At 36.2% G+C, this 72089-nt stretch overlaps 2 protein-coding genes across 2 annotated transcripts; one reads left to right on the forward strand and one right to left on the reverse strand.

Annotated features, from left to right (window-relative positions):
- The first annotated feature begins 2349 nt into the window (after window positions 1-2349).
- Window positions 2350-15629, forward strand: LOC585368 (protein C12orf4 homolog). Its single transcript, XM_030991202.1, has 15 exons — window positions 2350-2527; window positions 4043-4191; window positions 5168-5299; window positions 5878-6012; window positions 6412-6593; window positions 7136-7235; window positions 7633-7754; window positions 8511-8608; window positions 9020-9104; window positions 9705-9826; window positions 10478-10609; window positions 11729-11812; window positions 12874-13076; window positions 13936-14061; window positions 14583-15629. Exons 1-15 carry the CDS (start codon window positions 2371-2373, stop codon window positions 14688-14690), a joined length of 1935 nt encoding a protein of 644 aa, XP_030847062.1. The 5' UTR covers window positions 2350-2370; the 3' UTR covers window positions 14691-15629.
- Window positions 15630-25084: 9455 nt separating this feature from the next.
- LOC585346 (double C2-like domain-containing protein beta) lies at window positions 25085-40163 on the reverse strand. Its single transcript, XM_030992183.1, has 14 exons — window positions 40039-40163; window positions 39348-39434; window positions 38718-38856; window positions 36768-36848; window positions 35601-35819; window positions 34967-34984; window positions 32445-32855; window positions 30684-30838; window positions 29708-29817; window positions 28958-29084; window positions 27658-27812; window positions 26741-26822; window positions 26036-26132; window positions 25085-25257 (listed from the first exon to the last, which is right to left on the reverse strand). Exons 1-14 carry the CDS (start codon window positions 40141-40143, stop codon window positions 25130-25132), a joined length of 1914 nt encoding a protein of 637 aa, XP_030848043.1. The 5' UTR covers window positions 40144-40163; the 3' UTR covers window positions 25085-25129.
- Window positions 40164-72089: the final 31926 nt, after the last annotated feature.

Below are 72089 nucleotides of genomic sequence, written 5' to 3' on the forward strand. Positions count from 1 at the left end.
TTGCACTCTGCAGGCGCGTAAGCAGGGGGGGGGGGGAGGGTTGGGGGTTAACCCCCCCCCCCCCCCTTTTTTAATTTGTTTTAATGTGTGTATTTTTGAGCAACCCCCCCCTTTTTTGTGGATTTTTTGTGTTGTTTTGTTTTGTCTTACCCCCCCCCCCCCCCGCTTATTCAGCGGCAGGCTGAGTCGTTGCAAATTTTTTAGCCCGATTTCAAAATGTTAAACCCCCACCCCCCCCCCCCCCCTTGAAAAAATCCTGCGTACGCCACTGGCACTCTGTCATGTATGTAACGCTCGAACCAATTTAAAGCTGTACCACGAACACCATAGTGTTTCATTTTTTGAATTAAAATTTGATGATCAACATAATCGAATGCTTTCGACTCTAAGAATAAACCTATAATGCACTCATTACTTTCAAAAGCTTCAGAGATATTATTTGTGAGTTCAAGTCAAGCCATATATGATGAAAAACCTTTTCTAAATCCGAATTGCTTGGAATATAAAATATCATGTTTATGCAAGAAATTTACCAAACGACAGTACATTTACTTTCGAATATTTTGGAGAAAATAGATAGTACTGATATTGGTCGATAATTCGTCAAAAGCTCTTTCTTTCCTTTCTTAAAAATGGTATAACTTTAGCGATTTTCATACTACTGGGAAATATACCTGCTTGAATAGACATATTAAAAAAATTACATAAAGGCTGTGCCCAAAAAACAATCGCCTTTTTTATAACACGTGTGTTTATATCGTCGTCTCCAGGACTTTTACTGCTATCCAAATTATGAACAATTTCTAGAATTTCAAAAGGTTTAAAGGTAAAGACCAGTAATGGTCATGCGATTGCATTGTGAAAGAAACGTTGTGGAATCGATCAGAAAAGGTTGATCATCTAGCATCTAGCATCTGCAAGGTTCTGGAATCATCAAAATGATAAGAAATTTGGCCCATTCTTCGTAAAGTTACAAGCACTATACACAGAAAGATGTATATGGGACTACCCTATCTCTCTCACCAGACCATGAGAGAAATAAGTTTACCAAATATATGAATTAGTAGGCGGTTTCCCGGCAAATTTTTTATCATCATGTATTAGTCAAAACATATTCTTTCACATGATTGGTAATGAGAGCTTCCATTTCATTTTTTGAAATTGGGGCGTTGCCAATACTGGTCTTTACCTTTAATCGGATTAATGAACATAGTTTGAGAATTATCTTGACCAGGTCGAATTTTTGTCTTCCTCTTATTATTTATCTATCAGTTACATATTAGGAATCGATTACAGAGCTTTAATATTTCGATTTTACACAAAATTGATAAGAAACATATTTTTGTTTAAATGGTAGGCCTACTGATAATTTGTTAATCACAAAACAAGTAAAAAAATTAAAATTTGGATTAAAAAATTAAAACAATATTAATACAGTTTTATGCCATTTTCTAAAGGATTGACCAAATAATTTTTGTAACCGGGTTTATTATGTTTGTGTATCATATAAATTTGATTCACCTTTTTAAAGTATTGAATAAAATGTTTTACAAAAACACATATTTTGGCACGGAAGTGATATTTAATCTCTTCCCTATATAAAGTAAGTTTCCTCTTCCTCCTTCTCTTTTTTCCTCTTTTCTTCTTATCACCATAATATGTATCTTGAACAACCTTTCAGGACAGAGTTCACATAACTCAGCAAAGAGTGGTCAGGCCCTAAACTAAACACTCGAACATACAGTATTTCATTTCTGAAAAGAACAAAAATTACGTAAATTTGCTTAAATTAGGCAAATTGATAACATCTAAAGAATCACTTCGTTTTAAAATTTAAACAAAGACGCACATTATTATGTATTATTGTCCAAGTGGTACAATAAATCAGTGTATACAATCTTTAGCGCAGTTAGCCGGATGACTGACCAACTTATTTTCGTATTGCTCAGTCACCGGCCGGGACCTTTTTTTTTAATAATTATTTTTTATTTTTTATTTCCATCATTCACAGGTGTTACATCAATAAATATTTGGTAAACATTCAACAAACATTGATAATTATATAATGTAATTGAAGGTAGGTCTACGTGACATACAACTCATATAAACAAATTCAAGATCATTACAGTTAAGTGTATTTTAAGATATTACTTCAAATTAACATATTGAATATATATAAGAAAATAAACACTTTAGCATCTAACACCCATGAATTGGAACATATGTTAAAGACAGACTAAAAACTAACAAACAAACGAACATACGGAAAAAGAAGGGAAAAAAACACACACAAAAACATGAAGAGGACACACCCACCGGTATCGCGATTCCCTGTCTATCGATACCGGTAAGAAAACAAAATCGACTGAAATGGATTCCGTCCAGAAAGAATTTACGTATTCCTTCAAAACCAAGGAATATTTGACAAAGTTAGGTGTTCCAATAACTATACCTCTGAATATCTCAGCTGAAGAATTTGTTGGACGGTTGATCAGTGCACACAATCTTCCCTGTTTCGTCGAAGAAGGTGAGTTGATCGTTGATTTACCCAACAATGTCCAATCCAGTCCCACTAGCTCAAATCTGCGTTAGTAATATAGAACCTAAGTCAAGATTGGTGATTTTCTTGCATAAATTTTGTTTAGAAATTAAATCTTATCTATACAAAAGGCCACCGTGGGAGTTTGTGTGATATTTTTTCATTAAGATAGAGTTCAGGAAATAAACATGTAGGTCTAGGCTACATAGATCTAGATCTAGACCCTATGCATCTGAAAAATACTCCAAAAATAACATTTAGATCTACTAGGGTCTAGATCTAGATCTAGTCTAGTACAAGAAAATTGACACGAAACGGGTAATAAACATAGATCTAGATCTAGACAGTCTAGGTCTAGTCTAGTCTAGGCCTAGGTCTAGATCTAGCTAGGTCTAACGACTTTTAACTCATGATCTTTATTTGGACATTTAATGAATATTTACTTCATTTTGGGCATGTTTTAGTTGGGTATCTCCACGCTGGAGTTACGGGTCAAATTTTGGATAGGTTTCTGAACAAGCGCCCATGCTTTTCAGTCAAAGTTGTTTTCGTCTGTACTAGACTATATTCAGAACCATAATTCATAAAGAAGTAGCGACCAGAAGACCAACAGGACTAGCTTTTCTTCCGTATACTGTTGATGATGATGTTGATGTCTAGATCTAGACCCTAAGGAAAGGAGTAGCCTGGGCTAGACTTCAAGTTATAGAGACGTTTTGAATGTTGAAATTCTGGGCCTATTTTTTCTTCTTTTTTTAGGGTTAATGAGTCTACATAGATCTAAACGTCAAAGACCTAGGGTTAGGGGTTAGAGTTAGGATTAGGTTTAGGGTCACTTATCAAGCTTAAGTCTCGAGATTTAGCTTCATTGGTATTTGGTACCCTACAAACGTTTTGTCCATTTTAGTGGTGGGGTATTCTAAAGTTGTTCCCATACATATAGTAAGTTAGTTGAGCAGATCAATGACCGCACAGGTACAGGTTAGTCACTCAGTGCAATCCATAATAGTCTTGATGGTTTTATTATAAATTAGGATAATAATAATAATAATAATAATAATCATTTAATGTCCACTCCAAATTTTATTAAACCGAAAATGGAAATTCTTTTTGCCCAATTGATCAAAAGTTTTGTTGTGAAGTTGATTGACAAAGAGTAGATCTAGCATATTATGAGCCATGGCATGAGTAATGTTAGATCTGGCTGTACATCTAGCTCTAGATCTACGCTAACTGCATGTGCACACTTTCATTTACATCTGACTTTGGCTTGAAATTTTAATTTGAAACCATGCACTACAGAGACAGAGATTCAAGAAATTGGCAAAAATGAAACGTATACATTTTTAATTTGTTTAAATATTTTTTACTGTAAATGATTAATAAATAGTTTTCTTGTGTTACAGACTGATTAGGAAATGGGTAAGATCTAAAGTTTAGCTTGACATGAATATTGGATACATTCCTCATATTTTAATCAACCTTTCATAATTATAATTTCAGAACTAACACGAGAGCTGGAAAAATTTGTTATCAAGGAAACGGAAGCATTTCACAATAAAAATGGTGAGGAGGCTATCAGAGTGTTGCAGTCCAGTGGTGATGAGGAGATAGGAAACATTGCAGATAGATGGGCAAGGGCGTTCACACAGGTATGTTATCATAATCAGCAAACATTAGTAAAATGACGTCTTAGGAAGATGAATCCAATTAACACAGAAGGCTATGAAACATTCATACCAGGGAATAATTTTCCTGGTATCACATCACAATTTGCTATGCATTTTTGCATGACTGTTATACAAAATATCTTTTGTGTAGCAGTTTTCTTTCATAGAAATGTACAGAATTTCATTTGAAATATTTATCCATCGGCTGAAATTGATAATCAAAAAATTAAGGAAAAATTATTACCTGCATACTGATTTATTAATTGCGTGTAGTGTAAATGAGGTACATGAAGATATTGAGCAGAACTTTCACAATAATGTTACCTCAACTTTGGCATTGCTGCTAAACTCAAGACACCTTTCCCATGAATACATGTGTCATATATTATTCATGCTCGCAGTGTTATGACACCAGTCTATGTGCTGTTTTTTTTATAGAACAAACCTAAAGATGAATCAGTGTTTGGAGAGATGTTCCATACATTTATCCTCATACACTCCCTGCTTTAGAGACGATCTTGAAGTTGAAGTTAGAACACACCTACTCCATGTCTGTAGTGTAGCTAAAAACACAAATATTTAATTTGTTTTTTCTTATAGGAATGTGTAAGCCATGCACCAATCACCACACCTAAAGATGAAGCGGTGTTCGGCGAGATGTTTCATACCCTCATCCACTCTCCTGCTCTTGAGACAATCTTTAAGTTGAAGTTAGAACACACCTACTCAATGGCTGTAGTGTAGTTGAAACAAAAATATTTTATGTGTTTGTATTCTTATAGGAATGTTTAAGCCATGCACCAATCACCACACCTAAAGATGAAGCGGTGTTCGGCGAGATGTTTCATACCCTCATCCACTCTCCTGCTCTTGAGACAATCTTTAAGTTAGAACACACCTACGCTATTCCTGTAGTGTTGTTAAAACACCAATATTTCATGTGTTTGTATTCTTATAGGAATGTGTAAACCATGCACCAAACACCAAACCCAAAGATGAAGCTGTGTTTGGCGAGATGTTTCATACCCTCATACACTCTCCTGCTCTTGAGACAATCTTTAAGTTAGAACACACCTACGCTATTCCTGTAGTGTAGTTAAAACACCAATATTTTATGTGTTTGTATTCTTATAGGAATGTGTAAGCCATGCACCAAACACCAAACCCAAAGATGAAGCGGTGTTCGGCGAGATGTTTCATACCCTCATACACTCTCCTGCTCTAGAGACGATCTTGAAGTTGAAGTTAGAACACACGTACTCAATGGCTGTAGTGTAGTTAAAACACAAATATTTCATGTGTTTGTATTCTTATAGGAATGTGTAAGCCATGCACCAAACACCAAACCCAAAGATGAAGCGGTGTTCGGCGAGATGTTTCATACCCTCATACACTCTCCTGCTCTTGAGACAATCTTTAAGTTAGAACACACCTACGCTATTCCTGTAGTGTTGTTAAAACACCAATATTTCATGTGTTTGTATTCTTATAGGAATGTGTAAGCCATGCACCAAACACCAAACCCAAAGATGAAGCGGTGTTTGGCGAGATGTTTCATACCCTCATACACTCTCCTGCTCTTGAGACAATCTTTAAGTTAGAACACACCTACGCTATTCCTGTAGTGTAGTTAAAACACCAATATTTCATGTGTTTGTATTCTTATAGGAATGTGTAAGCCATGCACCAAACACCAAACCCAAAGATGAAGCTGTGTTTGGCGAGATGTTTCATACCCTCATACACTCTCCTGCTCTAGAGACGATCTTGAAGTTTAAGTTAGAACACACCTACTCGATGTCTGTAGTGTTGTTAAAACACCAATATTTCATGTGATTGTATTCTTATAGGAATGTGTAAGCCATGCACCAAACACCAAACCTAAAGATGAAGCAGTGTTTGGCGAGATGTTTCATACCCTCATACACTCTCCTGCTCTTGAGACAATCTTTAAGTTAGAACTCACCTACGCTATTCCTGTAGTGTTGTTAAAACACCAATATTTCATGTGTTTGTATTCTTATAGGAATGTGTAAGCCATGCACCAAACACCAAACCTAAAGATGAAGCAGTGTTTGGCGAGATGTTTCATACCCTCATACACTCTCCTGCTCTTGAGACAATCTTTAAGTTAGAACTCACCTACGCTATTCCTGTAGTGTTGTTAAAACACCAATATTTCATGTGTTTGTATTCTTATAGGAATGTGTAAGCCATGCACCAAACACCAAACCCAAAGATGAAGCGGTGTTTGGCGAGATGTTTCATACCCTCATACACTCTCCTGCTCTTGAGACAATCTTTAAGTTAGAACACACTTACTCCATGGCAGTAGAAGACATAGTGAAGCAGAGAGATGCTGCTCTACGTAAGCTACAAGACAAGTATGTATACCAGCTAAATTCTACAAGATTTGGTGAATTTTCTGCTCATGATGTGAAAAGGGATAATCACAATTTAATCACATCTAAATAATAATAATAATAATATTTAATTTTTATATAGCGCTTAATACAAATGTCTCTAAGCGCTTTACAAATATATACTATTACCCTGGTCATTGGATTCAGTGCTTGCCCGCACACACTGTGTGCACAATCTCCACTCCCTGGGGAGCATTCCAGCCGGGCATTACTTGACGCTCACATTATTATTAATATTATTATCATTGAAATGTTGCAAAACACACTGGAAATGCATACAATGTCTTTTTGCCACTATTTAGAATGGAGAAGAAATATTCCTGCTAAGTTTAACAAAAACTATAAACTGAAGCTGAAGATATGTTTTCACTAGAAACAGGCTTTTGTTTTTATACATTTATCCTTTTATGCACACCACTAATATCAGCCATGGGCATCAAGAGATAAATACAAGATTTCCATGTTAGTCCTAATACTGATCAAATTCTTCTATCTTATTGCAGACAAGCAAAGGAGATGGAGAGAGCTGTCAAGAATCTAGATATCACCCATGATGATCTACACGTCAACCGTCTTGCAGCCATCCACTTTGAAAACACTCAAGTAAGTAGTCGTTGAAAATTGATTTTTATTCAATAATTTGTTTGCAGTAATTCAATTCAGGTTATATGTGAAATATAAAATTGCACTTTTGTTATTTTAAGATTATTTTAAGATCTTAATAATTGTGAGTCTTTTATGCACCATTTATTAAAAGGACCAGTACATTTATACATTTGTATTAATAGAAGAGTAAGGTTGCTATTTGGGGTTCATTTTTGTGTTGATTATTTGTTTGATGTGATGTGTCTTTTAGGAAGAGGAGGCTAGATGTGGCAATGAATGATTTGATGTGTGTCTTTGTTCAGAATTTTTGTCTTTTAGCGAGGGTAGGTAAGATTGGACACATAGTATTTTGGTGTCAATGTATGTTTGTTCAATTTGTGTGATTGTACGTTAGAGAGAGGAGTCGAGATGGGACAACGAGTTGCGCAACCTTCAAGATTCTCAGCGTGAGGAGTTTCATGAGTGGATCAAGAACTTACATGAGGACATGGGGAACGGTGTAGAAGGACCTGTAAGGTAAGAGCCCATGACATTCCTTATACATTACTAACCCTGGGTAACTAAAGACAGTCAAATGTAAATGTACAATACAATACAATAAAGTCATTTCTATAGTGCTCTTACAAACCAACTGTTGTTTCACAGCGCTTTACATAAAAATTATCAAAGAATCTGGTATTGATCATGGTCAAAGAGGAGAGTTTTGAGACATTTTCAGGAAAACATCCGAAATGTAGATAAAAAGCCCCTAAACGACTGCTGAAAAATTTCATTAGGGGGGTGTGGATAATCATAAAACGGTTCTGTGCCACATCCAAATATTAGTAGGTTACCTGTGTGATGGTTTCAGTGTGCAAACACCTTCCTCAGGCTTGTACTAGCAAACTGAAGCTAGTTGCCAATTTTCTAGTAGCCAAAGGATGCCATTTTGGCAATCAGCGGTTCATGAATGTCAGAGAACTGGTATGCCCCCTTGTTCCTAATAGGTTAATTGTCTTAGTTCCCAACATGGAAAATACTTAGATTTGTACTGCTAAGACAATGGATTTCATCTGCACAGTCAATATTGATGTAGTTTTCTTTTCTTTTGGCGCAAATTTCAGAAGAAAAAGGCATCTTACAAACCATTGTTCTAAATGCTATTCATTTGAACAGAAAAGAAAAAGAAATTCTGGACATGCAGTGATAGGTTCTCTAATTCATTGACGTTAGATTTTGACCCCCAAAGTTGTTTTACTAAAAGCGTGGTATTGTTGCATGTTCTCTGTACAGTCGTAGGATCAGAGCATTGTCAGAGTCGATGCCGGTGGAACCTGAAGAAAACGTTCCTGATCAACCCAAGATGGAGGAGAGCTACACCATTCATTTAGGTAAGATATTAAAACCCTTAAAGCCCCACTGCACTACTTATAGCTTCTTGCGCCCTCTGTATAGCAAACAATGCCTAATCGGTGACCGTTGGTCCCCCATGATCCCATTTTTCTTATGTTAATTGAGAGCTGATTTGATGAGATAACCACCTGCCGGTGACCACGCAGGGATGTCTTATCCCTCCTGGCCAAACTATTGCAGCCTTGCTTTAAGATTGTAGGATTATCTACACATTAGTGTATATTTTGCTTGTAAATTCCAACAACCCTACACAGTATCAGAGTTCTTATACCTGTTCTATTTGATGGCATCTGTAGAACAATGTTGATACACTTCCTTTCACATACATTTTCCTGGAAAATTGATAGCTCCTGCATTCAAGCCTTTCTATCCATTTATTTTGTTTTCAGGTGCCCAAATGAAGACCATGCACAACCTGCGACTGATGAGTATAGATGTCTTGGATCTGGGTAGGCATAAACCTAACAGAGAAGGGTAAGACATGGATTTTTGTTATTAGATGTTTATGTTTTTTTTTTTAAACTGTTTCATACATCAATTCTTCATCAAGCCTGTCATGCCAAATGAAAATTTAAAAAAAGAAAAAAAAAGAATAATTGTAATGCCTTTTAGGAATACTCCTTTTATTCCTTCTCATCTACTGTACCAGTTGATCAATTTTGAAATGTTTCAAAGTACCCCCTCCTCCCCCCCCCCCCCTCCTGCAAAAAAGATAAATATTTCAGTATTTACTCTGAATCCCCCCCCCCCCCCCTGTCTTTTCCTCTTATGCTTCCTATGTATGTATCTTTTTCTTTATTTTCCCCCTCTCTGCCGCTGTACCCCTCCCTCATCCTCTGCTAGCACCATATAGAATTGTTTTACTTTTGTTATTTGTTTGACATTTTTTGATATTTGTACTTAATTGTCCCAATGTGTAAAATGTTGAAATTCATAACAACTTGTAATGAACTTTCTTTGCATGTGTTATCCCTGTTTATGTAATCATATTCAAATAGATTCAAATCCTGCACTGAGAAAAGAAAACAACTGTTTGAACAGCTCTAAACTACTGTGTTTGTTGTGCTTTTACAGGGGAATTTTAATACCTCAACCCCAGCGACTGCAGACTGCTCTTTCACTTTATTCAACCAATCTGTCAGGGGTGGTGCTCATGGTGGATGATAGGGTCAGCTCTTATACCGGTATTAAAAGAGGTATGTTAAATATATTTATACATTTATATTTCAGACAGTTCTTTTACTCTACTCAACCAGTTTATCTGGGCCCCATTTAACAAAACTTGTCATCAGCGACAAATGACAGTTTTTGTTATAAGCTACTGAAATCCTTGCTTCTTTGTCATTTGTCATTGAAAAAAAACTATGTGAAATGCCCCCCTGGTGTAGTTCTGATCGTAGATGATTTAATCAGCTCGTATGCTGGTATTAAAAGGGTGATATAAATGGATAGATACTGTAAGATAGAAACATGTTGATTGATATACAGGGTATATATGTATACTGAAAGATAAGATGAAGTTCTACGACGGGGGTGATTATGTTTTAGTTTTAGTTCTCTATTTTGTCTCTTGTCAATTTTAGGTAAAATTTAAGTCAATAGATATATATCTACAGATGTATTGAGAAAGACGAAACCAGAAATACAGAGAAATATAGATATAGACAGATAGATAGATCGACAGATAGATAACTGTATAAATATTTTCAGCCACACCATTTAGCTTCCGTAATGCTATAGAAGCATTCAGATTTATTATTACTCTCCTTAAGCTGAATATGACACAGATGATATACATTGTTCTGTTCTTCAGTACGATATACATTTCTATATATTTGTGTTTGTAGATTTTGCCACAGTGTGTCAGCAGTCGACAGACTTCCATTTCCCGGACCTAGAGACCCAGCTCAGAGTGATCCATCAGGGCGCCCTCAGGGTCAACGCAAGGCGCAAGGACAAAAAGAAATTAAGTGGCGGAGGTAAGTACTCTCTCTTCTACATGTACCTTGGATGTTTCAATGTATTGATTGTTTCTTTTAACCTGTTTAGTACTATGTCTGAGATAACTTTGGCTGGGGTCTACAGATGATGCCATTTACATGTATACCAAAATCCAATTGAGAAGGCGTGATCGCTCAGTGGTTGAGCAGTGTCTCGTACCTGGGAGGTCAAGGGTTTGAAACCAAGTCGATGCGCTATTGCCCTTTGGTAAGGCATCAATTCTCATTACCAAAACCCTCGAAGAGGAATAAAGCCGTTGGTCCCCTGGTTGTTTACTTAAAAGCACACGCTGCTTTCTCTGATAGCAGTCAGGTAAACAAACAGACCAACCAACATACTAAGCATAAAATAATAATAACAAGAATCCAATTGTATTCAATGAGTTTGGTGATTGCTGAGAAAGAACATGGACACTTTAAAGATGAAGTTGAGTTCTGGTCATGCGATTGCATTGTGAAAGAAACGGTGTGGAATCGACCAGAAAAGGTTGATCATCTAGCATATTAGAATTTGTTTGTATTGCAACTTTGCAAGGTTCTGGAATCATCAAAATGATAAGAAATTTGGCCAAGTCTTGGTAAAGTTACAAACACTGTACACAGAAATTTGTATATGGGACTACACGAACACGTGGCGTAAAAATCCCACCCCCGAGTTTTACGATGTTACATGCCATATTTAGAGTATGAAGGCATTTGAAGAGCAATGCTTTTCAGGGAACATGTCTTATCTGATGTTCTTCCACACTTGCATAATAAGAATGATAACGCTCCCAAATTATTTTTCACCTCTTCCCAGAACTCAACCTTCTCTTTAAACTAAAGTAATCATACCCTAACCAAGTTTGGGGATTTTTTTTTAAAGTAAGTGAAAAATTGAGACGTCCTGATTTATGTTTCTTGAGAATGTGACATACATGTATTAGAGCTTACAATCTAAAAGTATTCAACAAAGTCCCTTATTTGACCAGTCCACCTTTCATTCTGGAGTTACAAAACACATCAAATTTACAAAGGATTGAATAATTGTGTCCTTCAGTGAAGCACTGTACAAACATTGATTTGAGAGATGTTGGTTTATTATGATTGTGTTCACAGACAGCAGTTCAAGCAGTGGGTCTGAGAGTAGCAGACCAACATCATTACACGAAGATGGTGAACTCACCACAAACCTCAGAACAGGTGAGAAATGATGTATGACTTTAAAAATAGATGTTTGAACAGATTGATGAATATGGCACACAGTGGAAAAAATTGTATAAGTTGATTATATATAGATCTTACCCATTTTTCTGTTGCCTTAATTACTACCTTTTCTGAGAAGTTTTGGTCATAATGCTCCCCTTCTTGTAACTTCAGGGGGGTGTTTCACAAAGATCCTAAGTAGAACTTAACTCTAAGTTGGACTTAAAAATTATGGACAGCCATTAGCATCTTTGAAAATATTTGGTAAAAATATTTTTGAAAGGCATAAAATGTTTATTCAAATCATTCATATTTTCTATCATTAAGGAGATTTCATATTCTTGTTGTGGAATTTATGAAATGTCTAAAATACTTGAATTTCTGCTTTTGAGTATATTTCATTTTAAGGCTCCAATGGCTGTCCATAATTTTTAAGTCAAACTTAGTGTTAAGTTCTACTTAGGATCTTTGTAAAACACCCCCCAGGAATCAGATCTTTTCTTTTATATGTTCGACAGTTCTAGAATAGCCATAGTGTGCATTGAGCAGATATTTGATGAGATTATTGCGTAAATGGAGAGACGGAGTGGTGCCATGGTCCAGTGGATACCTTGCAGTACATGGTTCATGGGTTGAGTCCTGCTGCGGCACTAATATCCTTCGACAAGATAATAATAATAATAATAGCCTAATAGTCCACTCCAAATTTTATTAAACCGAAACGGAAATTCTTTTTGCCCAATTGATCGTGAGCCCCGCAGCCACTGAGCAGCGCCAGATCGACGTTGCTCTATCCCTTATTGTTGAATGCCAAACAAGGTAGCAACAACTCCCATCTTTTGTTGATGTTGTTGTTGTCATGATAATAAGCAACTGGTATCACACAAATGTTACATTTAGCAGAAGGATCTGAAGAAATTGTAAGGTTTAAATAGAGATGGAATAATGCTCTTACGCATATTTCAACTTAAATAGCTCTGTCTCATTACAAATGTAAAACAGTAATATCAATGAGTAATGTCAGAATAAAGAGAATGTTATTTCCTCTCTTCTTACAGGTGATTTCTACGTTACAAGGCATTCCAATCTTGCCGAGTGTCACATCATCTTTCATCTGGTGTCAGACGACAGCTTACGATCCAGCGACATCAACTCCCGACACCGCTGTATCCTCGCGCTGCGGAACATCTTGAAGTACGCCGTTCAGTTTGATATCCTCTCCATCACGCTTCCATTGTTCCTCATGTATGAGATGTATGAGGTGGGTTTACGTACATCTGAGATCTTTGTTGGGCCCAAATATGAATTGTGACGAGGCTTACATAGCTATCAGCTATTACAAAAAATTCAAAATTACTACAAATTTCAGACCTTTTGTACAAATTAACAAATGCACCTTCAAGAATTACAAATATGGGTGCAAATATAGGATGCATGCATTGAATAGTGGACACAGTTGCGCAATCGCATACTTGTTTGGTTGCGGTTTTATAATCGTACCACACATGATTGCCATTTTACCCTCATTACTATTTGAAAATTTCAGATGTTGGCAGCTATGAGCTAATTTTGTAGAAGTTGTGAATGAATGAAATACGTTTCATGCTTGGGGTGGTAAATATTCTTTAAACTGTAAAATGAAGTCTCGAAGATTGTAATATTTTCCTTTTTTACAAGTTTATAGTCAAATGTAAGCATGCTAACACACAAGGTACAGCTTTGACCTTTTTGTTGACAGTCAGTTGTTCTAAATGAGCCACAATGCACACAAGTATATGATAATACATGTATGTATTTCATTAATCTGCATGTTACATGACACTAGCATATAATGAGTGACATAGAAAAAAAGCAATCAAGGTTTTGCTCAAATTAACCACAAGAGAAGGTGAAAACTGCACTGGCATACAAAATTTTCCAATATTTTCTAGCCACCTAGGTTTATTTTACTGCCTTTCTCTAGCTAGTACACGAAATATAAAAGTCTAGTGGAGAAAGCGATATTGAGCTAAGAATTTATTTTCGTACTGTGCATAGACTTTGTATCCTGTTCCCACTCATTTTAACTTGCTCTTGCCTGACAACTCATGTTTGTGTGTTTGGCTATCTGTTTAATACAGGAAATGACAATACCTTGGTGTATCAAGCGAGCTGAACTAGTCTTCAAGTGTGTTAAAGGTTTCATGATGGAGATGGCTACATGGGGAGGGAACGAATCGAGAACCATTCAGTTTGTTGTACCAAAGGTAAGTACTGCAACGACTCATGTAGCAATCATTTCCACTTTTATGATGGGGGGGGGGGGGGGGGGGGGGGGGGTGGGTCCAGCTGTCCCTTTGTTCCTTTGGATTTAATGAAAAAATATGCCTCCAAAAGCATTGACCATGATAAAGAATGGGTCTTAATCATTTTTTCCAACATAAGTTTTAAAAGATTTACGAAATGTTGCTCGTAATCTTCTTGAGCTTACTGTTTGAAATCAAAACAACATGTGTATTTTTGTGGGATATTATTAAACTACATGTATTATCATCAGTCTTCAATTTTGGATATTATTTATGGATTAATGAACAGCAACAAACCTGTCATGACATCCAAAGGGTTATCTTTAAACATATTTCAACAATTTATTATAAAGAACTAAGACGTTGATACCAGGGATGACCTGAACACCTGTAAATCTTCTTTTTTTTTACCTTTACTTTTCACAGACCTGTATGAATGAATAAATGGTTTATTTGTTGATGTTTTTTGTTGTATTCTCCAGGGTATATCAGATGATCTGTTCTCTCAGCTGAGCTCCATGCTACCTCAGATCTTCAGAATGTCAAGGACAGTGGATCTAACACATACCACTACCCCCAAGAGAAAGTGATTTGTAAACCCACCTTGAACTCTCTCTCATCAAATGTTCTCCATGAGTATGATTCTGAATCTCTAGAATGACTTGGAATGATCTTTAAAGAATGTCTTGAACAGTGGATACATGAACAGATGTACAACAACCGCCATGATGAAGTGATGGACAAACCCTGCTTGAAACATCTTGTCTAAACCTTGCCTGGTATATCATCTGTTGTGGAGCCAGCAATGTGTCAAGTTTTATCATTATACATAGAGGTAACGTCTTTCTGGCTCCAAACAGATGCTGTGTATGCATGAACAGTATGTATATCTAAATTTACCTTGAATGATATTTATAATGTCAAAAACAATGGATCTATTAAACGAACACATGCCACTGCAGAGCAGAGAAAGTGATGGACAAACCTAGCTTTAAATCTCTCCTGGAATCCTTGTTTTTCTAGAACAACTTTGAATGGTCTTTAGAATGTCGAGAACAGTGAACCTAACCCATTCAACCACAAGAGAGAGTGCTGGACAAAAGAGCTTGAAATCTTTCATCAAATCTTTGTCTGGTATCTATATCTCTATTAAAGATGAACTGTAATATACACCTGACAGTGGTTCTCCAATTTTTTATCCTCCAAACCCCTGATAATGATCAAGTTGGTTACAGTAAGAACAAAATGAATGGCTTTTGTGTAAACTTTACTCAAAATGTTTGATGATGTTAACTATATTAATATTTATATATCATTCCCAATTCGATGTACTATAGTTCATCTGGTAGAGGTACATGTACAGTGTTGCAGGGCCCATCTCTCTGATTTATGCTCAGGAGCCCAATTTGGGAATGTTATCTGGTTATATAGTCATCATTTCTGGTAATTTTGGAACAGCCCTTTACCTTTACCCTTTATGAATGTTGTTACACTATGTCATGAAATGAAATCATACCAAAGTAAGAGTAGGAAACTAAAATATTGTGAAGAAGGCTCGAAGGAATTACATTAATCATGTGAAAATGCTCTGCATTCCAGAAAGTTTGTTGTACATGTATCTTTACCCCTTTTTTTCTGAACACAATTTGTCTTATGAAAACAAATTATTGTGATTCCAATTCATATTTTCTATCTATTTAGTTAAAATTCTAGAATTCCATTTAGACATGACGTAATGTAAAACAGTACATGGATATAGGGGATAACTACTGTATCACCAATTCCTTGTTTATAGGGGATACCACGAGTATAGACAATCAGGTTTAATGTTAAAGCTTATAATTGAGCCTACAACAAATGATTTAAACTGCTTTTAAAGTTTCTATTTTTATTCTTTAAAGTTGGATTATGCATTTATTCATGTGACATGATCAGATCAGAAGATGCTACTAATTTTTTTCTCTTAATTTTTAAATTCTTGCCAATATTTTATTAATTGTATGTAGCAATAGAACAATGTACTTGTGTGTTGTCTTGTTTTCATGTACAGCTGAAATTGTTTTTTTTAAATCAAACTCAGACTAGTGTTATGCACAATCATTATTTTGATACTGTGGTTTTCAAAACACAAACAATTCATTCTCCTGTCATTAATACTTTTTAAAAATAATTATTTAAATAGGAAAACGCATAGAAAATGAGTAAGATCCTCTTGGATATAGACACTTTAAACAAAATATTCCTTGTTCTTTGAGATCCATTCGATAAAAATTCTCCAAGGAATTGCAAAATAAAATAAAGAAACCTATCATCTGTGTAGAGCCAGAAGGGCGTTATTCAATATATGTTAAAAGTATCATAATGCCCTTTTGGCTCTAAGCAGATGTGGTGTTAATGTAGATCATGACCAAGGGGTGTAAAAGTAAACTTTTACCTCTATTCACCTTTTTTATTTAAACAAATCATGGCTTTCTTGCTTTCTATCAACAAATATCACAAATAAATCAAACAGAAAGTAATTGGGGCTTACCAAAACTAGTCTCTTAAAACTAGCCTAAGTGTGTGAATTACAATGTCATTTTGATTTAAATGTATATAAATGTAAACAGCAAAATATGTTATCAATGATTACAAATGTAAATATACTGTAGAATACTATAATGTATTGTCATGAATGATAGAGATATATTGTAATGGTCAAAATGTTGTACATGTAAGTATCCAGATGTACTACACAAAAGTGATATACCAAACCAGATATTAAAAATAAATTAAATACAAATTTAATGCTAGTGCTTTGAGCCTTATTTTCTTCTTTTGTTTTATCTCCCCATACAATTTCTGTTCCATTTCCAAATTTAGAAACAAATGTTTAGTTCTCACAATTGTGTAGATTTTAAAAAAGTACCCATTTGAAATTGGGGTGAAATCATACTTTCTTTCAATTTTACTCTCTACTCTTTTCTCCTCATTTTTAATATCATCACTTTTATACCCCCCCCCCCTCTTTTTCTCTCTCTCTCTCACCCTCCCAATATCAGATCACTCATCAAGCTTTGCTCACTTGCTCTCTCTGTCTTTTGCTCCCTCTCTCTCTCTCTCTCTCTCTCTCTCTCTTTTGCTGTCTCTCTCTCTCTCTCTCTCTCTCTCTTTATCTCGCTCTCTGTCTCTCTCTCTTTATCTCGCTCTCTGTCTCTCTCTCTACGCATTCATAAACTGTTTTCACCTGTCTTTTTTCGGGTCTCTACTCACAAAAGAAAACCTCTCTTGATTTTCTCTACCTTTCTCCCTGCAATATCAAGTAGTCCTCCATAGAAAATAAAATTGAAAGATTATTTTTCTCTCACTCTTTTTTATTTTCTATCCCATCTCAAATCCAACAGTCGTTTTCAGGACTACCCACATGGTGAAACCGTAAACTTGTTATTCTATCTATAATCATCACACAGTCAAAAAATGTAAAAGAACTTTGAAAAATTTCATATCTTAGACCAGAAGGTTCTTTTTTATTATAAATATTGGAGCACAAAATTGCCGACAATAGCACAGCTATGTAACATGTTTCCGTTTCTAACGATAGAATCTACCATATAGAGTTATACATATATCATGACAGACCGACTTTCTCTCTTAGAATAGAATACATAAATACACCAAAGATACAATATGGCAACATTTAGAAGGATTTCTATTCTTTGTACAGCGTCAAGGCACATAAAAATCATTATGAACATTCACTTTCACTTTTAGTACTACACCGTGATACAATATGATACACTATAATTATATAACTGGGTAACTATTGAGATCTCAAAAGATTGAAAAAACCGAGGAAATCATCTGCTTTTGAATGAGCAAGAATAACTTTGTTTTGACATGTACAATATCACATATGTAATAGAGGCAAGACATTTTGTATTATGTTACAGAAATACATGGTACATTACAGTGTTGTAACATACAAGTGCTTGTAGCAATGTACATTTCACTACTTATCAGTGGAATGTAATTAGTACATGTGTCCATTGAAAATATGGTTCTTAGAGCATGAAAATACTTTTTATACACAATTGGCATGTCACATGAATTAAATAGATGTACTGTGAAGATATAGATTCATTTGTGATTCTAAAATCTATGCAATTGTGGATCGAGAATACCTATTGAATAAGAAATACATCAGTGCTTTTCTTCTTTACATCAAACTTTACTTTCTCATATCCATTGGGCACCATGTAGTGATCAATATCTCTTTTTATCTTTCCAAAATGGCCTAAATGAAAATTGAGCAAATAGTCTTAGAAATTCAAATACTGAGACAATTTCCTCCATGACCATCAAGTCTACTTCTTTCCAAATTTTGACCATCAATTCTACTTCTTTCCAAATTTCATTAAAAAAAATAAACAAATTGTATCTCCAGTATAAACCCTAGTAAAAATAATCATGTTATGGAAATAAAATGTCTATATCTGTTAAAAGATAATTGTAAAGAAAGATCCTGCTTTCTAATAAGATAAAACTTCAAATCTGTTTGGCGCTACTTCCAATTAAAGTGAACCGCCTGCATGAACAGTGAGAAGAAATATCTACCTCCATCTACTGTGCATCTTTCATGAGTGATTCTTTCATTTTGATGGAAAAGAATCATCTCTATAAAACAAAGTGAACATATAATCATACTAGTGTTTATATGTCAAATTACTACTTCACTTGTCTACATTCAATAACCCTAAAATCACCAAGACATGTTTTAGAAGTGTCGTGGTCTAGTGGATGCCTCCTCGGACTGAGGATCACATGGCTTGACCTGCCGCAGCACTAATGTCCTCTGGCAAGACATTAATCTACGTTTGCTGCTCTTCACCCAGGTGTTGAATTGGCACCGGTAGGAAGGAAATCCTGCAATGCTGTGAGCACTGAAATCGGTAGCCTAGTAGAGCCGGGGTAATTTTGGAGCCCCTTGAGCTCCTTGCCTGATGAGTATATACGTGCACAATATCAAAAATATCCAATATGATCATGCTATCATTATTATAATGTTATTGTCTACTTTCTTAGATACCTCTGTTCATTTTATACATCTAAGAAGAATATGGTGCTTTGGCAATTAATGCACTTTATGACCTCATATAGATTTGACCTTACATATCTATTTACAGTATTTACATTTCATAGAAATACAAATTATTAATAAAAAAATCAACCAACTAAATTACACCAGACTAAGGGTCCGTAATTCATTTTTGTAACATTATGTAATTTCAACTGTAATTGCACATTTCACAAAATCTCTGAAACTTTCTCAATTACTAAACTATCCAAGGCATTCTACTTTTTCTACATGACTCTTCTACTTATTTTGGTTTTACAAGGGCACAAAACTTTACCAAAAAAGAAAAAAGAAAGAAAAGAGAAACAAGAAATTTAAAAACAAAAACAAAATGTTTGCTGGGATACCAGAGCCTGTAGATGGACATGTTCTGTTTGAAAAAAAGTACTACATGAATGGTTTCAATCCTCTTGCACATCCTTTTGTTCTGTTCTTGTTAAGTCCCTTTACGAAAAACAAGAACATAAGATGTGATTATCTATCTCTATAGTTTTATCTTATGGAATGAAAGCTAGAAATGTAACATGAAGACACAAAGGTAGCATACTACTACTACCAATACTACAAATACTTTGTTTTGTAAATACCGTAGAACATATTGAGCCCTTGAACTTCATTAGTGTGTTTGTGTGTGTGGAGGGGGGGGGGGGGTATTCTAATTTTGTTTCAATTATAATTAATAAAAAAGTGATTAAAAAGAAGGACAAAACTCTTTCATTAACTATGAACATTTATTAATGAAAGAAAATTTATCTCTATATATCAATTCTACATCTACACTCTTTGTATAAGTCTACTACATGTTACATATTTTCTTTTAGCCATATCTTTTTCCTATGAAGCTTTTAAATCTCTCTAAATGTATATGAATATTCCAATCTATGATTCATGCATCTACTGCTACTCGATCTGGCTAAAAATTAGATCTCAATTCACTCTCAAATAAGACCAACTGCCAACCAACAAGTAATAAACCAAAGTAGATTCATCCTTCGTAACATTTTACAATTTGGAAGCCTTTAGTTCATCATTAAAAAATGTACATTTTCAGCACGACTATTCTTTTCCCCCATACCATGTCACCCTTTCTATGTCACTTGGTCTACAAACGCTTATTATAAATGAACTTTCGTTGATTCCTATTTGTTGATTCCTATTGATTCTTCTCTAGCTCTCTCATTTTCAAAATGAATAGATAATACACAGTTAATTATACATGTAACACCAAAATTATTCATACCCCTTGTAAATTTGATGTTTTTTGTGATTTTCTTAACTCCAGAATAAGAGGTGGACTGGTTGAATTTGGGCTTTTGTTGAATACTTTTAGATGTAAGCTTTAAAGCCCCACTGCACTTCTTATTACGTGCCTAATCAGTGACCAATGGTCCTCCATGGTCCCCTTTTTTCTGGTGTTAATTGAGAGCTGATTTGATGAGATAACCACCTGTCAGTGACAATGCAGGGAGGTCTAATCCCTCCTGGCTAAACTAGTGAAGATAAGTTTTAATATGATACATTCTCAAGGAATATAAATTGGGACAAATAAAAGTTTACATATACTTAAAAAAGTACAAAATTTGGCCAAGGGTATGAATAATTTAGTTGATAATACCTTCTACCTGGACATCCCAATCAGTTATACCGGGAGGAGAGCCCAAACAGTTCTAGTGATTCTGCTCACTTTTCTCCTCCCAGGCTCAGGTGATGCCAAATACATGTATATATATATATATATATATATAATATATGTACTTTAATGTTGGGGAAAATCACTATGTTCTTCATGTCTCTATTTCAGAAAGACAATAAATAAATAAAACTATGCAATTAACAATAAATTGTCACATATTGTAATGTATTATATGTTTTTTTTATAGAATTTGGTGACACACCTATGGTTCTGTCATGTAGGCCTACCAATAGAAATCAAAGATCTGTTTCCTAATAGATGCATAAATAAATTCAATTCCAATTCTAGTCAGTATGAAATGCAGACAGGCTAACCATGTTCATATACAATCAATTGTAAAAAATTTATGTTAAAAGTCTCATCCACCGATAGAAATCAAGGATCTGTTTCCTAACACATGCATAAATAAATTGGATTCCTATTCCAGTCAGTATGGAATGCAGACAGACTAACCATGCTCATGTACAATCAATTGTAAAGTTCTATGTTAAAAGTCTCATCCACCGATAAAAATCAAATGTCTGTTTCCTAACAGATGCATAAATAAATTGGATTCCAATTCCAGTAAGTATAGAGCATGGACAGCTAGGTAAAACATGACCATGTACAATCAATTGTCAAGTTCTATGTAAAAAAAAAATCCAATCCATCAAGTTCGAGTTCAAGTTCATCTATTCAATAAAGCAACCACTTTCTATCCAATTCAATCCAGTCCAAATGTACTTCATAAACAGGTGCATAGTGTCTTTTCATTCCAGCTGTTACGATGCATTATTCAGAACAAATTCTTCATAAAATGGCAACTGTATCTCAATTATTAAACCAACACTATAGCTTCAATATTGAAGATGATGAGGAAATAATTTGAAAGTTCCCATTTGTGGATGAAATCAAATTTTGTTTGATTTTTTTAAAGGATATACATGTAAACTTTGTTATTAAAACTGAAATACAGGTATAGCCACACTAAAAATGAGGTAAAATAGGAATACTGCATTTAAAATCCTACATGCACGGTGTAGGCAAAATAATAAATTAAGATACATAGTTACCCCTTTTCCCTATAATACTGGCAGAGTAAAAGGAAAATTAACATCAATTTGAAAAATTTTATCTCAGTGAAATTTAAAGTGTTAATTTAAAAAAAAAATATATAAGAAATGAAAGTGTAAGATAAAAAAATGATGATTAGATATAAATCTCAATAGTAAATGAGCTTGTAAACAAAACATCTACATTATCATTTAAAAAAATTAGGGTATTCCCCCCCCCCCCAAAAAAAAAAAAAAAAAATTAAAACAATGTAAATCAATGAGTACGAGGGTATCTACAGTATTAAACACAAAAATACTGCTTAAAAATCGAGCTATTGACTGTAAACTCATTCATTGCACTAGCTCCCTTCTATGCCAGATTCGATGACTGCATTTCACTGTATTATACTCATAAAATCTCTTCTGATTCGTAGTCCAGTCATAGCATTTGGATAAAAGATATTATTGAAACAAAAGAGTCGAGGAGAATTATCAGATTTTTAATCCTCAGACATTAGGTATTTTAAGGCTATAGCTTCTACATACTGGTCGCCACCATTAGACCTTTAGAAAACAAATATCCTAGTATAAGTACAATAAGATTTGAGGTTCTAGGGTGATTCAAGATCCTAGTCTAGTTACTGTATATCTGAACCTTGGAATACTAAGTTCTAGGTATAAGTTCTAGGTTCCAAATAATCAGTCAAGACTACAATAGGCCTGTTGTTCATATAGGATTTTAGTATGCATTTTGATGCTTCTACAACCTCATGTGATAACACATTGGTCAAATGGAATGTAGTATTTCAAAGGATTGTTTACTTCTATAGTGTGTAAAGTAGGCCTATTCTTATGCAAGTAATTTTCACTTTTTCTCTACCTTCTCCTCCTTCATCAAGTTCCAATCCTTATCCTATGACATGCATATACATATAGCCATGTATTTTCATGTAGCTGATGAATTTAGGGTTAGATATATGTAGCTTTGGAAAAACATGTTCAATTAAGAACTATGATAGATTGATATCAAATTCTAGTTCTAAAAGTAGATGTATATCTATTTTCTAATTCAAATAGTCCTACAGGAAGAGTTCTTCATTCAGAACAGAATGATGTACATTTACTATTACTTAACATCTACTAAAGATACATGTACGTATGTATCTAGCGGAAAAGATCTCTACTGACAACAAAATGCGCTGTCATGAAGATTTCTACAGACTACACTGTAGCTTTTTTAAATATGTCTCGACTGATCTTTGGAGACAGATCAGTGCATCAATCCCCGGCCCCCCCCCCCACTCCGGGGTCGGAGGGACCGCATGCGTGTTCCCAAAATGTCCGGTAAAGGGGTACTTTTCACGCACCAAAGTCCGGCTCGTACGTAGTACACAAAAATAAGGGGGTGTTTTCAAAAGGAGGGAACATGCATATGCGTACCCTAAATAACACTGAGTGGGGGGGGGGGGGCATCAATCTTCCTCAAATCAGAGCTCTCAAATAGTCATATAATGTACATCTACAATCTACATGAATCTTATTCAGATATACATGTATTGATGTACGTAATGTATAAGTTTGCGCTACACATGTACATGATGTACCTCCATAATAAACAATACAAACATTTGTATTTCACAACAAAAATCCTACATGTATACAGTCAAACCTGTCTATTAAGGTCATCCAATGGAAACAGAAAATGTGGCGACTGTTGACAGGTGGCCTTTCTAGACAGGTTCCACAACATACATCTCTGTCTCAAGTAAGAGACAAAAACGCATGGCCACTGTTGACAGGTGGCCCCTCTAGACAGGTTCTACAACATACATCTCTGTCTCAAGTAAGAGACAAAAATGTATGGCCACTGTTGACAGGTGGCCTTTCTAGACAGGTTCTACAACATACATCTCTGTCTCAAGTAAAAGACAAAAATGCATGGCCACTGTTGACAGGTGGCCCCTCTAGACAGGTTCTACAACATACATCTCTGTCTCAAGTAAGAGACAAAAATGCATGGCCACTGTTGACAGGTGGCCCCTCTAGACAGGTTCTACAACATCTCTGTCTCCAGTAAAAGACAAAAATGCATGGCCACTGTTGACAGGTGGCCCCTCTAGACAGGTTCTACAACATACATCTCTGTCTCAAGTAAGAGACAAAAATGCATGGCCACTGTTGACAGGTGGCCTTTATAGACAGGTTCTAAAACATACATCTCTGTCTCCAGTAAGAGACAAAAATGCATGGCCACTGTTGACAGGTGGCCCCTCTAGACAGGTTCTACAACATACATCTCTGTCTCCAGTAAGAGACAAAAACGCATGGCCACTGTTGACAGGTGGCCCCTCTAGACAGGTTCTACAACATACATCTCTGTCTCAAGTAAGAGACAAAAATGCATGGCCACTGTTGACAGGTGGCCCCTCTAGACAGGTTCTACAACATACATCTCTGTCTCAAGTAAGAGACAAAAATGCATGGCCACTGTTGACAGGTGGCCCCTCTAGACAGGATCTACAACATACATCTCTGTCTCCAGTAAGAGACAAAAATGCATGGCCACTGTTGACAGGTGGCCTTTCTAGACAGGTTCTACAACATGCATCTCTGTTTCAAGTAAGAGACAAAAATGCATGGCCACTGTTGACAGGTGGCCTTTCTAGACAGGTTCTACAACATACATCTCTGTCTCAAGTAAGAGACAAAAATGCATGGCCACTGTTGACAGGTGGCCTTTCTAGACAGGTTCTACAACATGCATCTCTGTCTCCAGTAAGAGACAAAAATGCATGGCCACTGTTGACAGGTGGCCTTTATAGACAGGTTCTACAACATGCATTTCTCTCTCAACGACCGAGACAAAATGCGCGGTAATTGTTGACTGTGGCCTAATTTCTAGACAGGTTCTACATCACACATTTCTCTCTCAAAGGCAGAGACAAAATGCGTGGTAATTGTTGACTGTGGCCTTTCTAGACAGGTTCTACATCACACATTTCTCTCTCAAAGGCTGAGACAAAATGTGTGGTAATTGTTGACTGTGCCCTTTCTAGACAGGTTCTACAACATACATTTCTGTCTCAAGTAAGAGACAAAAATGTATGGCCACTGTTCACAGGTGGCCTTTCTAGACAAGTGGCCACTAAGACAGGTTTGACTGCATCTCTATTAAAGAACATATATTTTTTATTCATCTCCAAAGCTTTCATCAGAAAGAGTGTGCCATCTCTCGTACTTCTTGTCGATTCCTTTGAGAGTCTCAAACCAGTGACGTAGACGCTCACCCTTACTGGTGATCCCAAGTTGCACACCACCTGAAGGATACAAATTAATGATAACATACATTACATTAGCTGTCATTTTTTTAATAGACATTTTATCATGATTGCTTTTCTTTCATTTTTATTGAATAGATCAGTTCATGAGTAGCACATGTCCCAAATGACCCCGAATATCAACAGATCTTCAAAAAATGAAGAGGTCCCACTTTGTACATTTTGAAACAATCTCTCCAACAGCGATGGAGGTGCTACATAAATAGCCTTTGTTTCCCCTTTTCAAAGAATACTTCCACCTGTGTATCATGGAGTGCACTGCTTGTGCATAAAGTAACATAACTTTCATGAGCACGTACCCAGTATTTTGTCTCTGTGTATTTCACAATTTGGTAAAATCGGTCACTCAAAGATTTTTACTTTTTTGAGGCACTTCTTGATCATTTCGAAGCGCAATTTTTTTTTAGAGCTTCAATATCACACCATATCACAGACACTGATAACACGTAGGGCCGTGTATCTCAGATTTAACATTGTTAAACGATCCCTTTAACATAAATGTAATGTTTAAAAGAATTTAGTGATAATAGGCTAGTTTTGCATTTGTTGGAAAATACATAGTATTTGGCATATACAAGAATATAATTAAATTGAACTCCAACTTTTCCATAAAATCCAAATAAGAAATTAATTTTATTCAAAGTAACTTCATCCTCTGAAATGAAATGTTGGGCATCCGCAAAAAAACCTTTTTAATGATTGGGCAATTCCAAAATAAATGTTCTATAGATTCCTCTGAGTTATAACTTCATCTTACCAATATAATCATTTGCCTTGGCGATGTCTTTATCCCACACTGTGATCTCTAGAGTCTTCTTGGCCAACTCAGGGTGCTTCACCTCATAGTAGAATTCCTTCAAACAAATGAAAATAAAAATATTATAATTGTATCCACGGGTAGAACAAAGCAAAAATCTAATAATAATAGTTTGTCCCATACAATACCACTTAGCTTAAAGTCCTATCTGCACTCGTTTGGCCAGGGGGGATTAGACCACCCTATGTGGTCACTGGCAGGTGGTTATCTCATCAAATCAGCTCTCAATTAACTTAAGAAAAAGGGGACCATTTGGGATCAACAGGTACCGCTTAGGCATAGTTGGCTACAAGAAGTGCAGTCCCGCTTTAATACACAAACAGGAACTTCCAGGAGAAATAATCTATTTCTATATTCTCAAGGGATGACTATTAAAACGTTTCATACGTCTATGAGACAACATCGAAGGCATCACCAAGCCTGCAATTTGTCGACATATTGTAAGGTGTACCCTTATAAGAAAGTACCATGAAACTACCATGGTTTGATACCATGGTTCTCATGGTGGATGGTCATTTGGACAAAGAACCATAGTAACCATGGTACGGAGAACCATGGTAACACTAAACTATGGTACAGAGAAACGTGGTAACCATGTCCGTATGTTGTAAGGTGTGAAAGTAAATAATTATTTTCTTTTGATACCTCATTGAATTCAGGATTGAGGGTCCTCTTCTTGACTGCAGTCTTATGCTTGGTTCTCTTCCCTGCGTCTGGCTTCAGGTATCTGTCAAAACATCAAAATAAAGAATGAAACGTACAAAAGAATATTTTTACAAATACATAAAGAAGCAATGCATTTTCCAAAATGTGCAGATAGACAATTTCAAAAATCCCTTTAAAAGATTAAACAACAGAATATTATAACAGATAAATAAAGAAGCAGTACAATTTCCAAAATGTGTGGATCAACAATTTCCAAAATCCCTTTAAAACATTAAACAACAGAATATTATAACACATAAATAAAGATCGAAGCAATACAATTTCCTAAGTGTGCAGATCAACAAGTCCAATATCCCTTAAAAAGATTGATCACTAGCCTAAACATGAAGATTATGAAATTAAAACGAGAAAGGCTAAACATTACAATAGTAAAGTCTTCCAACTCAATGATCTTCAACCCCACATTTGTGAATGTATCAAAACAGGGACACTTCCATCTTTATTACATTTGCATGTACATGTAGATATGCATGTAGATCTGTATTTGTACATCATCTGCTAAGGTACAAAAAGGCTTTAAATCAATGTTGAGTGACTCAATCAACAACCATTCCAGCACTCAGCAGATTTAATATGATATAATTTGTAGCTACGTAGATAAATTGCTTGTCGCAAAGGGTTTTTTAATTTGAATGCATTTTAGTAAAACAGGGCCCCATTTCACAAAGCTTGTCATCTGTGACAAATGTTATAAGCTACTGAAATCCTTGCTTCTGATTGGTTATCAGCAGATTTGTCACTGATCTTTGTCATTGCAAAAGGGCATTGTGAAACGGGTCCTGGGTCGATTTGTATTTTTTACTGTGGCAATTAAAATAAGAAGAATGAATGCTCACACTTTAACGTAAGGATCTGAGTAACCGTTGGAGTCCATGGCAGCTAGCCCCGCCCCTCGGATAATACTCACTACCAAGCACTGTCTGGTGCTGACGTACTTCAGACCAACCATCAGCTTGCCTCGCTCTCCAGCTAACTCATCATCCTTCTCCAACTAAACAGCACAATTTGGAGAGAAGGAATATATGGCTTATAAAATGAATTATAATAATGATAAAAACAATAATGTCAGGCTTATATATGCACTTAATAAATAGCACCAAAAAAAAAAGAAGATATTTTATACTACATTTGGAATAGCTACATCAGTTAGGAAGTATGGAAATACATGAAGATTCTAAATGCAATACTTAATTGAAAATAACTCAAAATTTCAGATTAAAGGAGAAAGTATAACGTGATGAAATAGTATCTTAATTAATAACACAATGTCAATTGAGGTTCAGTTGCAAAAGGAAGGGATTCATCTGGCCTTATCTAGAATCTATATATTGACAGCTTTGCAGGAAAATTAAAACAGTTTGGCTAAGGGGTGATTCTGCACCATGATAAAGTTGGCAAGGTCGAAGAGCATAAATTAGCAAGTGACTTTCTATTGAATTATCACTTTAAGTGATACTGAACTGATAAACTTTCTGCCCGAGTGTACTGTTTATTGCACGGCACCATCTCATGCTCAACTTGCCAACAGTGCATATTGTTAACTCAATGCCTAATTTTCGCTTCACAGACAGAGGGCTTAATGCCTGAACCAACAAGGCAGCAAGTTACGCGGCCATACTGCTACAGCTGACCCGAGATGGCACTAGAGGGATTTGCAGTAGTGCTTCTAGTAAAATGCGGCTTTCAGAATCAAATCTTTCCTGGGCATTTCATATTTATTTTTTTGTTTTTTTGATTGATTTTATTTCTGCGTTCAAAAATATACAAATTCAAATTCAAAGTACAAAAATTTGAACAATAACAAATACAATGAATAAAGTGTGTACAAAAGTAATTAAATGGAAAATCATGTACAATTATATCATACGATAAACATGTACAAAGCATACAAATAAGATAAGAAATATGAAATATTTTCAATAAATTAGAGAAGTAATTTAGAACGCAGGAGACCACCATCGTGAGCGGTTAGGCTGGAGATGGATGGCGGCCTCATAAAAAAAGAATTGGTGACATAACTTGGGAACGTTAAGTCTAGCTGTCTTATATGATCAATGGATATACCACTCCGCCTGGAAATTTTATGTAGAATATTCTCCGGCATTGTAATACCAATGAGAGAGTATGAGAACTTACTGGAAGAGGTTTTTCTAGGTAGACACTAAGTGACTTGGTTTGGTATGGTGTTAGCTTTCTGAGCGGTAGTCTGTATTCTCCAATGAAATCATTGTGACCAAATCTATCCTCATCCAATACTGATAACCTGATAACAAAATACAATGTTCATTTAAATGAGATGCAATACACTTAAAAAGTACTTTGTTATCTACTACATATATGCCAATATTCATACAAAGTTGGTGTAGTTAATATTTTAGTATGTACCTGTACACATGCACAGCCATATCTTTATAAACATCTTTGTACATGAATAAGAAAAATGCTAATAACAATGAAAATAATGATTTATTCTTATTGCTGTCTACAGCAACTACTTGGCTATACTTATTCAACTTTCTCCTCTTTTCCCTCTTTCAAACTATTAATGCTTATTGTATGCAATTCAAGGATTTCCTTTTTTGTTTCTGGATTAAATTGAGATTCATTTCAGATTGTTCCTATCCATTCTGCGTAATCTTCATCTCTTAATGGATTTTCAGTATGTTCACAGAAATAACCTCAACATGTAAATGTATTCATTTATATAGTACACGTACACGACATAGATAAGGAAAAAAACCTAAATGTTTCAAATGAATCCACACTATATCTGAGCTGGATGGGGAAAAAAGGCAACACAAAAATGTGCATCATTTCTATGAATAAAGAATAAAAATAAACAACCTAAAAGTATTTTACGGGAAGGGTTTTGACTTTTGATATTACCTGAGGATCTTTCTTGAGAGGTCATCCTCTGTAACCCCATAGTAAGTCAGAGTTTCGTTGAAGTCTGGATTCAGGGTTTTGGCAACGGTCTTGGTTCGGAGCTTGGTAGACTAGATGTTAAATAGGACACAGATACAGCAATTCATTACCATGGAAAGATATTGTTCCATGAAAAGTTTTATATACACATGTAACAATTCTACTGTGATGGTCGCCTAGAGTTGAAAAACAACAATAATGTACAAATTATCTGCATTCTAAAAGTGGGCACTTTTAATACTATTTGAAACATATTTGAACTACATGATGTATGGATCTTTAGATACATAGAAATTGGTATAATTATTCGTCAAAGCATATAGACAAGAGTTTTTTTTAAAGAGTAATATTCACTCAAACATGTACTTGCAAGTAAAAATCTTTTGAATTGAAGTACAAGGTACAATGATCCATTTACATCCTGAAGGATTAAGATACATGTTATAAAGGACATGTACAATACATGTGAACAATTTTAATTCTATAATTGAAATATATCGTTTATATACATGTATCTGTGGCCAGACAGGAACTACAAGCTGCATACATCATATAGGATCATGAAATCAGTCGTATATGATATAAAATCATCCCTGTGTGTGTCATTTTCTTTTTGATATACTGGGATTATGAAGGTTAATGCTCCACTCAGCAAGAAGAAATAAAGAAAGACATAATAACAATAATTAAACTTTAATGAATTCCCATCATCTCAAGCATAGCTGTTAGTATAACTAAAAAGAAAATGGGTGCTCACCAATGATTGAAGATAAGGTTAAATGATGAATCAAATTTAAAAAGAATTATTTAAGACCTTTTTAAGTCTGCTTGTTACCAATTTGAAAGAGGATTTAATTCATTTGTTCTTTTTGTTTTTATACTTCACTTCATCATGGCTGGAGAAAATCCTGGCCTTACATTTTTTATCTCCGTTTACCTTGGTTGCCCCGGGCAACAAATGTAGCTTGACGTAAGGATCTGATAGGCCGTTAGAGTCCATGGCTTTGAGACCACGTGCCTTGGTGACAGTGCAATGGAGTGCATTGTTAATACCATCATAGAGTACAGAGAACTCCAGAGTGCCCAGAGAACCTGGGGTTAGTCAAAGAGGGGATGGGAAAAGATAGATAGAGAGAGGGAGGGAGGGAGGGAGGGAGGGAGGGAGGGAGGGAGGGTGGGAGGGAGGGAGGGAGGGAGGAAGAGAGAGAGAGGGGGCAGACAGAGAGATAGGGAAAGAGAGATTGCAATAGAGGGAGAGAAAGAGAGATAGAGATAGGGGAAGAGAGATAAGATAGAGAGGGAGCGAAGAAGGGGCGAGGGGGGAGAGAGAGGCAAATGCACAAACACACACAAAAGAGAGAATGACAGAATAAAGGGATGGATGATGACAGAGTAAGAGAAAGAGCAAGAGGTAGAGAGTGAGTGAGAGAATGACAGAGACCAATGGATAGGAAAAGAGATAGCAAATGAGAGAGTGAGTGAGCAAGAGAATAGAGTTAAAGGAGAGGAGAGTGAGGAACAGAAAGGGAAAAAAGAAAGAAAAGAAATAGAGAGAATAACAGCACAGATAGAGAAGGCAAGATAGAGAGCGAGAGGAAAGAGAGAGAGAGAGACAGACAGACAGACAGACAGACAGAAAGAGAGACAGAAACAGAGAGACAGAGACAACATACAGACAAATAGAAAGGCGGATAGAGAGGGGAGATGGAATGGGTAAGAGATCAGGATAAATAATAGATAGAATGGTTAGTGCTAGCAATGAGATTTTAGTGATTAGTGGAAAGCCCCAAAAACCTTTCAACTACAACTTCTCAAATTAAAAATATCAGAATATATGACTGCCTTTTAATGATCAGACCATGAATCTGCATACATACCTATGCATGCCAAATACAGGAAAGATATGTTATTTATAGTTTAAAACATTTATAGTAGAGCTATAGAATAACATCTCTGGAGAGAATTCATCATTGAATTATTTTGAGATTTTGAGATGAAATACATATTCACTGAAATACTAGTTCATTATCAGAATTTGGAAGAACCGATCAATCATGCTTTCCATTCAGAAAAGTTTAATGTATAATGCAATTGCAATTACAAAATGAATAAATAAAGCACCTCATGCCTAGCAGAATGCTCAATAATTCAAGATCATGTATATTAATGAACATATGTAAAGGAAATCTGAAAATATCTGAGAAGATTGAAAATTTTGTTGAGAATATAAAAGTGATTTGGTTGATAACGCATGGATATTTCATTGGGAATAGAGGAATGATGTTTGGTTAAGAATGGATACTTTGTTAGGATGGATATTTGATTGAGAATGGATGTTTGTTTGACGGTGCAAATTTGAAATGGCATGATTTAAGGAGTCAAAGTGATAGTTAAAATGCTTTCATCCAACCACCAAAAGTACATTGAAGAGATACATTAAAGCCCCAATGCACTACTTGTAGCTACTTGCACCCTCTATACAGCCAACAATGCCTAAGCGTACCTGTTCATCCCCCATGATGCCCTTTTTCTTATGTTAATTGAGAGCTGATTTGATAAGATAACCATCTGCTAGTTACCTTGCAGGGAGGTCTAATCCCTCCAGGCCAAACTAGTGCAAAGGGGCTTTAAGATCTGTATTTCTCATGATTTTCATCATGGAAATTTTCATTCATGTTTATGGGAATGCAATACATACTGCCTTCATCTGGTGAGCTATCCATAGCATCGCCGACATACTCCTGGGGATCGTACCCGTTCCCCTCGCTGCCGCTACCACCACCACCACCACCGCTCATCATAACACCACCAGCCACCTGCAAGCCCGCCTTACCACCGTTACCATACCCTCCACCACCGGAGCCCCCGTAGTGACCCGCATACTGCCCCCCTCCACCACCTCCACCACCGGTATAACCATCATCCCCATCACCGCTTGCCACCCCTCCTCCGTACTGGCTAAAGGCGCGGTCCATGTCGTCATCGGCGTCGGCGAGGGAGTGTCGCGGGTTGCCTTCATACCGGGAGCCGCCGCGGGAAGAGGAGGTCTGGTGAGGGGCGGAGGAGCCACCACCACCGGTGGAACGGGTGGAGCTGGTACGGGAGAGCTCTGGATGAGGATGATACCATGGACCATGAAAGAAATGGAAGGAAAGAGGATGGAATGGAATGAGATGATTATCAATTTAACGAGATTAGTATTAGTGAGTCTTTATGGTCATGAATAGTAGTAGTGGCAGATGATTTGAAAATAAATAGATAAATATATGTACATATACATGTATGACATAATTGCAAAGACCTTCAAAATACAACTCAAGGGCAACCTTTCTATGGTAATATGTTGCCTTTAGTATTCATGTCCTGATCATTATGTACACAGCTAGTATTTGTCACTGTATACATTGTCTATTACATTAGGTGATATATGTTAGAGGCTTTTGAAATCATCCTAAGTTTATTTTCAAAAGTGTTTTTAATCATAAACTGCATATGAAAATTAAGAAAAAGATGTTTCTTGGGGTAAATATGAATATCTGTCATTCAAGTCCTGGCTCGTGATAATAATGGATTATCATCCAATTCCGAAAGTTGATATTCTTATTTAAGTGCAACATGCATTATATCATTAAATCAAACATATCGACTTGCCAAACATAGTTTCCTAACCGATGTAATTAAGTTATACTGTAGCTATTTCAAATGTTATATAAGATATATAAGTTTGTTCTTTTGCTATTTGTTAAGTGCATTGAGATGGCAACATATTATGTACTATATCAGCCTGTTATTATTATTATCATTATTATTATTATTATCTTACTCTCGATGTGCCTTTTTCTTGCCACAAACTGCTTGTTAAAGAGTGGACACTCTACTGTAGTCTCTAAGGATGTTGTCGTTCCTCTTAACTATTATCGCTTAGCTATTTGAACCCTGACAGAGAAGTTAATATCTAACCTAGATCACTAACTCAAAATGGATGAGGACTGGTATTATCTTAAAGTGGTGATAGAGAATACAGGGTTCATTAATTATCCGTATAAAATATAGTTAGCTTCGTAAGAACTCCTTACAGATCACTTCAAATTAATATCTACATATTCATCTTTCTTCCATTTACCAATATTCAGACAACCTAACTCACATTAAATTGCATTGCACGTCATGTTGTACACAAAATTGGTATTGCATTTGTAAATGTAGGCAAATAATTGAATGAACAATAATAAAATGAAACTGAAGTTCGATTTTTGAATTTGGAAACAAAATCATGAATAAAAGTGTAGGTGAAAGGGAAATATGATTTCCTGGACAATTAAATCATATCATGACTTCAAATCCTCTTTCTATTGTAACAATCTCCAAATCGTTATGCTGGCCATTATTGTACATACATTCATACAGAATTGCGAAGGAGAATGTGACAGAATTGACCACCCCCCAAAATCCATGACCCTAGGGGTGTTTCACAAAGATCCTAAGTCGAACTTAATTCTAAGTTGGACTTAAAAGTTATGGAGAGCCATTTGTAGCCTTGAAATAAAATACCTATTCAAAGCGAAAATTCAAGTGTTTTAGACTTTTCATGAATTCCACATCAAGAACATGAAATGTCCTTGACAATATAAAATAAGAAAGATTTATTTCAACATTTAATGCCTTCTAAAATAACTTTTAACAAATACTTTTATAGATGCTAACGGCTTTCCATAACTGTTAAGTGCAACTTAGAGATAAGTTCAACTTAGGATCTTTGTGAAACACCCCCCATGTTGTTAAATTAGCAACAGTGATATATACAGATAATCAATTGAGGTCTGTTTCCACAGTAATGGATAGTTTGTGTTGTAATTAAAAGCAATGCTGTGCACAACCCATCACCAATATATATTTCAGTGGCAATTGATGCAAAAATGTGGTGTTGTTTGGTATGCATAGTGAAGTAAAATACAAAACAAAATGATTTTGCAGTAGATAAAACAGCCACAAAGAAATATGGCAATGGTATGGTATTGCTGTGCAAGCTGAGATTCGTTCGCAAATACGGTGTAAAGGCAGAAAAATAATGAAATGTTGTGCTACAAAGTTCATCATGGCAGTGAGACGTGTACACAGCTGCAGTGAGAGTACCTCGGCCCACTCATGAGTGACAAAATGAAGGGTGATAAAGGAATAAAAGTGCATCGAACCAGTGGAAATAAACTAGTCTTGACTTACTGTCCTTCCCGAGAGTAGCTGTTTAACAGAAAACAGATTGTATTTCAAATATTGGATGATAATGTGACTTACATATTCAGCACAGGAATGTAACTTTAATTATTCTTATTCAATCAAACCTGCCTTCATTGTAAAATAAAACAGTCACTTAAAAGTACATGTAGAAGCGAGATATTACATGTAGGAGTCTGTTTTATCAATAAAGTATCAGAAAAGACATTGTACAATTATGTTAAATTATTATATGTGATTATATTAGTATATTTTCATATTACTACCTTACAATATTGTCATATCATTATCATAATTATCATTCTTGTTATCATTATTACTGCTATTGTTATTATTATTATTGCTATTGTTATTATTATCATGTTTATTTTCTTATTGTTGTTATTATTATTATTATTATCATTTTTATTATTAATATTATTAATATTATTATTATCATTATCATCATCATTGTCATTATCATTAGTATTATTATATCATTATCATTATCAATATTATTATAATCGTTATTACCACTATGATCACAAATAACATTATCATACATTCATACATGCATCATTATGCAGTCATATCATTAACGTGTATCATTATATATCATACACTAGCCAATCGACCTACTGACCTCCCGGTGTGCTCCTCTCGCTGTCCGAGTCATCGTGCCCTGCGTCCCCCACGCTGCTGTCGTTTGCGCTGCCGTACCATCCCCCGCTACCGACACTCGTCCTGCTACCGGCCATGTGATTGGACGAATAGAGGGTCCCAGGGTAATCGTTCTTGGATCCGCCGCCCAGGAGGTTTGCGCTGCTCAGCCCACTACTGGATATGCTTGTGTCGTCTTGGTCTGAGGACATGATGGAAATATGAATAATATAATTTAAACACATTTAATGGGACTGGGTATCTTTGTCTTAGATTCTGAAACGAAATCCTGGATTTAGCTCATGCTGCAATCACAATTATAAACCTTTAGGTCAGTCAGGATCCCCGTGACTTTTACAAGCCGATCGCCTGTCTGATTACCAAGATATTTATGATTGGAAATCAAAATCTTGTTTATGTTTTCCTAACGGTTTTTATAATACAACAGTCTATAGGGGAAAATGAGTATGGTAAACCGGTCACTCAAAGATTTTTACTTTTTTGAAGCACAATATCACACCATATCACAGACACTGATAACATGTAGGGCCATGCATCTCAGATTTAACCTTGTTTAACGATGCCTTTAAAAGGTGCTGTTCAGTTTTTGTTAATGATGGAAAAATCAGTGCTCAAATTATGAAACGATGACGAGAAGCAAATGATACCTGCCAAGTAAGTGGAGTAGACTAGACTTCAGCTTTAATAGTCTTGTACATATACCAACTTGTGTGAACTGTGCTCTTAAATGACCGTGACGTCCAATATTTTTTACTGTTAACTTAAATTAAGCTAAGTTTATTTTTTTCTTTCACATCAATTAAAAAACATCACACAAAGTTACAAATGATTTACATCATGGTCATTGGAATTAGACAGATTATTTTCACAATATTAAACAGCAATCAAAGATTCATCTTTGTTCTATCAATAAATCATTATTTAATGTTTAAACCAATTAAATAATCGTTTGCCTAGCCTACCCTACGGACAGTGCAAACTCCATGAATGTAGATCTTTTTGTTTTCTTTAAATGACTTTAATCTTCTCTCCTGCATGACTACGAAGCACATCCATGAGATGTACAAGAGGAAACCAAAACAACTTTGGGAATTCTCCTTAGGCCTGACAGATTAATTGGGTAACTAACCTCCGTCTCTCTTGGCTCTCCTCTTACGACCCAGACTGACGTCATCATCAGAGCTAGAAGCGTCTGAGCTCTCGCTGTCAGCTGCAAAGACAAACAAACGATCCATTTTAAGATCACAGGACATTTGATACAGCTAGGCTGAAGGAAGAGTCATCTTGCATTTATTAGAAGATACAAGGGGGCAAAGCTTACCCCCCCCCCCCCCCACAAAACAAGTTTCCTGGAACAGTGCCAGGATTCATTATTGACAAAACTGTACCATGCAACCACTTTTACTGGGCATTACTAAGCCATAACAAACTATGCCTTCTTCATTGTGTTATTGCACTAGCCCCCCCCCCCCCCACTAAACATACCATTTGTTTAGGTCCCAAAAGCACATTAGATTGTGATATCTTTTTTCTTCTTTTTGGTTGTCACACACTATTCCTGTTTTTTCGTATTAATGTCCTCCACTCCTCCCTAACAAAAATCCTTGACAAGTCTTGAGCTGGACATATTTCTGGTCTCAAGTAAGCGTATACTGAATAGCAATATTCACATCTGTATAAGTATATTGGTGGACATTATCATTAAAGGCTTTCTTTCCAATCTTCCACCCCCCCCCCCCCCCCCCCCCCGGTCCTGTTGATATTGTGCTATTCCATCCACATCATTACTCCTTCCACTCCTTCCAATCTCTCTCTCTCTCTTGCAATTTCAATTTTTCTTTATAAACATTTCTCCTGAAGCTGCCAGGACACTTGTGATGCACACAACAAAGCCCTTACCCCCATCCCCTACTCACACGCATACACACCCACACCCACGCCCATATTTTAAACTGACCTTGCCTCCTTCTGGTAGGTGTGGCCTTGTTTCTCCTGTGATACACCTGCACATCTTACCACACCCTTATCCCAAACATTCTCTCACACACAATGCCCTTACCCCATCCCCTACTTACACACATACACACCCAATTCCTTTTTCTCATGGTGGACATGGCCTTAATTGTTTTCCCTGAAGTTACTGGGATACACCTGTGATACACCTGCAAATTTTACCACACCCTTACCCCTAACTCTCTCTCTCACACAAACACCTACACACACACTCTGACAAGACAAACCCCTGTGATAATCCCACCTTATCTCCTCCTGATGGGCATGACCTTCTTCCTCTTGAAGCTGCAGGAATACACCTCTGATACACACACGCCAAACTTATCACACCCTTACCCTAATCATGCATACACACACACACACACCTGATAGTCCCTTTGATAAATTGACCTCACTTACTCCTGATGGGCGAGGCCTCATTTCTCCTGACACTGCTGGGAGGAGTTGAAGTCTAGTGGATGAGTCGTCAGACTGTGGATCACAGGGTCCGCGGTTCGAGTCCCGCCGCGGCACTAGTCCTCTGGCAAGATATTTATCTACATTTGCCACTCTCCACCCAGGTGTTAAATAGGTACCGGTAGGAAGCAATTCCTGGAATGCTGTGAGCGCCAAAATAGGCTGCCTAGCAGAGCCAGGGTAATAGCTGGAGCGCCTTGAGCACCATGCATGGTGGATGCGTGCGCTATATAAATATCCAATATCATTATTATACACCTGCAAGACACATGCACACATTACCACACCCTTACCCCTAATATTCAAACATACACACCAGCACATATAACAGCCCTGGGTTACACCAACCTCGCCTACTCCTGATGGGCGTGGCTTATGTCTCCTAATGTTCCCTGGCTACCTATCATGCCTACATACAGTACATGTATAACCCCGCCCTTAACCCCTTTCCAAATCAACACACGCCCAGAGCCATCCATATACAGAGTATGGCCAACACGGTTCAAGTTGGACACAACATATAAGAATATACACCATGTTGTGACCCGGTGAAACCAAGTTGGCCAAACTTTGTGTATGATGGCTCAACACACGCCTATGATCAACTGACCTCGCCTTCTCCTGATGGGCTTGGCCTCGGTTCTCCTGAAGCTACCGGGGTACCTATTGTGATGCATCTCAGATTTTTTCTCAGGGACTGTGTACTTTGGTAGAGCCTTGAAGAACCAAGCTCCCGATCGCTTCCATAACTGCATGGACAAGGATTACGCAGAGAAGGGTCCATAAGTTTGTTAACCTACTGTATATGTACACGTACATCTACTTGATTCATTATGATAATTATAGATGGGCAAGCACAGAAATATACATGTACATGTATGAAATATTCCTGCTTTGATACATTTAATTTTCACATGTATCTTTACCAAGATGGTGAAATTTTGACAATAGTAGAAGATACATAGCAATGACATACAAAAGGAATGCTTTCTCTTGTTCTCCTGTAATCTTTCTCATGTACATCTCTCTTTCCCCCTCTCTCTTTCTTTCTCTCTCTCTCTCTCTCTCTCTCTCTCTCTCTCTCTCTCCCTCGCGCGCTCTCTCTCTCTCTCTCTCTCTCTCTCTCTCTCTCAAGTTGACTCTTTCTTGCATTAAAAAAACAAATCATATTGTGGGTTTCACATTGCAGATCTTCCAAAACAATGAAGCAACATGTACCTTAAGTCAATTCATTTCTTACCTCTCTCGTCTCGCTACATAGTTTACAAAGCATGATTGGTTGTTTGATGCTGTTGGTTGTGTCTACACCACATTTGGAACACACAGCCTAGAAAGAACAAAGTCACACAGCATGAATGAGAAACATGTTTAAAGACAGCATAAAAATTAATATATGGGAATATTTCAAAATGCAATAGATTCTTATATAAATTCCTAGCTGCCTCACTGAACTCAAGAGATTTCAATTGGAACAATTGTTCAACAATCTACTTCCAACTGATTTTATGCGTTTGTGAACTTTGATGTTCTGGAATAAATTATCAATAAAAGCTTATTTTTCACATTTCCTAGCAATATTACAGAAACTCGCCTTGTAATAAGTACTACAGGTCGAAGGTCATATTCAAGCTTAAACTTTTGGGAGACTGAACTCATCCCAAGGAGGTGTCACAAAGTGGTCCAGTTACCAATAACCCTGCCTTACAGAAGTTACACGAGGTCAAAGGTCACCCATAAACTTACCTTGTAACAATCATAGCAGGTCATAGGTCATATTTAAACTCACCTTGTAGCAATCATAACAGGTAAAAAAAGTTATTCCTTATAGCATACCTTGCAGCAATTATAGTAACTACAGATCAAAGGTCATTATCAACCCTGCCTGACAGAAGTTACAGGAGGTCAAAGGTCACCTTTAAACTAAAGCTTACCTTGTAACAATCATAGCAGGTCATAGGTGAAGCTCCTAGGAGACCAAACTCATCCCCACAGAGGATACACTGAGTTGTCCCATTACCAAGGGAGTTTTTCTTCATATTGTCTAGCTTATCCACCAGTCGCCTGCAGAAAAGAGAAAAGATTTTGAATAAAATGAAACTATTTAATTTAAAAGAATATCGGCAACAGTATTACATGCACATTCAAAAGCTGAAATTGATCTCAATACCATAAATTCTTTACATCAGAAATATTCATCAGATGTAATATTTCATGTATTCTTTATTTTGAACTGCCAATTGTTGGTGATATAGAAGGGGGTATAGAAAAATATCACCATTTATACTGTATGGAAATTAAAGTTTTATGAATACAAAAAAATATATCAATAAATTTTACTTTTCAAATAAAATGATTTATTAAACAAAGTAAGCTCATAGAACATCATTAATTTTGTGTCTCATAAAGACAAATACAATCACCCAAAGAAAAAGCAAAATAAAGACAATGTTATTTTGTTTGAGACAAGTTTTGTCGCATGAATCAAATGCAATCATATGAAGACAAATGTAAAAGTCGTTCATGATAATTGCCTGTCTAGACACTTCCTATGCACATACCGTATTGAAACAAAAATCCCATTTGTAACAGAGACACACCATGAATAACCGGATGTCTAGATATGAATGGCCTTCACACTGCAGTAATGTGGTCCTGCATGTGTAAACATAGCTCATATCGTCCTTGTTTTCACGAAGTGACGGTAGCGAGGAAAATAGTACCGCAAAGTGAATGCAATTTTTTTTCACTACCGTCACTTCGTGAAAACAGCGACGATATCATGTAGCCTTGCCAGAACAGCCCAAGGCCTGGATGGATGATGAATTTGATTTATCATTGTGTAACAAAACCACTCAGCCAGGACTTGTTTCAATTATTCCTCAGCAAAAAAGCCACTTTTACTGATGGACATGAATGTCACCCAAGATGGCAAGCATAAATCATCCTTTTAATTACATGAATTTCATTAAACTGCAAAGCTTGCCTAACTCTGGAAGTGCCATCAAGTTGGCGAGCACATGGCACATATATTGTGTCATAGACAAGTTTTTGTATATATTTATATATGACTTTTTTCATGTCTTCCTTTGATATCCTGTCTCACCTGTTTTGTCTTACATAAATATATATCACATGACATAATTTGTTGTCTATATTTTAACTATGAATATTTAATCCATCTTCACAAACAGAGGCATGGCATTGGTTCAACTGTTGATGAAGTTATGGTTTGTATATATTTATATATGACTTTTTTCATGTCTTCCTTTGATATCCGGTCTCACTTGTTTTGTCTTACATAAATATACATCCCATGACATAATTTGTTGCCTATATTTTAACTATAAATATTTAATCCATCTTCACAAACAGAGGCATGGCATTGGTTCAACTGTTGATGAAGTTATGGGTTGTATGAGTGGGAGGAGGAGGGGGGGAGGGGGGGGCACAGGTCTTACTAATGAGAGAAAAAGGCTGTCAAATGAGGGGGGTGCAGGAGAGGTCTGGTCAACTTGTTTTCATGATTCTCAACATATGATTCTCTCTCTCTCTCAATGTCTTTCTGTGTCTGTCTCTCTCTATGTCTGTCTTTCTGTGTGTCTGTATGTCTATCTGTCTGTCTTTCTGTCTGCCTCTGTCTGTCTCTTTTCTCTCTCTCTCTCTCTCTCTCTCTCCCTCTCATGCTTCAAAATTGTCCTCTTTCATCCTTTTGCAAATTGATTGCCCCTCAAAGCTATGTCACTGATCCCAATCATAAAGTATTCAACTATATGAAAAGAGAGTCATCTTCCTAATGACTTCAGTAATTTCCACAAACTATTTAAAGCAAGGAAAGAAGGTCTGAGGCAATTGAGGCACTTAAATAATTAAACTATTGAATCAAGGAATGAATACCAAAGCAGCATCTTATGGCTTTGAAATCTATCCGAGACTGACGTTGATCAAGCAAGTCGTTCCCGTCACGCCATTCACACGGCACCCTACAGCAGCGCCGGGAGAAACGTCATCAATTATGATAAATTTGATTTATTAGATCTACCCGCCGAGGGAAAAACGTGTCCCCGAGGTGCCCAGGATACGCCACCTCACCGAGAGAGCCTGAAGGTGGGATAGGCTCTAGTCTCGTGACGAGGAGGAGAGGCATTCATAAACCACATTGTATTTGTACCTACTATCTTAAAGATAAACTTTAGTACTGGTAATGCGATTGCATTGTGAAAGAAAAGGTGTGGAAAGGATCAGAAACAGTTGATCATGTAGCATGTAAGTATTGGTGTGCACTGCAAGGTTCTGGAGTCATCAAAATCATAATAAATTTGACTGAGTCTTGGTAAAGTAACAAGCACTCACATAGAAAGCTATATATGGGACAACACACATGGTGTCGGGGCTAGTACTACCTTGATTTCCTTGTCTTTCTATGCTCATTACTCAGCCAGTATACATTTTCTTCCAAAATTGTTTGGCACATGTCATTTATTTGTAATCTTGAACATTCAGTGTAAGTTTCGTTTGATTCTGTTAGAATTTTTTTTTTTTTACCAGTACTGAAGTTTATCTTTAATCATCTGGAATAATGTATTGCACATAAGGGAGCTTAGAGAAATGTAGTGGAACGAACAAACGTGTCTGGAATGCAAAAGGCATACTAGCAAGTGATGTCTGTTACTCAAAAGTTATTTTTTGACATCTGAATTTCATTTTAGGTAACTTTTAGCATAAGCAAGATACAGTGAAACCTGTCTATAAAGACCACACAAGGGAGATAAGAAAAGTAGTCTTTACAGGCAGGTGGTCTTTGAAGCCAGGTGCCTTTAGTACATGTTTCAATGAGAAACCATTTTCAAGGGGAACAAAAGAATGTGGTCTTTGAAGACAGGTGGTCACTAAGGCAGGTTTGACTGTAGTACATTTATTTGCCAGCTCCATATCCCTACAACGTGGTTCCACCTCTCTGTGATGAAGTTAAGATTTTCAGCAGTTACACAATTAAAGTTTCAGATGCGCTTTTCGTGCCACTACATTTACCTGAGCTGGTTTACTCTCTAATCGAACAGTTCTGCATAAATGAGGGGGAAGAGAGTTTTGGGTGGGGAGAGGAGGGAAGGAGAATGACTGAATAAGAGGTAGAGAGTGGATGGAAAGTTGGTGAGAGAGAGAGAGAGGTGAAAGGTGAACTTCTTGGCTCTATTTTGTCCCAAAAATCAGAAGGATTTTAGGACAAGTAAACCACTTGCAATTTTCACTAAAAATTGGATTCTATCTACAAGTTTTACCAGCATGACTGCATATTTTAATCACTCCTTTGAAAAGAAAGACTGGAGGAGAGGCTAACCACTTTCCTTCTACATATTATTGAATTACCTCAGAATGCAAGTGGAACTTCATTAAATTAGGTCACAGATTGTTGTTGTAAATGCATTTGTATCGCAGGGGAGGCTTTGGGGGGTAAATCTGAGGGTGATTTTCCCCCGCCCCCCCCCCCCATCCATCCTATCCCCCACATCCAGATAGGGAGAGAATATCTAAGAAAGACACCCATAACCATTGTTTTGAATAATGTATTTTGATATATATGTCAAAATAGATTATTCAAAACTAAAATCAATAGGCAGAAATGGCAACCTTTGCCATGGAAATGGTTAAAAGGATCTTCGCAAGTAGGTGCCAACCCCACTCTCTTCACCCACCCCCTCCCCCATCCCCATCCTGGTGCCCCTGGTACATAATTATAAATGCATGTTGTGCTCCACTTGTTTCATATAATTATATGTACATCAATTCATCTCTTTCTTTCTTTACATTTCATTCTCTCTCTCTCTCCTTTTCTCTCTCCATCTCATATCAAATATGTATTTTGAATTAGCAAATGTATACAGGTGAATTATGTTAGAAAGCTATAGGTTCAATCAGGAAAACAAATCTAATATTCATGAGAGATGCAATCTGTTTGATTACAAATTCAATGCATTAAAAATTGCATTCCTTCGGATTGTAATTACACGTTGATACACATTGATGTAAATTATAACTGAACGACACCCGACTATGAATCATTAAGAATAAAGAATAGTAGATTTGATGGCATAATTTAAATACCCATATCATGAACTACCATGCTCACATACACAGTTTTGTATTAGCAATATACAATTATTTAACTTTTTCCACCTTTGAATAGGAATTCGGAATGATGTATAATCTAAAGTATATGCGGGACTGTCATTTTGATCTATGACCTATTTGTACAGTATAACCCTTTTCACTAAACAACTGACACTAATGATAGAAGAAGTACCACATGTACAAGCAGTCCATATGACAGGTTGCCAACAAACGTCTTATTCTGTAGTGTGATCTACAGTAGATGTAGAACTCTCAATTCAGCCAGGATCTATTACAACATTGTTCTTGATTTAGTAGTATACAATAATTTATTACAGTTGTGAAATCAGTGTGTTTGACAAGCTATTGAATGTTTAACCAATTGCCTTTTAGTTTCATTGACGGTAGATGGAAATGTATTTTTGTAAATCTATCGTCCATTTGTACATTTTTTAAATTTTTGTTTTAAATTTAAAAAATAGAAATGATTGTTAAAAGGGTTTGAATCAAAGTATTTGATTAGGTGTCGAAAAAATGTATTATCTTGTATTGTGATCTAAGTTAGATGTAGACCTATTCTTTAATCTATGATCTCTTCTGTACTATATTCTACTGCAGAAATAATATTCAAAATCTGAAATCAATGCATTCAATTAGACTGTCAAATGTCGACCTGAGTATGATCTATAGTGGATGTGGACCTTTCACTTTTGTCTGTGATGTATTGACATTTCATTGTCTTCTTTCCAACGTGCATCTTACAAAAATGATGGTAGGTGCAACTTAAATTTTGAGAGAGGAAGAGAAACATAGAGAGAGAAATATATATATATATATATATAGAGAGAGAGAGAGAGAGAGAGAGAGAGAGAGAGAGAGAGAGAGAGAGAGAACTTAAATTTTGAGAGAGGATGAGATACATATGTATATTTATATATATAGAGAGAGAGAGAGAGAGAGAGAGAGAGAGGGGGGGGAAGAGAGAGAGAAAGAGAGAGAGAGAAAGAGAAAGAAAGAGAGAGAGAGAAAGAGAGAGAGAGAGAGAGGAGAGAGAGGGAGAGAGAGAAAGAGAGAGAGAGAGAGGAGGGTAAATATAGATGCACATTTTTTTGTCAGAGAGAATACTGACAAGGGGGAGATAAACAGATAAAATATTGATATATGGGGGAGATGCTAAGGTGTAATATAAAAATAAAAATAGATCTTTACAAATAAAGATAAAGATATTAATACTGACGTAGATAGAGATATAAAGAGATATAGTTAGGGGACACGAGTGGGAGAAACATGAATAAAATAGTTAGAACGGGTGTCTAAAATAGTGACTGCTAACTGTTGATCAGAACATGTGTCAATAAAATAACAAATAGCAGTGCCTGGTGGTTTTGAATTACTGAGGGGGTGGAATTGACTGTATTTTTGAATATTTTATTCATAAAAATGCACTCTATGCCTTAAGGCTGTTAGCAGTTATAGCACAAACATCGGTTTGGTTACGGTACTCATTTAAACTGCCTCAAGGGGAATGTTTTTTTGTCAATCTACATAATTGTAAAAGGATGGTTAAAATGTCAATGTCCTGCATGGCTCAAAGGAATACTGTTGGTTTGTTAAGTAGACGCAAGCGGTAGATCTGTTGTTTTAAAAAGAACTTGTCTCTAACATTTTAGTATAGATATATATATATTTATACTTTGTGTCTTTGCTTCTTTCTGTCTGTCAATTAGCTGGTCTCTCTCTCTCTCTCTCTCTTTCTCTCTCGCTACTTGTGTATATATAATAATAATAATACTTTGTTCTTTTATAGCGTATTTCATATCTGTTGATATTTTAGTGCGCTCTACAAGATACTTATACATAAAGTATTACATGATCTTAAAAGGAAAATGAAACAGAAACATATATAGAAAACAGTGAAGTTTTTACGAAGAGAAAAGTTACAACATTACATTGATCTCCTTTAGTACTATTGATATGCTAATTTAAAAAGATGAGTTTTGAGTGTAGATGTAAATGTTTCAGTATATACAAAGTCTCTCTCTCTCTCTCTCTCTCTCTCTCTCTCTCTCCCTCCCTCCCTCCCTCTATCTCTCTCTCTCTCTTCTCTCTTATCCCTTTCCCCCCAACTCTCTCCACTTTGCTTTTACTCAATCTCTGTTTTCTCTTTTCATGTCATAAATAATCAAGAAGCAGTATAGGCCATTCAGACAAACACAGCCAAATCAAAACAAGTTGAGCAAATTGTGCCTCAGGTGTTTACGTCTTTTAATGCATACATGCAGATCAGTAAATGCATGTGGGAGTCCTTGCTTGCTTTAACAATAATTGATTAAATTACGGATATGCTATTTAAGGCCACTCATTGACATGTGATGTTTAGCAACGACAGTCTTTTTTTTTATGGTGGTGGGGAGGGGGGAGTTTACTGCATCACGTATGAACAGGGCTTAAGACTGGTATTCTACAAAATATATATGAATGTCTACATGCATATAAACATGATTTACAGTATTCTGTGTGAATAGGGTCCAAGGCAGCTATACAACCACAGTGTGATGTGGCTATACAATCCATGTTTGATGTGAATGAGGCCTACTGCTGCTATACGTAGAACAACGACAGTGTGATGTGTGAGGGTTTCAAGAGGGTGTGAATTGGTATAGATTATGCACAGTATCCTGTGTGAATGAGGCCTAAGGCTTCTCTATGTAACAACCATAGTGTCATGTCGGTATACAATCTACTTATGGTGTGAATGGGGCCTAAGGCTTCTCTATGTAACAACCACAGTGTCATGTCGGTATACAATCTACTTATGGTGTGAATGGGGCCTAAGGCTTCTCTATGTAACAACCATAGTGTCATGTCGGTATACAATCTACTTATGGTGTGAATGGGGCCTAAGGCTTCTCTATGTAACAACCATAGTGTCATGTCGGTATACAATCTACTTATGGTGTGAATGGGGCCTAAAGCTTCTCTATGTAACAACCACAGTGTCATGTCGGTATACAATCTACTTATGGTGTGAATGGGCCTAAGGCTTCTCTATGTAACAACCACAGTGTCATGTCTGTATACAATCTACTTATGGTGTGAATGGGGCCTAAGGCTTCTCTATGTACCAACCACAGTGTCATGTTGGTATACAATCTACTTATGGTGTGAATGGGGCCTAAGGCTTCTCTATGTAACAACCACAGTGTCATGTCGGTATACAATCTACTTATGGTGTGAATGGGGCCTAAGGCTTCTCTATGTAACAACCACAGTGTCATGTCGGTATACAATCTACTTATGGTGTGAATGGGGCCTATGGCTGCTAGCTATTTATGCAGATCAACCACTGTGTGATGTGGGTATACCCTTCACATAGTAAATGTATGAAGTTTGCAGGTGACGTGCGAGGTCATAACTGATTCATAAAATGTTCTCTTAGCTGTGGGCCACAGAGGCTCACAAGAAGGTCATAAACCCGTCCCATTATTGATCAAGGATTCACAAATCTCTGAAATCCTAGTTGGCATCTACTTACACCCTTTTCTCCCCTCTTTTCCCATCATTCTCTGCACATCTCTTCTTTTTTTCCTTCAAACTGTAGATCCCTTTTGTGTGCTTTCTTCCTCCCCTCTCCCTCCTCTCCCCCTCCCTCTCTGCCTCTCTGTCTGTCTCTTTCTCTGTATTTGTTTCTCTCTGTCTATCAGTCAGGTGGCCCCTCTCTCTCTCTCTCTCTCTCTCTCAAGATCTGTCATGGTTTGTAACTCTGATTTTAATCCCTCTCTCCTTCACTCACAATGCAAACCTCGAATATAATAAAATGAGGAGAATTTGTTTTTTAAATGCTCAAAGGAATTTTAGGGAGAGCCCCTACCCCAATCTGGAAATTTCTTGTCTTCTTGCTACCTCCTTCTATCCCTTATTCATTTTTCTAATTTCTTTCCATCTCAAATACTTTATCTTTCTCTTTCTCTTTTACTCTCTACTTTCACTCTCCTCTCTGTCTCTTTCCGTCTGTCTTTCTCTCCAAATGCTTGTTGAGTAGCGGTTAACCACAACGTTTTTTTTCGTATACTGTGTAAACGAATGGTAACTATCACAACAAGTCCTAAGCGTATTCACTGAGCACTGTGTTATAAGGTACATAAATGGAAGCTAATAACACTTACTCCGTTCCAAAAAAAATGCAGCAGTTTACTGTGTCATATCTGAATAATGCTTTATTCCTCCAAAACGCTATTTTTTGGCCCTCATGAATGAATACCGACGACGTGCGCGCACAATTATTTTGCTAATGAGAATGCTGGCCATGCTCCTCCCTAGAGGCTAGGTGTAGTCTGACGTGACATGTTTACATATCAACAGACAGTAGAGAATCAAATGCATAAACTACCTGAAGTGTTTAATCATAAGTTACCATTAGATGAACAGATAGTAGACTTACGTAGGTTGTAGCAAGTTCCATTTACTAAAGTAAATCTCATTGTTTGATAAGATCTCATCAATATACGGTGAAACATCATTTCTCTACCTTCCTCTTTCTATCGACCCTGCTCTGTCTCTCTCCGTGTCTCCCCATCTACAACCAATTTTCTCTCTCATGAATAAATTCAAACACACGCACACAAATTAATGACTAACGAGACAACCGATCATGTGTTTTCCCTGGAGACTGGACGGAGGACTGCCATTACTAGTTTCCATATCAATAGACACAGGCGCATAAACTAATATTCATTCATAAATTACTCTGTGATGAACAGATAAGAGCTTTACATGTACGTAGACTGAAAAAAATCAATGTGGTTTCCTTATTTTATTCCATCTTATACATAATATCTCATATCCATATACATAGTTACTTCTAAACTTAAAAATAATAGATTAACTTCATAGTGATAGACCAAAGTTTCTTTATTATTTTACTTCTTTTCTTTGCAGCTCTTCCATTATAACTCTCTCTCTCTTTCTTTCTCTCTCTCTCTCTCTCTAATGGAGAATAACAAAATCCTTTGGTATAATATCTAAATGTCAGGAACACATCAATAAAAATTATAATAGCTTGCAATATCAGGAAAAGGAGCATTGTCCAACTTTTGCCTATGTGAAATAAAATTTCAAAGTTTTACTCAGCCTCCGGCCTCATACTTATTCCTGAGAATAAGTCAACTTAATAAAAGTCATATCTATTGGGTGAAACAAGGCTGGAAATAGATTGGGAATGCTAGCAACATAAAAATAGCTTTTGAAACACTTTAGCATAGAAAGCGCCATATACGTGACATCAGCGCAGCGAGAGCTAAATCTGCTCAAAAGACGTGTAAAACCTATTAGTAATGGTGGCTATGATCCATGAAAGGAGCTAAACGTATTCTCATCTACCAATTCAGCCGAGTATTCCCTAATATCCCGACAATCTCCATATACCCTTCTGATTTCCCTTGAGACCTCGACGAGGGAGACGGTTGCCATGGAAACTGATAATGCATGCCATCACCAACACCTCATGGATGATGATGAGATGAGATGGAATGGAATAAGTGGGTAAACACGGCTAGACGGTATATATATATCGGTCTTGATCCCGGAATAGCGCACACAAACAAACAAATCAATGACGGCACGAACTGAAGATGATGGAATATACTTCAAAATAGTACTGAAATAGGAAGTTCAACAAAAAAAAAACAGAGCTAAAAATAGATGACAGTGTGCTGTAAAGCCTGACAGTAAGTTGCCTTAAATGAAATCAAAGTGGGGGAAAAAATCAGACGAAAATCCAAATTTGTGAGAAGCAGACAACTTACATTTATAAATATGAGAGTTTTGAAGATCTTTAAAACATATAGTAATCCCAAATTGGCAGCCTTATGATGAGAATGAGCTATCACTAATTGGAACCGTATCAAACATGAAAATGAAATAACTTGTTTTCTACCTGGAAAATAATAAATATCCATTTTAAAACAATATTTTGAAAAGGAAAGTAAAACTGACATTTCTGCAGGGTATGCCATATTAACCTAAGACAAAATCAATCAATTTAATGAGTCTGCCCCTGGCACACAGGTACACAGATGTGTTTTCACGGACTAGACATATGACAAGATACATCTAGAGGCATCAATTAGCTGAAGACGAAAAGAAATTAACCTGCTTTTAAATCAACCTGTAGGTGGAAAGGCAATTTCTTCTATATTTTAAATGGTCTAAAAAAACTCTAAAGATGAATATGTGTATTTGTTAAATGTTTAATGCAAATCATGCTAATCATAGATAGATTTGGAAAAACAAAGGATATTTCGCATGAGTAGAGTATTTGTTTCTTTCTAATGATTCAATCAACAACAACAAATTAAAGACAATAATATCGCCAGTGAAATTTGTTTGTCTCACAATGTATGGTCAACAAGGGATCTAAAAGATTACAACGTTTTCCATACTACATCCGCAATGAGTAATATATTTAACAAAAAATTAATTTCTCTAACTAACGAATTGAACATATCTGACAACACTGACTGAATGTTAAAACATCTATTTTTGAAAACCCAAATAAAGCAGAAGTATAAGTGGGTAAGTCAGCTGAAACTTCCTCTGAAAGTTCCATCCTCAGTTTCTCGACTGCCCTTTAAAGCTTAATATAATGCTTCACAACATGACGTACAGCGTACATGTTACTAATGAAATTGGATTTACATGTGTTCTCACCCTAGAGTCCCATTCAGACCTGGGAAGGTTAACTGCTCACAAACACCCACCACAGCAAAATTCCAACGAGATAAACATATCCTGTAGTACATTTCACGTTTTCGTATTTCATAATAAACACCCAGATCAATGAGTCCACATTGGAGCTATTATTTCAAGCAGGTACATTACATGGATGTTGTTTTACCCCCACAATATTGCCACTTGCCCCAGATTCATTCAATTGCAGAGTTTTATGAGGTTGTTATTTCTTACGCAGTTTACGGCATTATGTCTAAAAGGGGCTCCAAAGATACATCATCAGATGTTGGTTCACTTTAAGACAAGTTGCTGCCTCCTTCTCCTCCAAGCGAGCGCTGTATCCAAATGAGCATTTAATTGATTGCACGTCTCACGAAGAATAGCAAAACATCCCCAGGCCACGAGCAATTATCCCATTATGGAAATGCATAGGAATAGTTGCATTCACACGGTACCATCACGGCTTTAAACTTAACATTTGTGAAACGTCAAAATTATAAACAATGATCCACTTACCACAACAAGGGTTCACACGGTACCGAAAAAGGAGTATTTTCAAAGTTAACTGCATGCAGGGGAAAGCATTTATTTCAACTACAAGCTGTCTTAAAGGTAAAGACCAGTATTGGAAACGCCCCAATTAAAAAAAATGAAATTGAAGCTCTCATTACCAATCATGTGAAAGAATATGTTTTGACTAATACATGATGATAAAAAATTTGCCGGGAAACCGCCTACTAATTCATATATTTGGTAAATTTGTTTCTCTTATGGTCTGTGAGAGATATAGGGTAGTCCCATATACATCTTTCTGTGTATAGTGCTTGTAACTTTACAAAGAATGGGCAAAATTTCTTATCATTTTGATGATTCCAGAACCTTGCAGATGCTAGATGCTAGATGATCAACCTTTTCTGATAGATTCCACAACGTTTCTTTCACAATGCAATCGCATGGCCATAACTGGTCTTTACCTTTAAACTTGATTAAGTCAATTGCATCAAAATGGCACAGAACTCCACGCAAGAACTCTTCTGCTGCTAGTAGTTATCAAAAAAAACCTTAAGATCTGTCATGGTTTGTAACTTTGAGTTGACTTTTTGTAGTTTGTGTGGGTGCGTCCGATTTTCAGACGATTTTCAGACCCTTTTACCAAATGGTTGTACGTTTTGTGCTGCACAAAGATTCAATCAGTTTAATTTTGGCCAATATAAAAAGTAGGATATTGATGTAAACAAATGCTTACCGGTATGTACTTTTACAGGTCATTTTATGTATGTTATTACCAAAGAAGAAAAAAAGTCAGTCAGTCACTCAATAGTGTCTGACAGTGAAGTTTAGAAAGTAAACACATTTCCTTGCACAATTTAAATAATAGGACACTGCTAATGTTTAAGTTTTACAGAAAGTACATACATGACATATTCATAATTCCTGCAAAGTTCTACAGAATTTGATGATGGCTGCAAAAGGGACATACAGTATCTTTAACTCAAGTTAACGAACCGTCATGTTAACCTTGCCTATATCCAATATGCAGTGGGGTGGTGCGTACATCCCGTAAACATCTTTTGCTTGGGGGCCTACCTGTATATCTTCATTTCTAATAATGAGGGCACTTCCCAAAACATATTATATTTCAGAGTAGATAACTGTCAAGCAACGACAACCCTGACTGATGATGGAGATGTTTAATGGAGCCACGACATTTGAAGTCAGGTTTGTGTGCTTTAATAATTTTAGTATTTTGTTTCCTTTTTTTCCAAAGTATTTATAAAAGCAAATCTTATAAATAATAATAACATATTAGTATTGACAAAAAATATATAATCAAATATGATGCACCAACCAACTCACGAATAAAGATACTTAAACAAATATCTGGCATTTCTTTTTATGAAGATCGAGACAATTTTTCATGAAGGCAATTATACATTCTATATCTTTTCTAAATGTTTAAGAGCTGGTAGAAAAGACAGAAATAGTGGAATAATGTTTTGCATTTTACAAGTTAATATAAAATATTTTGCTAAAATAAAGCCTGTATTGACAGGATAAAAAATGAAGAGTAATAACTGTAGTATTAATGTTTTTCTGTAGAGTGTAATATAAAAGAGAATGTGCATTTACAATATAAGACAGTGAATATATGTTTACTAAATGGAAAACAACAAAAAATAGAATGTAAAGGGCAGATGAAACCATCTGCTGCTTTTCTGAAGTTCAATTCACAACACTAGCACACAGATGGCAGAAGTCTAGCTAGTGCCAGACTAGCTAGAAATACATCTCAATATTACAGGGTTTCATCAAGTTATAAATTTACTCAAATGACAGGTTTACATCTACTATAGATTTAGAACTGTAATTTTTCATGTTGTAAATGAATACACCATAACAAGTATTTTAAAACAATTCAATGTGACATAAACACAGGAAATGGTTGAGCAAATTGTCCTATGACAATGGCTCCAGTGACAAATTGCCAGAGAGAAGATAGGATGGCAGACATAGGTCTTTACAGATTGAGTAGGGTTTACGAGAAACGGTTTGAGCAAATACCAAAGACATATCAAAAAAGCTGAAATAGAGGATCACCACATACAAAAGCTCTATATTGGTGTATTCTCAAACATGTGGTTAAGGGTTGTAAGCAATGCTCCTTGGCATCAATTCTCTTTTTTTGTTCATTCTATCTCTGAGCTCCAACAGTGGATTGTCATTGAGTAGGGATTCTAGACACATGTCTAACAAGATTAGATACGGTTTAGGAGAACTGGTGTGAGCAAATACTGAAGACGTTCAATCAATACAGCTAAAATAGAGACCCACAGCATTTAAGAACTATGAGTATCCATTGGTGCATTCTCATGCATAAGTTAAGAAATTAAAAGCATGTGATTTTGCATTTTTCTGTTTCTCATGTTGTCTGCAAGTTCCAATGGCAGATTGCCAGGGAGGAGATAGAATGACTGACATCTAACAAGATTATTTTGGTGTAGGAGTGATCAAATACTGAAGGCATTCAATCAATAAGGCTGAAATAGGGAATCCCCACATTCAAGAACTTTTCGTTGGTGTATTCTATTAAACACACATGGTTAAGCAATAAGGGCATGGTGTACATGTCCTTTTGCACTCTCTGTTTTATATGTTTTCTGTGACCTCCAATGACAAACTGCCATAGAGAAGATAGGATGAAGATATTAGTCTAACAAGATTAAATATGGTTTAGGAAAACTTGTATGATATCAATGAAGCAGAAATAGAGAAGCACCACATACAAGAACTTTATGTTAGTGTATTAACTCTCACACACATAGTATAAGGGTATGTACATGTTCTTTTGCACTTTCTGTTTTATGATTTCTGTGAGTTCCAATGGCAGATTGTCACAAAGAAGATACATGTAGGATGAAGATATAATCCTAACATGATTTTGAGTGTTGTGTAGTAGAACTTGCATGAGCAAATACCAAAGACATTCAATCAATAAAGCAGAAATAGAAAAGCACTACATTCAAGAACTTTCTGTCGCCCTTTTCTCACCCACATGGTTGAGGGTATGTACGTGTAGCATGTTCTTTTACACTTTCTGTTTGTTATGTTGTTTTTGAGCTCCTGTAGTCGATTTTTATTGAGTAGATTGGATGGCAGATACAGGCCTATCAAGATTCAATCAATGAAGCTGAAATAGAGGATAACCATGTACAACTACAAGACTGACATGTATTATGTTGAAGCATTTTACACACATTGGAAAGGATATGCTGTCTGTAAGCTCAAAATGGCAGACTGCCAGAGAGTAGATAGGATGGCAGATATAAGCCTAACAAGATTATGGGAGGTATAGATTAACCACTACATACAAATGCCAAGGGCATCAATGGAACCAAGGCAGAGAATCACATGATGATAAAGTGAAACCTGTATATAAAGACCACTCAAGTGAGACAAGAAAGTGGTCTGTATAGGCAGGTGGTCTTTATGTACTACAGGTTCCTTTAGTACATGTTTCAATGAGAAAACTTTTTCAACAGAAACTAAAAATGTGGTCTTTGTAGACAGGTGGTCACTAAAGCAGGTTTGGCTGTAATTCAGCATTTTCTCTGTTTTCCTTATCATGTCTTGGAGAAGATGCAAAAAAAAGCTAACAAGATAATGAGAGGTTAAGGATGATTGGTGTGAGCAAATAGCAAAGGCATTCAATCAATAATGCATTCAATCAATAAGGCATTCAATCAATAATGCATTCAATCAATAATGCATTCAATCAATACGGCATTCAATCAATAAGGCAGTGAGGGAGAGTCCCACTATACACTGTTGCATTTTCATGCAAGTAATAAGGATAAAACCATGTCCTTCAGAATTTGTACTTCTTTATTTCATGTTTTTGATAGGATGGCATACAAATGCCTAGCAAGGATCTACACAACTATGTGAAGTTTAGAGCTAGGAACCCCTGCAAAAAAAAAATACTCATGACATTAATCAAGGAGGATGAAAACACACCTCCAAAACTGATGACCCTTTTCATTATTTCTGGTGCTTGACAGAGGTTTCCAGGCTTTTCTACCCTATCCCCATGGCTTGCGAACCCAGATCTGCCAATAAGGTTTCAAATGGGTCGAAGTGACAACAATATTAAGCGAGAGAAAAAAAAGCAAATCCAGGCCTCTTTCACCCGATTAACCCAAATCACCAGACAAGGATATAATATCCACCCAAAACCAGTTCACAGCATAGAGAAAGAGAGAGAGAGAGATAGAAAGAGTGTGATGCGGATACATTTTGGTCAGGCAGCTAGGTATCTATGCTGGATTATCCCACGCTCAGGCTACAGGTCGAAGACGATTACTACGGTATAACCAGTCTTTGGGGAATGGTTGAAAAGGAAACACTTTCCTGATTTGCAAAACTTGACGATTCAATTCAATTCATTTCATATTATTTTCACATTTGAATGAAAGGAACGATCAGAATGCCAAGAACATATATTTAAAAGAGAATATAACCAGTATAAAACACAACTAAATTCAAATATGATGGGATATTCAAAGGCCACAGAGGCCTATCAACAGCAAACCCCATTATAAAAAAAAAATGTTTGTATATGTATGTACACAAAAAATAAATAAAACAAAAATATTAAGAACGTAAGGGACATATTAACAGGAAGAGATGCAGATAAAGCAAATGAGAGGAGAAAAGAGCAATGAGAGAGAGAAAGAAAGATGTAGAGAGAGGGGAGAGAGAGGGGGGGGGAGAGAGAGAGAAAGAGAGGAGAGAGAGAGAGAGAGAGAGAGAGAGAGAGAGAGAGAGAGAGAGAGAGCAAGGGTGAGATTGAGAAGGAGTGAGAAATACAGAAACAGACAGATAGTTAAAACAGAGATAGACGGAAAGAGACACAAAGAGAGAGAGAGAGAGACATACAAACAGACAGCCAGACAGACAGAAGGGGTGAACAAAAGACAAAAAGGAGAACTGAAGATCCAGTAAACGTGGAGCGTCCATTAAGGGTTACTCCTTCTTATAATTATCAACTCAACCTCAAGAGCAATTAATCAGAATAAATCTTCTATATGCCAGACTTAGCACCCTCATCAACTCAGGCCACTGGAGCTGAAGTAATCTATTGGATCGGGTCTTATCACTCCAGTATTAAAGAGAAGATCCGTGGTTCTGGTCAAGATGAAAAGTAATTTCTGAGCTGTTTCAGTTTTGGTATGTCAGTTAGGAAGAATATCATTACTAAAAATGTCTCCTTACTGAAAATTAATCATCAATGCCCTTATATTCCAAATTCTTTTTTTATTTGTTTTCACTTTATCGAAGATGGAACATAATATTCATGGTTTATTATGGTAATAACTATAATAAATATGATGAGAAAGTAAAGTTTGGACCAAACATCAAATATTACGCACAATTAATTAGTTCCTATGTACATGTACTACACATTCACCATTTCTCAGTTTCTTTCACAATGCAATCACATTTTTCAATCCTTTTTGATAATAATCTTAACTTAATTTGAGTTACACATTCATTTATAAATTATGTTGACCTTATCTTTATATTTTGTTTTCTGTATGCATCAGCCAATGTGAAGAGCCTCTAGACAGTATTTTAAATTCTTTTGGGTGATCCTTTAGGTGATGCTGAATATCATTATGTTTGTGTTATATCATTTTGTCAACCTTGTGATGTTTTGAAAGTTATCGTCTTGCCTGGAAATAAAATAAATAAATTTTAAAAAAATAAAACGTGACCAGAGCTTACATTGATATGATGTTGAGTACAGGGGGGTGTTTCACAAAGATCCTAAGTTGAACTTATCTCTAAGTTGGACTAAACAATTATGGAGAGCCATTTGTAGCCTAAAAATGAAATATATTAAAAAGTAAAAATTCAAGTAATTTAGACTTTTCATAAATTCTATATCAAGAACATGAAATCTCCCATGATCATAGAAAACATGAATGATTTGAATCAACATTTTATGCCTTTTAAAATAACTTTTACAAAATATTTTCAAAGATGCTAATGGCTTTCCATAATTTTTAAGTCCATCTTAGAGATAAGTCCAACTTAGGATCTTTGTGAAACACCCCCCTGGTCATGAAATTGCATTATGAAGGATATTGCATATCACTAGACAATTAAATGTTTATACTGATAACAACTAAATTATTCATACCCTTATCTTAGTATTGCATTTTTTTAAGTAGGTAGGCAAAATATTGATTTGCCCCAATTTATGTTTCTAGAGAATATGACATATGAAAGCTTACATCTAAAAGTATTCAACAAAGGCCCTTTTAGAATTCAACCAGTCCACCTTTTATTCTGGATTTGCAAAGCAGAAGAAAATCATCACAATACAAAGGAGTATGGATAACCTAGTTACTTACTGTACTAAACAGGGAGATGTATTGCATAGGAATAACTTTTGTATTCTGAGGGTTTGGAATCAATCATAAGAAATTGACTAAATCCTCCTGAAATGTCACTGATGGTGTAAATCATAGTAATAATAATAGTTTTGTTCAATTATAAAGCGCTTTTCAGGACCGCAGGCCCTCTTAAAGTACTTTACAAAGAAATGCCTAACACAGAGATGCGTAGGTGGGTGGGACTACATGCGTGTGTGGCATCAAAATTAGCTCCATTAGTATAATTATGCAGTTTCTATTACTTTTTTTTAAATATGAGAGCATTTCAATAGCCGTCATTTGCATGTGACAATGATATTTTTTTCAAGCAGGGATAAAAAAAAGAATTAAAAAGCTCACAAGTACTTCTGATCTTTTACCAGAACTCCACCTTCTCTTTAAATCGTGTCTTCCAATCCTAGCTAGCTGTCATCTTGAAGAACTGATGAGTCAATCTCTGACTGCATTAAGCCGTTAAAAGCTCCTTCCCGTCAGTAAGAGGATCGGAAAGGAATCTTAACCCCTTGTACACCAAGCCCTAAATAACTTCAGGCATGGCCAATTGAAAAGACACATGCTTTCAAAAAAGACCTAGTGGTAAGAGCCAAATAACGCCATTCACGTGATACAGGTGGGACACGGTTATCACGTTGCAATAACATAATTTATGTGAGACTTTCGGATCTACAACTTATACAGGATCTTGGTGGAGCCTGCTTCAAATATCGACACCAGTTTTTAAATTTCATATTATTTTACCATATAAAGTTAATCCCAAACATTGCTGCTGGGCCTATATGGCGCTACATGTACTTGCATGAGGAGTTATGTGATTTTATAATGCATTTATGCAGCATTATGTATGTCATTTGACTTAGAGTTTAAATGACATTACATGTCAGATACAGCAAATTTTACAAAGCTCAAAAGGGGCGAGTGCATTGCTAATTTGTGGCTTTACATCAGGTATATGGCTTTTGTTGGATACTTATGGCACTGTTTTTTGTTTAAAGACCCTGTCAAAAATTAAAAGTGAAATAGATGAAAATTACATATCAATGAAAAGCTAATATGCTCATTCTAATTTGAATTTTTGTGCCTAGATCTTTGGGAAATCATAAAAGATATGGTTCTGTACTTTGTTTAAATTTTTTCCACAGTTGAAGTTAGAACGTTGGCGAGTGTAGAATATCAACAGGGTTCAAGCAATTGTCACCGCAACACATATCGTAGAACCGTACTCATATCCACAGGGTTAAACGAGACCCCTCTCGAGAAGGAGGGGATGGTATTATCTCTTAAATCCAGGCTCCATTACATTAAGCTCTTTCCCTGAAAGCACTTTGTAGGGTGTTCAGGATTTAAATTCACCTGATAATTTGATGAGGACAGAGGCTGTTGGTGACATTATCTTGAATTAGTGAAGCTTGCATCACAATTCTTATGACTTGTCCTTGGACATCTTGAATTACTGATTTTATATTCTTCATTTACACTTTTTTGTTATAAGAAATGCTTTGGCGTTTCTAATGTATATAACAGATGATAAGCATGAATTTAACAAAAGACAACCTTTGAACTCTGTTTTGGCCTTGCAAAATGACCAATTTCTGGTCTTAAAGATATACTTGAGTTCTGGTAATATGCATGCGATTGCATTGTGAAAGAAAAAATGTGGAATGGATCAGAAAAGTTGATCATATAGCATGTAAGTAATGGTGTGTAATGCAAGGTTCTGGAGTCATCAAAATCATCATAAATTTGGCAGAGTCTTGGTAAAGTAACAATCACTTACACAGAAAGATGTATATGGGACAACACACATGGTGTCGGGGCTAGTACTACCCTGATTTCCTTATCTTTCTATGCTCATTACTCAGCCAGTATACATTTTCTTCCAAAATTGTTTGGCACATGACATTTATGTGTAATCTTGAACATTCAGTGTAAGTTTCGTTAGATTCTGTGAGAATTCATTTTCTTTTTTTACCAGAACTCAAGTTTATCTTTAATTAGCTCCAGTATGTCAATTTATGTTAAATCTTGCACTGGAAATCATTAGATAATCTTGAAGCCTTTTATGATATATATCCCATGATACACAAATGTGACACAGTGAGATTATTTGTGTACCATAAAACAAATTTAATCCCTGATGATTTCCACCTCTGTAAACCATATTTTGAAAAACAGAATAATTGTCAACTAATATGATCACTTATATGAAGATTATATAAAACCGGCATTCATACATGATGACCAGTTGAGATAATACAAGGATTCAAGCACTGAAAATGCACGTTATAATCTTCTGAGATCCAAAAGGGCATTTAAAACTATAAGCACTTCCACTTAAACTCACTCAGAATGTATGCAAGAATCAAATTGATTAAAAAAGAATTGCCTCATAAATTACTATGTTTCAATTTAGTTACCATGATATGGATATAGATTTATGCATTTAAATTAATGAATAGAATAGAAATAATTCAGTTACACACTGATACAGATTTTTAAAAAAACATGCTGACTACTAGATTATCTAATTCACATAGGCTTCACAGGGACCATTCAGTTCCAATAAGCAATGGGTTTAATCAAGGTGTAGTTTTAGCATAATAAAATGGGAGAATTTCACAATATTTTTTTTTTTAAAGTGATTACTTTAGACTTGAATACCTTTTTGTCATTATGAAACAACTAACAAGCAAGGTGTGCTTTTAGCATAATGAAGTGGAAAAGAACAACACAGCATTTCTATTTTCACTAATTCAAGACTGGAACACCTTTTTTATCACCTAAGCAGGTGGAATCATGCCGTTTAATCTAGAGATAGGATCGATTCCGCCTCTCGCCCAGGGTCAGGCTACACAATGACAGGAGGAAATGGCTTCGTGCTTGTCTGCCGGAGGAAATTTTTGAATTGCCAGATTTCAAGGTATGTAATTCAGAGATTGGAAAGAATGATGTAGGTTTTTGTTACTGAAACACTACTTCTTATCACAAAAACTACCTAATAGTCTAATTGTACTTTTAACATGACATGGTTAAGAACTATACATATTTCTTTCTTTTTTAATTCAAGTCTGAAGAATCCTCTACATTTATCAATAACACATAAGAATCATAATGTGCTTGTAATGACATGGAAGAGATTTTTTTTAAATATATAATTACACACCCCTTCTTATCATAAAACATCTAAAATCAAGGTATGCTTTCAACATATGAAGTGGGTCCCCCCCCCCCCCCCCCCTCTTTTTCATTCTAGACTGGAACACCTTTTTTCATCACCCAAGCAGGTGGAATCATGCCATTTAATCTAGAGATGGGATCGATTCCACGCAGGCCAAGGGTCAGGCTGCACCATGACGAGAGGAAATGGTTTGGTACGAGCTCGTCTGCCTGTGGAAATGTGAAATTACCAGATTGCATGGAGAGTAATTCACAGATTGAACTCTCCACTACTCCCATTATAATATGTATTTCCTGCAAAATTGAGCAGGCCTGGTGCAAACAAGCTTTCATTTTCCAACCACTATTAAAACACTGAATTAATGGACATGTGTGTATTTGCAATGTAGTAATTTCACAAATTGTTCATTAAAAATGTAACATTTCATTTACATCGAAACCATTTGAAACTGCATATCTTGTCACTTTGAAAGTGTTCATTTTTCTTCTACTTTTACTGATTGGTACAAAGATCTTATATTAGATTTTGAATTGTTAGAAAAACATACTAAGAAAATTCTGTCCAAATTGTTTTTTTGAATGAGGTACTATTAGAGAACTTGGCAGTCAGTAATTTAGCATAAATGTAGACATTATTTGTTTACAACTAAAAAAGCTTTTGTGCTTCAAGAATTAAACTTTTCCTTAATTCTGACACCAATTGAGAATGAATCGTTACCAATCTGCTAGCATAAATATCCTACATAATATATCTACAATACTGTAATGGAATTTAATCACCTTCCAGAAATTTGTATTATGAATTTCAGATTCATTCTTGGTAAATCAACAGACACATCTCTTCTCTTATTAAAGTCCACATACATCTCCCTGGAGCCAGGAGGGCATTAACTCATTAACCTGAGCACACGCTTAACAACCTTATGGCACTTAACTAACAATTAAGATGAAGAGAATACAGCTTGCAATCTATTTTGCTGCACAAAGGAGGAAAATGATTAATTATTTATCGTTCAATTTTGTAATTATATGTAGTGCCTTGAATAATGACCATTAAAACTGCAACGCTCTGAAAATTCATTAATATTCAAGGTTGTTGATTTCTTTTGTCTACTAGTACACGCTGCACCACTCTATAGCACTAATACCTGCTAACTAGGGTGCTCTTGTATATAACAACTCCTATAACAGTGTCATGTGCCCCCCCCCCCTCCCCTGGCTGCTATCGACTCAAGCATTCATGCTTTTGATAGTTGGCCTCTGCATTTATTTTGATTCTTTGATTTACCTTCATATTTTTAAGTTTTGAATCATATATATATATAGCGGTATTTATTTATTTTTTCTGTAATTTACTTTTCATAATTTTATGTAGAGGTGTTGTGGATGAGTGGATACGTCGCCGAACTGTTGATCTCAAGGTCCGCGGTTCGAGTCCTGCCGCGACATTAATGTCCTTTGGCAAGACATTGATCTACATTTGCCACTCTCCACCCAGGTGTTAAATGGGTACTGGTAGGAAGGAATTCCTTTAAATGCTGTGAGCGTCAAAATCGGCAGCCTAGCATAGCCGGGTAATGTTGGAGCGCCTTGAGGACCTTAAAAGGTCGATACGTGCGCTATATAAGAATCCAATATTATTATAATTTTATGTGAATCAATTATGTTATATATCATAATTGTTATTTGAATATTTTGTATTAGACTTGTCAAAAAATGCAGAAACATCTGCTTTTAAAAAATATATATATATTCGGCACGTTGGTTTATCTTATTTGATTTTCATTATTGACCATTTTCTAATAGATTGTTTTATCTAGAATATATTATAATGTAGCTCATGCCACCTTTTAAGTGTCAAAAAGACATTGACACTCTGTTTGAGTATTTTCATCAACAACCTTCCGGCTCTCAGCTAGCACACACATTTCCTCTTCTTTCAGTTTGTCTGGGTGGTATTATAGTAATGCTTATATCATCTTTTGAGGGCCAGAAAGGCATTGACACCCTGTTTAAGTTTTTCATCAACAACCTTCCGGCTCTCAGCTAGCACCCATATTTCCTCTTCTTTCTGTTTGTCTGGGTGGTATTATAGTAACGCTTATATCATCTTTTGAGTGCCAGAAAGGCATTGACACTCTGTCTGAGTATTTTCATCAACAACCTTCCGGCTCTCAGCTAGCACACACATTTCCTTTACTTTCGGTTTGTCTGCCACCCCATGTGATGATGTAAGGTACTACATAATATAAAGAACGTGTAGGAGGGGGCCAGACAGGCCTTGTTTGCACAAGGCTCAGCTGCAAATCTCGTTGAATAAATTGATCCCAAACGCCTCCATTGGTAACTAGCTGCACCGAGACACTCACCTCCATACGTTGTTAAATGTTTATAGACATTGCATAAATCCCTCACGCTGCTGTAATTGTGCAGGTTTATTTTAAGGAGACATTTTAATATTTTGTTTTTGTTTGCTGATGAAAAGGTAAGTCAATTGTGACATTTTCAGTAAGATTGTGTACTTATCTGAAAAGTCAATTAATATCCCCCTCATTTTTTTTTATTTTTTATTTTGCCCCTTCACTTTTCTCACCTGCATACATTATTAACTTTTCGTTAAAGCTTTTTTCAAGTAGACTTCAATATTTTTGCTATTTTTACATATTGAAAAGCTACGTCAATTGTGACGTTTTCAGTAAGACTGTATAATTCTCCAAAAAGTCAATTAAAATCCCCCTCAGTTTGTTTTGAATATTGCCCCTTTGATTTTCTCTAATGCAAAATTCTTAAATTGTACATCAAATGCTGCTGTAAATGTGCAGGCTTATTTCAAGTAGACTTTAATAATTTTATATTTCGCTGAGAAAAAGCTATGTCAATCATTTGGCCGTTTCAGTACCACTGTATATTTCTTATAAAATTTGAACAATTAAAGTCCCCCTCATTTCGTTTTTGGGGTATTGCACCTCTGCTTTTCTCATGTTAACTTTTTCTCCTTCCTATTTTTTTCTTGTTTCAATGCCACATTTTCCCCCTCCATTTTCTATGATATCTACCCACATCTCTCTGCCCTTGTCTTTCTCTACCTCCCTCTATTCCACTCTCCATCTCCCTCTACTTCTTTCTCTATCTTTCTCCTTCTCTCTACCCCTTTCCTCTTTGTCTCTCCTGTTTGCTGGCTTTCCTGTCCTCTCTTTTGCTCTTCCACTTGCACTTGCTCTCTCTCTCTCTCTCTCTCTCTCTCTCTCTTTCTCCTCTCCTCCCTATCCCTCTCTCTTTCTCTCTCTCTCTTTCTCCTCTCCTCCCTATCTCTCTCTTTTCTCTCTTTCTCTCTCTCTCTCTCTCTCTCTCTCTTCTCTCTCTCCCTCTTTCTCTCTCATCTGTATTAATTAATGTAATCTCTCTTTTCCCCTCTTTCACATGAATCCCTCTTAACCCTTGTCCTAATTTTTTGTTCATCTCTTAAACAAATTGCATTACTTTCAAATACACAGTTTGTTGACACACACTAATGTTCCGCATATAACTTCAAATGGAAGGGATAACGCATTAGAAGCCCCGATCTGTTTACCGATACGATCCCCGGATGAGTAAGGATAATACGCTAGTCCAATAAGAATGCGGGGATCAATATGTCTGATGGAACATTATATCTGGAAAACAAACCAGCTTCGGTTTGTTTTCCGATTGGTGTGATCCAAAAATCGATGCAAACAAGTACATGCATGTCCTTCAGGCTATACTGGCATGATATAAGTAGGATATGCACAAATAGTGAGAAGACTTTCACTGGTTATACAAGGATTGCAAACACTGAAGAAGAGATATTAGTCAAGGTGTTATGATGATTAAAGTAGATCTGTATCCGATATTAACATTTGGTTTTATATGATTTACAAAAAGATAAGCACAAGGTGTGAAACAATGAAAAGGAGATAATACTCAAAATGTATAGATCTACACCTGATATGAACACATTTAATCCCATATGATGCATCAGTGAGCATTTGGTGTCAAACATCAAGATAACACAAAAGTAATGATAGCTGATACTCAAAATGTATAGATCTACACCTGATATGAACATGCTGCATCCTATATCATAAAGCACTAGGTTGTTAACATCGGAAGAGAGATAAAAATAAGAAAATAATACTAATTCCACTGAATATACACCTGACGTGAAACATGTTTTATCATATATAATGCATCATTAAGCACTGGGTGTCACACATCAAAGAGGCTATTAGACTTAAGGTGTTATGATAATCACTCTTGATCTACACCTGATGTGAACATATTAAATATCATAAAGTGCATAACTAAGCACTGGGTATTTAACACCAAAGGTGTAATAACATTTAAGGTGTTATGATAATCAAATTTGATCTACACCTTATATGTGAGCACTTGAAATCCCATATGCAGCCTCACTATTAAAAGCACTGGGTGTCAAAACATGAAGAAGAGTTAACACTCAAGATAAAACGATTATCAAATTATACCTAACCCTAATGTGAAAACATTTAATTTCATACAAAGCATTATAGTAAGCACTGTGTGTATACTGTGTTTCTAAAACTGAAGGAGAAAACAATCAAGGATAAACGATAATCACACTAGGTTCAAAGAGCAAATAGAAAGCTTTGGCTGCATGCAATGATATCACCGAGGTGTTTTTTAGTGAACCGAAGGAATAAATCCTCTACTGCAAATTCACCCTGTCTCACGGCCTCCTACTTCTTTCTAAATTGTTTACTGCCGGTGCATTAATTCTCGGATTTGACGTTTGAAAAGGCTGAATGAATAATGTGTTGAATGTAGTGCGGTTGCATCTCTCGGGCCTACAAACCCTGCCATGAGGAATTGGAGAAGTTGCCTAAAGGCATCCGAAGGTCTGTCTGTCATATAAACCACGTCTCAACCGAGGTTGGTTGTTTTTATCCTTACGAGCATCCATGCTGCTATCACAGTTGTTTTGTGATTGTTTGTTTGTATTACTGTCATGAAAAAATATGACAACATAATAAGTTTTCAGTTAAAAGGATGAAGCCCAGCCCCCCACCCCCTCCCCCCCCCCCCACTCCGTGGATGGAGGGATACCATGCGTGTTACCAAAATGTCCGGTAAAGGGGTACTTTTCACGCACCAAAGTCTGACTCGCAGTACACAAAAATCTGGCCCGTACTGAATTTACAACACCGGACTAAGGGGGTGTTGTCAAAAGGAGGAAACATGCATATGCGTACCCTAAATAACAATGAGTGGGGGGGGGGGGTGGGGGATGAAGACTGTTTCAGCAGAATTTCAAAAAGCCTGGTATTTATGGTGTCCTTGGCATTTACAGGTAAATGAAGCATGTGGAAGAGGGGGCTGCAGCCCTCTCCCCTGAAGGAATGCAGGGATTTTCACTTTTTTTAGCAAGGGTCACTTCATTTTTCCCCTGGCAAAATTGTGCCTATAACCCCTTGGTTCTTACAAATCAACAATGCAAAAAACACAAATCATAACAAAATCTGCAGGTTAGGTTCTTAAAATAAAATAAACAAATACGGTGTGATCTGTACACTGTATCATGACTTGAAATTCAACCAAATAGCAAGTAGTGCAGTTTTTTTGAAATAAACAAATATTTGTTTAACAAGAAGAGTAAATTGTTAGTCATGCATGCACTTTACGATCCCCAATACAAAACCCTCATAGAACATACTTCCAAGCTCATCTGATAGAGCTAGCCTTTGCCGCATCTTTTAATTAACTCTCAAGCCCTTGATTGATGTTTCCTGCAATCAATTATCATTACCAAGTTCCTTAATTGCCAAACTGCTGAACCAGACCGTCATGCTAATTTTACACATGATCGCATGCCGTACTTGATTAATCCAGATAGTAAATCTTGATATAAATTCTAGCTCAAGATTATTTTCCAATTTCATTCATGTGAGCCCCTTGTTTTTACGGTATATATTTTTGTATATCCCAAAATTCACGGCAGTATGTCAAAACAGATATTGACAATCCAGAAAGTTGATATGTTCAGCAATGACGTTATACTTAAAGGCTCTATTTAATATTACAGGATATCTTATAATAATGAAATAATAATAAATTACATTTATAAAGCGCTTTAAACAATGTTTCTAAGCGCTACACAAAACAAGGTACAACTTCATACAGTATATTACCAACTGTGCTTGAGCTGTGCACGTATATTCATTGCTTAAAGTTGCATAAGCATGGGTAAACATAGGGCAGCACACGGATGTATGCACGGAAGCGTAATACCCGCTAGCTTAGTGTTATGTAGTGTTCGACAAGTTGCCTACTTCACTAACGACTATATACCCACACATGAACATCTTTAACAACTCTATCTGTGCCAGGGAGGAAGGGGCAAACTTTGCCCAATATTTTGAGAGTTGAACGATTAGTTTTGACTCTTTTTGGCTTTTTCTTCATTAAAACAGAAGCAAGTAACTTCATTAAACATCCTATTTCCGATTTTGAAAGCAAATACACTGAGCATTTCAAATAATTCATATAATTCCTAAAACTGGAAGTTTGATAATTGCTCGAAAACATGATGAAGGCAAAAGGAGGAGATAAGTATTTATCTCCTGAAATATATTAAATATTACATAATCAACTTTTGTCTCGAAAAGAAAAAGATGTATACACTTATTCCTTGGGTATAGCTGTCAAAGATGTGGAAGGAGAACAACAACAACAACAACAGCAAAACAGTCTCCTCCAATTTGTTCTGGTGACAGTCTGTTTCTAAAAGTGGATTATTGATCGTCAGGTGAAGTGGTTTAATTTGCTGCAATCCTTTCAGGTGCTCGAGACATGGGAAGACAAGCTGTTAACCCTTAGAGTCTCATGAATTCTTTGTACTGTCTGAACAAGTTCTTTATCTGAGAGTGTTAAGATTATCACACATTGAAATAAGTGAAAAGTAGTTAGAGAAAGAAGAAAAAAGTTCTCATCTGATTTGTTCTGGTGACAGTCGGTTTCTAAAAGTGGATTATTGATCGTCAGGTGAAGTGGTTTAATTTGCTTGCACTCGATTTCAGGTGCCAGAGACACAGGAAAACAAGTGCTTAAAGGACAATCCAACCCTTGTAAGAATCTCACTTGTATGAAATCAGAAAATGAGAAAAACAGAATAGCAAAAGTTTTTGTGAGTTTGTTTTTATTTGACTGGTTCAAACAGTCAATCTACTGCAGAATAAACGATCAGGAGTGAATTCGTCCCTATTTTCACGAAGTGACGGTAGTGAATGAAAATCGCATACAATTTGCGTGCAGATTTTCCTCATTACCGTCACTTTGTGAAAACAGGAACGAATTATAGCCATGTTCTCTCAACATACGATTCCCATACCAGAGCTCAAGATTAGCTTAAAAGGGCATTGTTTAACATTAGAATCTGAGATGCATGGCCCTAGTGTCTGTGATATGGTGTAATATTGAAACCCTAAAACATTGCGCTTCAAAATGATCATGAAGGGCCTCAAAAAAATTAAAATCTTTGACTGTAGTGTTATAAAACCGTTAGGAAAACGAAAAATGAAATTTGGATTTCCCATCATAGATATCTTGATAATAAGACAGGCGATCGGCTTGTAAAAGTCATGGGGTTCCTGGCTGACCTAAAGGTTTATAATTATCATTGCAGCGTGAGCTACATCCAGGATTTTGTTTCAGAATCTGAGACAAAGTCGCCCAATCCCTTTAAAGATGAAGTTGAGTTCTGATCATGCGATTGCATTGGGAAAGAAACGGTGTGGAATCAACCAGAAAAGGTTGATCATCTAGCATATAAGAATTTGTGTGTATTGCAAGGTTCTGGAATCATCACAATGATAAGAAATTTGGCCAAGTCTTGGTAAAGTTACAAACACTGTACACAGAAAGATGTATATGGGACTACACGAACATGTGGCGTAAAAATCCTACCCTGGATTTTTACGATGTTACATATTTAGAATATGAAGGCATTTGAAGAGCCATGCTTTTCAGAGAACATGTCTTATCTGATATTCTTCCACACTTGCATAATAAGAATGATAACGCTCACAAATTATTTTTCACCTCTTCCCAATACTCAACCTTCTCTTTAAGAGCTTGAAAAAATGTCCTGTCCTGTCTACCTTATACAAGGCACTTTCGTCATCTACTTCACTCACTCTCTGCATGTAAGATGAAATCAGAGGATTCCTAACAAACGAATAAATTTGAATTCACAGGGCGCTGCAATCAGACAGGTACTTGGAAGACCACACGAGGTATGCATACGTGATGATACAGCAAAATGTCACAGCCTGGCAACGCTCGCAAAACAGGCCTTATATACCCACCACAAGAGGAAAATGATAGTACTCTCTCTGCACCAGGCTAAAACTTAAAGGGATTGGGTAACTTTGTCTCAGATTCTGAAACAAAATCCTGGATTTAGCTCATGCTGCAATGATAATTATAAACCTTTAGGTCAGTCAGGAACCCCATGACTTTTACAACCCAATCGCCTGTCTGATTATCAAGATATTTATGATTGGAAATCAAAATCAAATTTTACGTTTTCCTAATGGTTTCATAACACTACAGTCTATTGGGGAAAACAAGTATGGTACATGTACATGTACGTAAAAAAACGGTCACTCAAAGATTTTTATTTTGTTGAGGCACTTCTTGATCATTTTGAAGCGCAATTCTTTTTAGGGCTTCAATATTACATCAAATCACAGACACTGATAACACGTAGGGCATCTCAGATTTAACATTGTTAAACGATGCGTTTATAAAAGGGCAAGTCACTTAAAGGGCAAGTCCACAACTTCTGGCATAAGTTCTCTCCAGGGAATTGTCGGGTGCCAGCAAGAAGGCCATTACTGCCCTTGCTGGTTGCTTCTAATCTATGCAAACTGGATCAATACTCGTTACTTCTGCCTTTCTGATCTCAAAATAGAGAGATAGTCTGGATTTGTCATCATAACCTCAAACTTTAAATCAGAATTGTAACCTCTTCTGTATCCCCCTCCCCCCCCCCCCCCCCCCCCCCGCCCCCAACAAAAAACAAATTATATATATATATATGAAAGAATGATATGAACACTGTGCTCCTTCCAGAAACAAAACCAGACATCTCTTTTTTGAAGTTTAAATCAACTGGAGATATCTCATTCCTAAGTTCACAATGGAACAAGCATCTTCCATCAACAACAAAATCACTCTTGGTCTTTCATTTATGACAATTGTCCCAAAATGTGGTACCACAGGATAGCTTAATGCAAAGCTTCTGCTGAGCATTTACCAGAGCCAATAGGACGTTGAGTCTGTCTTCAAGTCCATCATATATATCGCTCCAAACAGATAATGTGGCTGGCTGCAAAAAGGCTGTAACAGTTATGTATTTTCAATGGCAGTGATCGTCTTCTTGTATGCTGGTGACAAAACGTGTTGTTCAGGGTACTTCTGATCGATGCAAACTGGATCAATGTTCATTAATTCCACCTTTTTGAACTTGCAATAGCAAGATATTGCAGTGAATCAAGAGTGGACAAAGTCCCTGACATTCAGACCAATACAGGTCTATGTGTGATCAATATATGTTGAAGGAGACATTCAAGTACAGGAACGAATAACAGATCGAAAGCAACATTTTTAATGAAAACTTACATAGGCCACAAATCTATGTTCATATTTACTCTGGGTATAATTAAGCCCTTACTATGCCACCAACTCTATGAGCAATTATTTATATAAAAAACATGATTTGAAGAGACATTTTGAGTATTAATAGTCTGCATCATTGCTAAATTTTGAAGAGAAATAGCTCTAATGACATTAAATTTCATTCATGTCAAGGTGTGACCTGGGGCCTGTTGCATAAAACTAACTTTGCCATCAATGGCAACTACCATGGTAACTGGCCTCAACAGTCAATCAAAATCAAGGTTTCCATGGTAGTAATATCATTGATGGCAAAGTTACCATCAATGGTAAGTTTTGTGCAAAAGGGCCCAGATTATATATATGTACAGAAGTAAAAACTGTAGCCCTTCTTAATTAGGGTAACACATTTTTCCACTATATAAGAAACATATTTTCAAGGTAACATATTTTTCAAATTCATTCCAAATTTCTTTTTGAAAGTGGGTATACAAGGGGTATTTTATCACAGCACCTTCTTAAAAAGGCGCCAATAGGGGTAATTTAACTATTATCTTATTTGTTTCAATGCTACATATTAGTAAGGTTAGTCGCAATGACCTGAACTCATTTTCTGCACAAAAACTTTGAAATTCATGAACAGTCACATGCACATTACAACTTTTAAACAGAGAGAACATCCCTGGATTTGATTGATGCGGCTACCCTCAAAATGAGCAGCATGCCTGACCTATATCCAGGTTCCCATGATGGTCCAAATCAAACAGATTCTTCCAAGAATGCACTTTTCCCTCGTGACCACCCAACCAGCAGAAGGAAAAACATACAAGGAACCTCATAACAACAAAGATGCTCGACAAAATGTCCCTCACGAACATTTAATTCCCCTCGAATCCCACCCCACCCATGTCTACACTGTCAACGACGGAGGAAGTAAAGTGCAAAGAACCCTTCATCAATGTAAGGTAATACTGCAGAGATCGGAATATTATGGACATGTTGGCTTCAACCCAGCTCAGTTTCAGCTCAAGTCGCAGGATATGACCGGTTTTCCGTTTAATGTTTGTGATGATATCAATAATTGAAAAGCATGACAGAAAAAACAAATTCCAGAGTAAAACATGAAGCCTGAGACATCTTCAAAGCGTATGTTAAATTGTTAATGCTATCGTGCTAATTTGTCAATGATTGTCAAGCACATCAGAATAAAAAATAAAAAACTTATCAAGATAAAAAAAAAGAATGAACAGAAAAGAAATAAAAGTATTATTGTGATGATAAACCGTTTTTGTTTAGCACACATCACATCATGATCCCGATGTGCTTCCAAGGCATGTAATGCA

This window comes from Strongylocentrotus purpuratus, unplaced genomic scaffold, assembly GCF_000002235.5.
Source record: "Strongylocentrotus purpuratus isolate Spur 01 unplaced genomic scaffold, Spur_5.0 spur5_scaffold_2, whole genome shotgun sequence".
In the NCBI taxonomy this organism is placed as follows: Eukaryota; Metazoa; Echinodermata; class Echinoidea; order Camarodonta; family Strongylocentrotidae; genus Strongylocentrotus; species Strongylocentrotus purpuratus.

Excerpts from the sequence above, each read along its gene's own strand:
- LOC585346 (XM_030992183.1), bottom strand. The coding sequence starts at position 40,143 with ATGAAGAAAAACTCCCTTGGTAATGGGACAACTCAGTGTATCCTCTGT. Across the intron at positions 39,435-40,038 it reads CCTGCTATGATTGTTACAAG|GCTGTGTGTTCCAAATGTGG; the intron begins GTAAGCTTTAGT and ends TGTTCTTTCTAG. Across the intron at positions 26,823-27,657 it reads TCAGATCCTTACGTTAAAGT|ATACCTGAAGCCAGACGCAG; the intron begins GTGAGCATTCAT and ends ATGTTTTGACAG.
- LOC585368 (XM_030991202.1), top strand. The coding sequence starts at position 2,371 with ATGGATTCCGTCCAGAAAGAATTTACGTATTCCTTCAAAACCAAGGAA. Across the intron at positions 2,528-4,042 it reads TCCCTGTTTCGTCGAAGAAG|AACTAACACGAGAGCTGGAA; the intron begins GTGAGTTGATCG and ends TTATAATTTCAG. Across the intron at positions 13,077-13,935 it reads TCATGTATGAGATGTATGAG|GAAATGACAATACCTTGGTG; the intron begins GTGGGTTTACGT and ends TGTTTAATACAG.